The sequence below is a fragment of the Thunnus thynnus genome, chromosome 8 (genome assembly GCF_963924715.1).
Source record: "Thunnus thynnus chromosome 8, fThuThy2.1, whole genome shotgun sequence".
Lineage (NCBI taxonomy): Eukaryota > Metazoa > Chordata > Actinopteri > Scombriformes > Scombridae > Thunnus > Thunnus thynnus.
The window spans coordinates 2,185,052-2,245,643 of NC_089524.1; the positions used below are offsets into that span (position 1 = coordinate 2,185,052).

The 60,592-nt window shown below is 39.2% G+C and overlaps 3 protein-coding genes and 1 long non-coding RNA gene across 14 annotated transcripts; 2 read left to right on the forward strand and 2 right to left on the reverse strand.

The window, feature by feature from the left end:
* Positions 1 to 377: 377 nt before the first annotated feature.
* LOC137187295 (uncharacterized) lies at positions 378 to 37,589 on the reverse strand. Of its 4 annotated transcripts, none has more exons than XM_067596100.1 (6): positions 36,638 to 37,589; positions 26,597 to 26,890; positions 25,636 to 25,918; positions 25,208 to 25,231; positions 3,013 to 3,124; positions 378 to 599 (listed from the first exon to the last, which is right to left on the reverse strand). In XM_067596100.1, the coding sequence occupies exons 2-6, from the start codon at positions 26,822 to 26,824 to the stop codon at positions 494 to 496; spliced, it is 753 nt and encodes a 250-aa protein (XP_067452201.1). In that variant the 5' UTR covers positions 26,825 to 26,890; positions 36,638 to 37,589; the 3' UTR covers positions 378 to 493. The 4 variants fall into 4 exon arrangements, with proteins under 4 accessions (XP_067452201.1, XP_067452202.1, XP_067452204.1 ...); XM_067596101.1 differs by lacking the exon at positions 36,638 to 37,589 and adding an exon at positions 31,078 to 31,192; XM_067596103.1 differs by lacking the exons at positions 378 to 599; positions 3,013 to 3,124 and adding exons at positions 22,382 to 23,103; positions 24,162 to 24,300.
* LOC137187294 (uncharacterized) lies at positions 6,212 to 21,186 on the forward strand. 5 transcript variants are annotated; one of them, XM_067596097.1, is made up of 8 exons: positions 6,212 to 6,325; positions 11,432 to 11,513; positions 15,184 to 15,463; positions 16,205 to 16,272; positions 17,546 to 17,816; positions 18,115 to 18,138; positions 20,216 to 20,333; positions 20,957 to 21,186. In XM_067596097.1, exons 4-8 carry the CDS (start codon positions 16,261 to 16,263, stop codon positions 21,066 to 21,068), a joined length of 537 nt encoding a protein of 178 aa, XP_067452198.1. In that variant the 5' UTR covers positions 6,212 to 6,325; positions 11,432 to 11,513; positions 15,184 to 15,463; positions 16,205 to 16,260; the 3' UTR covers positions 21,069 to 21,186. The 5 variants fall into 5 exon arrangements, with proteins under 5 accessions (XP_067452198.1, XP_067452199.1, XP_067452195.1 ...); XM_067596098.1 differs by lacking the exon at positions 11,432 to 11,513; XM_067596095.1 differs by lacking the exons at positions 6,212 to 6,325; positions 11,432 to 11,513 and adding an exon at positions 12,348 to 12,485.
* An 855-nt stretch (positions 37,590 to 38,444) lies between the features above and the next one.
* On the reverse strand, positions 38,445 to 56,534 carry orc1 (origin recognition complex, subunit 1). 4 transcript variants are annotated; one of them, XM_067596091.1, is made up of 18 exons: positions 56,261 to 56,534; positions 55,543 to 55,670; positions 54,655 to 54,827; positions 53,586 to 54,015; positions 51,617 to 51,857; positions 50,452 to 50,559; positions 50,099 to 50,161; positions 49,898 to 50,005; positions 46,519 to 46,768; positions 46,322 to 46,428; positions 45,082 to 45,183; positions 44,808 to 44,979; positions 44,041 to 44,148; positions 41,737 to 41,886; positions 40,613 to 40,732; positions 40,346 to 40,515; positions 40,172 to 40,259; positions 38,445 to 39,039 (listed from the first exon to the last, which is right to left on the reverse strand). In XM_067596091.1, exons 1-18 carry the CDS (start codon positions 56,353 to 56,355, stop codon positions 38,845 to 38,847), a joined length of 2,808 nt encoding a protein of 935 aa, XP_067452192.1. In that variant the 5' UTR covers positions 56,356 to 56,534; the 3' UTR covers positions 38,445 to 38,844. The 4 variants fall into 4 exon arrangements, with proteins under 4 accessions (XP_067452192.1, XP_067452191.1, XP_067452194.1 ...); XM_067596090.1 differs by having other exon boundaries at positions 53,580 to 54,015; XM_067596093.1 differs by lacking the exon at positions 50,452 to 50,559.
* Positions 41,827 to 43,636, forward strand: LOC137187297 (uncharacterized). Its single transcript, XR_010929184.1, has 2 exons — positions 41,827 to 41,914; positions 42,313 to 43,636. It is a non-coding gene; the product is annotated as an uncharacterized lncRNA (long non-coding RNA).
* Positions 56,535 to 60,592: the final 4,058 nt, after the last annotated feature.

Below are 60,592 nucleotides of genomic sequence, written 5' to 3' on the forward strand. Positions count from 1 at the left end.
TCCATGATGAATTTATCTGGATGAATGATTATAATAAACTTGAGCTGTGTTTCAGAAAGGAAACCTTTTGTGTGGCAGATTTTTTTGTAGTGTTTGGTGCAGAAGACAAAGTAAGTTCTTATGATGTAATATAATAAGTTTTGTTCTTGTCTATGTTTGACAAATGTTGCAAATGTTCTGGACACTTGTATGAGCATGACACACTAACTAACTAACTAACTGTAGCGACACAGTAATAAAAACCAACTGGATGTCTGAATATCAATAAACTGCATCTCAGGGTGCTACAGTGTGATCGTCATCTTTCTTTGTTTTATGTATAAATTAACAGTTTACATATGAATAATAATTATAAAGAGGGAAAAAATAAACACAGGTAGGTTGTCACATAAAAATCCAATTTAATTTCATGTTCAAGAACATGAAACCTAAACCTAAACAACATCCACATCCTATATAAAAAGCATCCTGTACAGGTGTAGAGGGTGGACTTCTACACGGCAGCTTCAGCATCACATTCCATCTCAGGTCGTCTCAGGTGGGCGGCTTCTTCTTCTTCTTCTTCTCCTACTCTCTCAACGGCTTTTTCTTCCTTTACTCTGTGAACACAGAAGAGATTCAGATTGATGTGATCATGAAGATAAAGCAAAGGGAAACAATGATTCTTAATTAAATTTCTTAACAGACCAACTGCACATTAACCTGCATAGTAAGTGTTGGGTCAAATTAAAGGATAATGTGGTGATTTTCTATATTTTTCTTATATATACACAAACACACACACACACACACACACATATATATATATATATATATATATATATACATTTCTCATGTTTGGATCCAAACCAATAATGAATTGATCTACTAACAAGTATTGTGTGTATCAAGCCTGATATATCTCATTCCTCTGTTGTTGTCCAGAAACTATTAAAAACACGTCAGTGAGGAGTCACGTGATGCAGGGAGTGGAGATGGCAGCTTAGTCGAGGGGCTCCGCAGCCAAAGCAGCTATTTCATTGAAATTGGGGGCTACACCGTGCTATTTCTTCCATGCCAGGTTGACGTAATTTGTACTTAAATACTCTTAAACTATCTACTACTATCAAGATGCTAATCCAGCAGCAAAAGCCCGCGACACGACGCCATGATACAGCTAGCAAACATGGCAAGGCTAGTAAGGATAGCACAGCCAAAGTTAACACCACCATATAGTCAGCAACTCAGGCAGTAGAGGCCAAGTTGTCTGACATAGCGGCACGCCTAGACAACATCGAGTCCCGCATTGACTTTCTCGAGGATGCCAACAAGGCATTGGAAGCTAACCCTCCTGCTACTCAAAGTGAGCTGGAAACTCGAAATAGACCGAGCACACCGATCCCTCGCCAGATGCAGACCTGACGGCCGTCCTCCAAGGGCGATCCTCGCCTGGTTTCTGAGATTTCGGGACCGGGAACGTATCGTCGGGGTGGCGCGGAAGTTGGGGAAAGTTAACTGGGATGGTCACCACACTATGGTCTTTCCAGACTATTCCAAACTTGTCACCGCGAAGCAGGCAGCCTTCAACTAATGCAAACGCTTACTGCATGAGCGCTGGGTCAAGTTCTCTCTGTTGTATCCAGCTGTGCTCACCTTGCAGACGGCGGAGGGCAGACGTGAGTTCACAGACCCCAAGAAAGCACTGGATTACATCCGCTCACTGCCTCCCTAACGAATCTTTGGTAAGGGGCATGAAGCTTCACTGTACTACTCAATGCTCTTGAAATGCTCAGACAAAGGTGTATCTTCCCTTAGACTGACTTGGGAAGCGGACCTCAATGTGTCATTCACAGAGAGGGAATGGAGCAGGATCTTGCAAAATATGAAAAAGATGTCCAGGGAACTCAGGACTAGACTAGTCCAATTCAAGATCCTGAATAGAGTGTACTGGACCCCCTCCAAGTTACATAGAGTCAAGTTAATACAGAGCCCAGAGTGCTGGAGATGCCAAGGGGGGGAAGGCACACTGACTGAGCTGCCGGAAAATACAAGATTACTGGACTGTGATTTACCAAAATGTTTCCAAAATCATAGAGAGTGATGTGCCATTCTCCCAGAGTCTTTACATTCTCGGGGACCCCTCCTTTCTCGAGGACCTTCCATCCCATGATGCAGAATGGGTACAGACTGCATTGATGCTGGGCCGTAAACTTATTATCTCAATCTATGGCAACACCAGTTGGGTAGGCTAGCAGCACTGGAAGGCTTGTCATACAGACTCATGAATAGGGTGGAGAGTTTTAATCTGAAATGGGAATGTTACCTAGCTGCCATTAGTGGGTGGGACTAAGGGACATGACAGGATGGGGCACAGGGTCCCAGAAGTTTAGATGTACCTCTCAGTATCACTACCTCGGTTCCTTGCATGTCAGCCTTTTTTTCATCTATGGCAGGGGTTCATATTAGTGCCCCTTCATTATCAATGCTGTGCCCAGTATCGCTGAGTATGTAACATGCTATGATATAGTTTTGTTTCATGTGTTTTTTTTTTTGTTTTGTTTTCTCAGTTCTGTTTCTGTTGGTTTGGCAGTTTGCGTCTTTGCCTCTGTGGTGTGTCTTTGTTTCTCTTTGATGGTGGACAATATGTACTGCGGATATCTTCACACTTTCTTTACTAGTATAAACACTGATGCTGCTGGATGTCTAACCATCCTTATCAACATATATGCTTGTATTGTGCACTCATAAAGAGTTTGGTCACGTTAGTTTGTTTAGAAATGGCTTCAAAGACTAATAACAGCATCATGTTTTCAGTTTGCAGAGAGTAGTTCTGTGTAAGGCAGACGCTACTGAGCATGTGCAGAACACGGTTTGCATTTACAGCTTCACTAGCTTGTTGTGCTACATATCAATCGATTAATCAATAATGAAATAATTAATTGTTGGTTTGGTTCTGCACATGAGATTTGTTGACAAACAGAAAAACATAGAAAATCACCAGACTTATTCTTTAAGGTTCAAACTCCATCTCACCTTGTTAGGCATTTAGAAGTTTTGCAGCATTTCTTCCATAAACCGTAAACCACCAGGACAGCAATGATGATGAGGAGGATGAGGATGAAGATCTGCCACCATTTCCAAGTATCTAACAGGTTCAGAAGAAACAACAGAGAGAAATGAAAAACGCAAAGTCCTAACAACCAAACATGAGCTGTAAAGGTTTCAGTGTTATTAATCATCCCATGTACTCCAGAAGTAATAACACTCAAATAATTATTAATAACACTGTAACCTTTCAGTTATTAGTAGTTTCAGTATCAATTTTTTTGCTCACATGTAATTGGTAATATGGCATTTAGGTTGTTTAAGATGAAAAATTAAAAAATCCTGTGGTTCATTAATCAGACAGAGGGAACAACAAACAGTGAGAGATGAGGAGAGCAGAGCTCAGGCATTAAACACAAAATCTGCAAGCAGCGTTGAACGGGCGTGTGAGAAATGTCTGTCTTGCTCACACATGTCATTAAAATTATGCAAGTTTTGGGCCTATTCACTTGAATTTCAATTAGTAAATTGAAAACTCTTGATGAGTTTGTGTGTAAAACAAATTAATTTCCAAATTTTCATCAAGTCTAGAGTCAAGTCCAGAGGACACAGAGCCACAGAAGAAGAAGAGTACAACCGTTAAGCCTTAAGTTGGAAAAGTTGCAGAAATTCAGCGGTCTAAAGTCTGTTTTATGTAATTAAAAATCATTAAAAATCAAGATTCAACAGCACAGCAGGAAAAAAATGTAGAACTCACCTCGGAAAGCATCTTGACGTGTGAACTCCGGCCTGGTCTAAAAATGAAATGTGATGCCCGCTGATGGAACCCCTCCCAATAACGGAGTCCAACGCATAGGCCTAGTGCACCAGCCTGTTTATCCGGTTTCACTGCGTTCCCTCAGGCTACAGAGTTACATGCTACAGTCAGTGGGTCAACGGAGATGAACCACCCTGCGTCATTGCATCCTTGTTATATGTCGCCTGATATATGTACTGTCTTTATTGTGTGCTGTCCCTCCCGATTTCAATTCAATGTAATTCATTGTAATTATAAGATTGGTGAGTGTTCAGTGTTTTTATATGTGTAACTTGACTTGCTACACTCTTCTGCGCATTACACACATACAAACACACACACACACACACACACACACTTCCAACTGTTACATCTGCCCTTGGAACTGCACCTCAGTGGCTGGCAGCCTCTCAAACAAACACACCCAGAGAGGGAAAGGGAGGGGGACTCTGTACTCTGTCTCAAGTCCTCCTGCTTCGCCTGCCTCCCTCAGCGGCTCAGCACACCTCCTGCCCACAGATACCACTCTGCTCCCCTCAGCGTTCCCTCCGCCCTGCTTGGTCCAGCTTACATCCAGTTCTCAGCCCCAGTCTCCCAGCTACCGACCCAGTCTTTAACAAGAAGAGGTGCGCACATACAGAGCTCTCCACAATCACAAAGCACCTTACATGTATTTTGCGTCTTTTGCTTCTTTAGTATTTCGCATCTGTAAAACACTCAGCTATTAATGTTACTCATGCAAGTTAGAAATGTGTCAGATTAATGTCTGAATTTTACGTTGCAGAAACATCAGCACTGATGTTGTTTGTTGTTCACAGCTGGTTGTGTACCAGATTGTTTCCTTTGACTTAATTAAACACATTCAGCATCACAAAGCAGCAGATAAGCGCGTCTTTAAATTGAGAGAATGATGTGCGTATTAACGCACAGCAACGGTAACTTCATTAAAAAGATCGGTCAGGATATGACGGTAATGTTATGTGTTCTGCTACACGTCTATTTTACGCCATTGGCTGTACATAAAGAGGTCAGCTGTTACACACAGATTCCAGGTTTACACGGTGGGATTGTTTGTAATAAAGCAGCGCTTATGGATGAATCCTGAGCTCCATAAGAGCTGTCAGAACATTTTTATTCTGAGTAGCTAAAAGTCCAAGATAAGCCTAAAAACCCAAACCCACTTGTTAGAAAGACTGGAGTACAAGCGTTAATAATCGTGTTCTGCATCTCAATAAACGTAGCAACGTTATTTAGCAACTTTTAGGAACAAATCAACCTGTGTGTAGCAACTTCCCCTGAAAATTAGTTGGCAACGCTGCGCAAAATTACATTCGTTACTCGTTACTCGATACTCGATATTCGTAAACAAACACAGCTAGAGGAGGAAAAAGATGAAGTGTTTCTGTCTGATGATCTGTCAGTAGCAGCGGTCCCGGGTCACAGGTCAGTATCTGTGTCGAGCAGCATCCACCACCAGCCACACCTCCGATACTCACGTGTCCACTCACGCAGTTGTTACGACCTTTCTGTCTGCAGTGGTTTGATTGGCCACTTCCTGCAGGAGCTGACAGTCATAGTGAGCTGTCAAACTAATGCAGTGACACCTGGATACGCCTCCACCAAGGCTATAAATAGCCTACCAGTCTGATCCCATTGTCTCTCTCTCTCTCCCAGGCTCAACATTTCTCTTGGTTTTGAGTTTGTTTCGGCAACAGTAGCACACACACACACACACCTCACTCATCCACACATTCCCTTCACTAATGATACAGTTACTCTCCACACCTCACGCCTTTTTGGAAATAGTTATGTTATTTTATTTTCCAATAAAACAAACATTTGGCACTTTAACTTGACTTGTTTCCCCTCTTTGTCACATGCTTTTGTGACACAGTTGACACAGATCTCACGCCATCGTTCCTTTATCACCTCCTTGTGATTTTTAAGCGAAGGAACAGCACGTTTTTCCAAGTTCAGACGGGCTGAGGTGCAGAATGTAACCGGAGAACTCGGATTTCACAGTTTCATTAATCAGCTTTTTACATGTGTGCAGGATAAAACACTGCAGACAGGGAAAGTAACAGGTGGATGAAAGCAGAGATCATTACATTATTCATTACATTATTTAAAAATCAGTCCATCTAAAACTGATACCAACACAAAGCAGATAAGACCAAGTAGCAACATCCGGGCTGGGAAATGAAGTCAATGCCGAAGTGCAAAAAACCTGCATTCTATCTAATGGCCATCAGGGGGCGACTCCACTGGCTGTTTATGAAATCTTTATATACAGTCTATGCTGTTAACCGTAGATTGTAAATGCATGGTGCTAACCAAGCTGCAGCTAGCGCTAGGGTCAGCTCCACCCTCTCGTCCAAGTATGGTCACTTCTGGCTCCAAAAATCAAACATGGCGACGGCCAAATCCAAGATGTCGATGGTCAAATCGCTAAACTCAGGTCTTCAAAACAAAACGGCAGTTTACAAACCTGTGGGAGACGTCATGGTGATTATGTCTATATTTTTTACATGTCTATGGGTAAGACGTGTCCTCCTGCATGGTGTGGGATAATTAATGATTTTATGTTTCAAATGTTCATTCTTTATATTTTACTGTGTGATGTACTTATGATTTATGCTAACTGTTCTGAGCACATTGTGAGCCATTAGTCCCTAAAATTATATTTTAGAGACTTGCTAAACTACATTTTCGGTGCTAAACTAGTGTAATAAACCTTGTCTCAGATGTGAGAATGTAGAGAGCCCGCACAGAGAATATTTATACTGTGCACACAGTTAAAGAAGGAGGAAGCCCAAGGGTATCAGAGAATAATAATCTTTATTGTCACAAATGCATATAGCCAACAGCCTTGCACACAGATATATCAGAAGCAGTCAGAGTCTCCTTCAGTGCCACTTACATGGGCCAAAATCAGTGTATGGTTCACTTGCCAAGATAGCACACCTCACACAGAAATTACAGCCCCTTTAGAGCACTGCAACGTAACGCTGCACTGCAACTCACACCAAAATCACATCCTCTCAGGGCACAGCACACAATATTGCACCACAAGCTAAATCACTCTTCACCACAAACCTACATGTGCTCAGAGCGAACATACAGCAGCACCTGAGGATCTGTCTAGTAAGCTGAAGCCCTGTAACGTCCACCAAGCTCCGCTCTCCAGACGCACATGTGATGCTACTTTATACTTCCACTCCACTACATTTCAGAGGGAAATATTGTACTTTCTACTCCACTACATTTATTTGACAGCTTTAGTTACTTTTCAGATGAAGATTTGACACAATGGATAATATAACAAGCTTTTAAAATACAACACATTGTTAAAGATGAAACCAGTGGTTTCCAACCTTTTTGGCTTTTGACGTCTTACAAAAAGCAGTGTGTAGTCGGGGTCACATTTCACATGTCTATGAGTTGTTAACAGCTCCACCAAATAGTGATTTTTCCCTCTAAACTTCTCACATGCTTTCATTTCAATAAATGTTCAAATGATCCAATATTTCAGCAAAAATCAAAGATTAGAGAAAAAGTCCAAAAACTGAAAACAGATTTGTGTATCAGAACTTTGTTTTTTCTTCTCTCCTCTCCCATTAATCATCTCACAAGCCCTCAGATTTATCTGCTGACCCTTTGGAGGGGCCCGACCCCTAGGTTGGGAACCACTGGAAATACTGTCAGAACAGCAGAAAGTTTTTTTAAACAATTTTCTGGGTTTGTCAAACATTGCCGGTTAATCATCTTTAAGAGAAACTAATGGTTACCTCTGTGAATGTTGGCTAATACATGAGAGACACACTGGAGACAGGTCGCGTCATGCTATTTAAACAGTGACTGGTGCTGAAATTAAGTCTAATTAACCAACCAGAAATGAACTTTTAATGTGTGTTTTAATTCAACAACTTTACCCGATTCGACTATAACAGATTTGCTCTTCACAAATACATACAGTGTAGGTGGTGGTTTAACACAAATACTGTTTTTTCTAAGATAACATCTTCACTTTCAATCAACCTTAAATGAAGCAGGAGCAGAATATATGGGAAAACAAAGTGCATCAGAGAACATATTTTTGCATATGAATCATTTTTAGCCACATGAGTATTAAAATCTGTAACTCTGTTAGCACTAACAGGAAAACTGACATCTAGTATCAATCAATTAAATTCTGAATTTAATTAAAAAGTATAAATAAACCCTATATGTCTACACATTAGTGAAAAAAATCCCCCAAAAACTCGAGAACTGTTTTCTCATAAACGAGAGAGCCCAGTTTCATCAGCAGACACAGAAACCAAGTGAGAAAGTTGAGAACTTCATACGTGCACTATATGAACTTTCAGAGAACTGTGAATTTGGGGAGAAAAGTAACAAAGACATCAGAGACAGATTAGTTGTGGGAATCTGTGATAAAGAGTAATCAAAGAAACTGTAGCTCATAAAAGACCTCATGCAGGATGTAGATATACAAATAGTCAGACATGCAGAGGACGTGGAGCAACAAATAAGCCAGCAGGGGGAGCCCTCGCACAGCATACAGAAGATAAACAACGGTCTGGGAGAGAGACATAAGTCCTGAGCAGCAGGAGGAAAAATCCCCCGTGGACATTGGTGGTGACTGATGACTTCTGCTGAGCCTGATAAGGCTGATGAGGTTGATGAAGTGATGAATCTGTGAAGACTGGGCGGTGATGGGGAGGTAGTGGGGCATGCAAAACGGCAACATGAAAGCACTAAAGGCAGAGAGGGAGAAAACATGTTTAAAAAGAAAGTTGCAATATGATAGGTGCTGTGCAATTGGTTAGATGTGACCAGCTGATGTGAACAGCTGACGTCTTAATTGACGCCAAGGGGAATGACAGCAAGGAAATTATAAGTGAGCATGTGTGAGGGATGGGAATGAAAGATGGTTTGAAAAAAATACTACAGACCTGAGCATGCAAAAGATTCCTGACTGAACTAAGCTTCATTTAAATGGATGGAAAATTCACTCATAACAATAAAGTTGATTTCACATTTCACATCATTATACATTATTTAAATATCATAAATGTACCAGTATTTTACATTATTCCACATTTCAAATTCTCTCTATAAAAAAATATCAGTTTACATTTAATTATAAAATATGATTATTCATCTAAATCCTTAGGTTGTGGCATATGAAATCTAATTCCAGGAACTTAATCCCGACCATTTTCTTTTACCATCATAAATTTAAATATAATTTTATATTTATATTTAAAATGAATTTAAAAAACATCCACTCCTGTGTAGAGGGTTGACTTCTACACGGCAGCCTCTGCGTCACATTCCATCTCAGGTCGACTCAGGTGGACGGCTTCTTGGCTCACTCAAATCCGTCTGTTTTCTTTTCATCCATTCTACCTTCATCTGAATCTCAAGGCATCATGGAGGGTGTACCCTCACTCTTTCATTGCCGTCAACCGACTATATAAAATGCGTCAACACAATGAATCATCTTCAATACAACCATTCATCATCAATTCAGTGCTTCAGTCACACCTCTCACACCTCACCCCTTTCCTTCCCCCATCACTTCATCCCTCCATCCCTAATCATTTGCACAGTACTGTATATAAATTATTAATTTAAAAACACTCAAAGCACAAAACAAAAAAAAAAACACACAAAAACCAACTGCTGTCTGCTTTGTCAGAATTAATCTTCCACTTCACGCAGACTTTGGAACAAAAACTAAAATGACAAGTATTCAAAATGTGTGCAGCTCCTGAACCACAGTGACTAATTACATGAATAAGGTCTTGCCAGTGAGGAAACGTCATAAAGTTTCCTATGAACTGGCAGTCCTCGACTTTATATCTAACCTGCATTGATATTAGAAAGTAATCTATCCGTGAATAGGTTTTGTGTGCGCTAGAGTGACAAGAATGTTCTACATTGTTTGGATTCAGTTCCTGCCAAATTTTAGATAAGTTTAAATCTTTCATAAAATTTAATATAGATTTTCTAGCTCTATTATGAGACATATCCAAACCAGTACACTTGTCTTTTAGTGGGTCCAGGGCGACATTAAAATCCCCCCCATGATGAAATTACCTGGGAACATTGGCACCTGAGCAGTGGAGCAGTTGGAGCAAATACATCCCCATTATTCAGTTAGAGGGAGAAAAGTTATGGTTTTACTACCCCACTTTTTGTCTTTCTAAAAATAAAGTTATCATACAGTCACTGCTGTCAGGTGATTATATTTAAGCAGCTTTTGTCAATGATCATTTTACTATTTTCATCAACTGAAAAAAAGAAGTAATAATTAAAAAACCCTTTTAGTTGTTTCAATCGAACCATAAACCAGCGTTTAAGTGTCTGAGTTAACAGACAGTCAAATGTTCAGCAGGGGAAAGTGACTTCTGCAGAATACTCTGCTTTAGTTTGAGTTTTAGTCAGAATTTGGATGGAATTATTTTTTAAATACGAGGATGAGTAATGATCTCTCATCCAGCTGCTCTGTGCTGTGGTTTCATTATTATTATTATTCTCTCATTTTCATATACAGGCTAAACGAAAGTTGCAACATTACTGTAGGTGGCAGTGAGGTCTAGTCCTCAACTTTAAGTCTTGAGGAGCAAAAATCATCTTAAAATAGTTCTTGATTTGAGATAATGTTGGTTAAAATGATCTGCTTTTGAAGTTATGATTCATTCCTGTATAACAATACAGCTACATCAGCTAGTGATGCTTACAGCCCCCACTGTGTATAAAATAAACAGGTGGGATTGGAATTGTTTGGTTTGGATTGGATTTGTTTTTTCTAACCCAACCGGTCAAAGCAGATGGCGCCCACCTACAGCCAGGTTCTGCTTGAGGTTTCTTCCCGTTAAAGGGGAGTTTTTCCTCACTGCCATCGCCAAGTGCTTGCTCACGGGGGAATTGTTGGGTCTCCGTTAATTAAAGAGAATGGTTTAGACCTGCTTTACGTTAAAGTGCCACGCGACAACCTCGTCGTCATTTGGTGCTATATTATAGAATTGAATTGAATTCCCCACCCTTCATCCCTCTAACCCTCACCCCTTCCTCCCCCATGTCTCCCTCCAGACTTTCTATCCTCTCCTCCTATATCACCTCGGCTTTCATCCTCCCATATTATCCATGAATCAGCATCTTTTCGTTCTTCGCTTTCTAGCCACAGCCGATATGGCTCACTCAAATCCGTCTGTTTTCTTTTCATCCATTCTACCTTCATCTGAATCTCAAGGCATCATGGAGGGTGTACCCTCACTCTTTCATTGCTGTCAACTGACTATATAAAATGCTTCAACACAATGAATCATCTTCAATACAACCATTCATCATCAATTCAGTGCTTCAGTCACACCTCTCACACCTCACCCCTTTCCTTCCCCCATCACTTCATCCCTCCAATCTTTCATCGGGTTCTCCAACCCATCCATCAACATATCAGCTCTCTTTCATTATCTCAATTAAACTATTGAAATCTAACGTTCTCGGTGTGGTCTCAGTTAGTGAAATGATAGTTGGAGAAAGAAAGTGCATTTACATTTGAGTAAAAGTTAAGTAAGTCTTATTTCATTTGCTTCTTTCCAGGCGTTTCCCAGTGCAGAGCAGAGGGTCTTTTGCAGCTCTCGAAGAATTATTCTGCTCCCCTGCGACCTAATGATATGCATATGTATGTATTGATTAACAATTATTTTCTAAGCTTCTTTGAGATACACAACAAGGCACAATTTGCATTATATATTCCATGATGTGTGAGTTTGCTCAAACCTCGAGTGTGTTTTTCTCGTTTGGGGAACTTGGTGTCATGTGGAGGGATTTTCTTCGCTTGGAGCAGTGACAGCGGGTTTAACTGGCGGAATGATTCATATGATCAATTAAAAAAACACGTCTTTTGTGAGGATTGTATGAGACTGAAGTATAACCAACCAACCCCACCATGCCCATCAGAAAGAAAGCCCCTTGCACCTCACATTTTGTTTATTTATTTTTAACAATTGAGCACACGCTTCTTAATCCTTTTTGACTTAACTAAATATAAATGAAATTTATGATTAAATGATATGAAACATGCTATTATTGATGACTATTATCAAAGCCAAACTCTATGTCGAAAGATAGAGCCGGCAGCAGAGGCGCCGCAGCAGCGACGCTGTCTGTGTAGACACCGCAGACACAACCCACAAGGTTCACGCACACAGTGTTTTCAACGTCACAGTTGAGTGGACTGTGTTCCTGTCTACTGGTACATGGGAGGGGTCTGGTACATGGGACCCCTCCCTCCCAGAGGGGCAGGCAACACAAAACGACCGTGGGCTGGGCTGTAACACTGCCAACCGACGATACCACAGTGGATTTATAAGTAAAAGCAGGATCGACTCGTCTGTTTGACGCCATGTTCCTGTTAGTGCGCAGAACCAAGCGGCCTGTACCTCCGAGCGGAAAATTGCTGATATACAAACGACATACAAACATTTTAGAAAATGGACGTTGTGTGTCTGGAGGGAGAGATTCCTCCCGTTACCCGACTGAAAACATTTTCTCCTCGCTGTGGGACACTATTTGGATTATTGTCGATGAACTTCGGTTGGAAACCGTGAGACTGAAACAAGGCCGTGGATCCTCTTTCTGGAGGAAGCGTGGGGTACGTCGTTTAAACATTTAACCGAACAACACCCCTATCTGTATAATTACAATTTACACAACATCAACATATAAATATACAATTTATATATCCATAATTTCTCCCAGTCAGAATTGTATTTTCACTAATCAGAATGTTATTTAAAGATATCCGCATTAAAGATTTTCGTTCTTTAAACGCCTGACTCGCAGTACAGCCACGTTGACACGACGTCAGTTAAATTTTCAGGTAGCACTGCATTGACAGGAAGAATTAGGCTACAGTTATGGATATCTACAATATTTATACAGAGTGTTCCCTAGTAAACAATGTAAGCATCCCTAGTTTTGTTTCCTACTAAAATTGCAGTTGTACATATCCAAATAAACATGTTTTTTCTTGTCACAATGTAATTTGGATATTGCATGTATGTATGTATTTGGATATTAAAAATTACCTTATGGATACCCAGAATGGTTTGTAATTTTGGATATCTGAAATTGAAATTATGACTAGTGACAATTGGAGTGTAGATATCTGAAATGGGAGTCTCTGGTAAGATATCTATTGCATGTAATAGTGGATATCTGAAATTGAAAGTCCAATACACATGAATGGCAAAAGTGACGCTATTTGTCCTAGGAAGAATTTCATTGTGGATATTTGAAATGTTCATTTTGACTAGGAAGAACAACACATATCCAGTCTGTCGAACGATTTGCCTTAGTATCAGAAGCTTCCTGGATATGAATGTGAGTGTGGCCATACAGCAGCTTAGTAAGCAGACTAGTGAGAATATAATTCTGACTAGGAGAAATGCTATTTTGGACATCTAAGAGTAGCTGGCGACACAACCTGATATGAGAGAACGGTTTATGATACTGGCTATGCAGGGGCTGATATAGTTAAAAACCTTCACCCGACATCTAGTGGGCTCGAGCAGGGTTTCAGTTGTCCTGAGGGCTGCTATATCCTCCATATACTCCAACAATTCAATAATAAAGTATTCAAAATGTAATCATACATTGAATGAAATCAATTTATATCAATGAATTTGTAAGGATGCAACACAACATTGTACTATTTTTTTTTTTTTTATCAAAGAAAGTGCTTCAATACACAGCACACTCAGACATTTGCATGAAGAAGTGAAACAGATATAGAAGCGCTACAGCCTGAAGTAATCCTTCACTTAAACAATAATCACAAAATAACATTGTTGAGACAAGGCTTATAGTTTGGGATATTGCTCTGCATTCAAATTCCTCATTCACATTCACCCTCAGCTCAGAATCAAACCTCTGCATGTCCTTCTGTAATAACTGTGACTCTGTTAGTTTGTAAGAGCAGCTCCTGACCTGAAATGTTTATTTCACATAATGTGTAATCTCAGTTTATATTTAAACAATTGGTATGAAGCTTTACACATGGGATCAATGAATAATTATCTTTATTAGTCATAATGTGACTGGTTGCACTGATGAAGCATGATTCCTATAATATTGGAGATTATATGTTAATATGCTGAGTGAACAGGATTGTGGTGCAGCTGCAGAATGTAGCTTGAAAGTGAGATTTTTAAATAGGGAGCATAATCTTAATGTGTTTTTAACAGCATTTTAGTGACAATGTTAAAATTTACTACATTTGTTGAAGTATCTGAAATAAAGTCACTGAATGCTTTTGAACTGAGATACAAATAGACGTCTAAACATTTAAAATATTCTGTATTTTAATCTCGACACCTTTTCAAGTACAAATCACCAAACACATTATTACTGATCAGACTGTGAGCTTACAGTCATGTCTCTGTGTCTTTGATCTATATATGTTTTAAATCTTTAACTATGTTTTTTTTTTATCTTCAGTTGTTGCCTCCTGTGTTTGGTCCTTCAGATTAAAGCAGTATGACTCCTGCCACTGTCCGACTGAAACTCACTGAAAAAAAAAAACAGCGAAGCACAATTTTAAAAAACCAAAAACTTCCATTTTTACATTTACAACTACAAATTGTGTGTTACCTTTGCAGTTTTTGTAATCAAAAGTTGTCTCTGGTCGCATAAAAACACTAATAATGCAGATTTTTCTCACCATACTACAGTATTGCTCATCTTTTAAAAAATGTGCATTAAATTTCCAATATTTCAGAATGAAATCTATGTTGTTGTTTTGCTATGTGATTTATTAAAAAATGCTGGAGTGAAAGAACATTTCAACAAAGAAAAAAAAAAGAAACTTTACCATTTTTAACAACTTTCTCATATTACAGCTTTGTGAGCTGACGGTTCAGGGGCCACGCTCTTTCTTTATTTTTTTCTTCCAACTTTACTGAGTAAGCGATACGCACATTTATTTTGGTCTGAGATGTCGGTGTTGTAATGCGACATCTAGTGGGGCTGAATGTCATATATTGCACCTTTTTTTTAATCCTTTTGTTCATTAATCCTGACAAGAGTAGAACAATAGGCAATATGACCATAGCAACTTAGCTTAAAAAGAATGTGTCAAACACAAAGATTTACTTCAAAAAATGAATTTCAGAAACACATTTGTTTGATTGATTGAACTCACCTTTGACACCCCACAAACTATGACAGAGTCTGTTAAGAAACCAACAGAAACCTTGAGAAAGTTTCATTTACAGTGTCAAGTAGACTCCCCAAAACTAAACCACTAAACTACTATTCAAGTCTGTGGACAAACTGTCTTTGTCTCCCAGGTGGAAAGGTCCGGTCCAGGTGCTGCTGACAACCACAACATCCCTTAAGGTCGAGGGCAGAGCAGAATGGGTCCATGCGTTGAGGTGCATTCATGTGGAAGGGAAAAGCTGTGGTTCCTCCTCCTCTTCCTCCTGCTGATTGAGCTCAGGCAGATGGATGCACAGAGTAATCCAGGTGATCAGAGAATCCACACAGGGGACGCTCTTTGCAGTACGTTTCAGATCAGATGAATTCTGAACCGACAAAGGATCAACGAGCCTCTGGACACTTGGCAACAAAGTAAGTCTACTCTCTACACAGACATAAAAGACTAACATCAATTTTTCATCAGTTCTGAGCCAGAAACATCCAAAATCTGTAATTCTATGAGCAGTTTCATCATACACACAATAGTCGCTTAGTCCCCCATTTCTGGCCGTTTTACACTCAATAGAAATTAGTGGTTTTTCATCAATTCTGAGGAACACTTTGAAAAAGACGACACAACATATGATATATAGGAAGGCAATATTACTGTTAAAGACATGATACATAGGATATGCATTCAACCACGCATGTTGGTAAAACTAAAGCAAACTTTTAAAGCAATATTTTGCTCCTAGATTCTCCATTATATCCATAAACATTTAAAAGAATCCATGGAGTTCCTTCAACATTCAGAACTGTCCATCCGTAGCTCCTTTTAGATTCGATGACTCACCCTTTCTCCCAATCTACCAATGTTACCAATGTCTATCAATGTTCAGCAGGTTGCCATTTGTGCTCCAATACTGCCATCTAGTGGGCACTTAGGATAACACATTTGATGACGTCATAAGGAAGCGCCAAACTTATGTTATGTTTATATTTTTCCCCAGAGTACTGAATAAATGAGGCGTAGGCAGCATTAAATGTGTGAAATATGTTATGTAGGGTGAAATGTGCAAAAAGCTGATTTGATTCCAAATAGCTGTATTGAAGAGGAAGTGAGGTAATAAGAAACAGGGGTTCAGGAAGTCCTTTCCCTACCTCTGTTCACAGAAGGAGCATCACAGTTTAACTATCCTCCTTAATCTCGTGCCTTAAAGTCCACGAAAATGGCTTCATATGTAAGTAATATACCATTTACAGTTATATTAACATGTATATGTTACCATTTCTTGGGTTTGAGTGCAGTATTTTTGATGATGGTTACTTTATTGTCAGCTACATATGGATGTGTCAGTGCTTGGTGGTTAAAGCATTGATGCTTTTGTAAATGATATTTACTGTTGTATTTTCATCCTCTATTACACACGTTGACATACCTTCTAAGCACCTGTTCACATGGGTTTATGTCAGTAATCTCTTCCCTACTGGTGTATTAGAGATATCATGTAGTACTTACAAAGGTACTTACTTGTGTGTATTTTGTCTCGTTTTTCAGTTTTACAAATTACATATTTTAAATCCTGCCAAACACAAAGGAAGTAATTGTTGTATCGGTCTCTCCAAACAAAACTTCGTCTCATTCAACCACATTAAGGGAGTCAAAACACATGTTTCCCTCTGCATTTTCATTTTCTATGGGAATATTTGAACAACTCTTCTTCTGATCTCTTGCCTCTTTCAGTAGGTATGGGGTATTTTGGTAGCTTGGTGTGCTGCTGTTGATGCTTGAGGATACTCCTATATAATACCATAATACACCTACCACAGCCTCATACAGGGGAGTATCACCAGTTAATTCAGCACACCGGGAAGCTATAAGAACAACTCTTAAAACATTACATAAAATTCAGTCGTATGTGCGACGGCTTTGAACTTTTCACCAGAATGCAGCTATGACTGAAGAGTATTTTAAATTTTTCCTTAAAAGATCATTTTAAGCACGCAGCTGCGTTCTCATCACTAGCCGTAGATGTTGTCTGATGCTGCACAGATTGTAAAGCCCTCTTTTTCTGAATTCTGGCTATTTAAATAGAACTTTTGCTTTGTGTCTTTTTGCATCTGTCAAACAGCAAAAAACTTAAACCTTTTAGTATTAAACATGGAATATAGAGGTGTGTGTGTTCAGGGACTTTGCATTAGTTGTGTTTATTTGTGTATTGTCCTTGGACTACATGTGTGAAGAATCCAAACACCAGTTTTGTTTTGTTGAAAAATGAATAAAATGTTAATTATAACTAATTAACATTTTTAATTAAAACTTCATTGTATTTTGTCTTTTGGCTTCATGGCTTTATTATTATAAATGTTGACGATATCATCGCAGCACACACATTAAAATAGCTCAGATTGTGCTGAGAAAAAAATACATCAGTTATTTGCTTATATTTGAGATGAGATGAAAAAATAAGGCTAACTTCTTTTTTTTGTTTGTTTTTCATCCTGTTTGTCCAGATGGAGTTCAGTTGTTTCAGCTCATCTGATCCACGTGCAGTGAATGCCACTCAACTGTACGATTACAACGTTGCTAAAGGCAATCTGTGGATGAGAGGTGGTCAGGACATCCCTCTCCCCCCGTGTTCCCCCATCTCTCCTCTGGACGGCCGCTGCCTGGTCTGTTTGGACCATCAGGACCAAAGCGTCTACGCTGTCTGCCGTAACCTGATGGATGGTGTGAAAATGGTGATGGAGGCTGAAGGAGAACATGTCAAAATCTCAGAGAGCAGTAAGAAGCCTGATAGTTTTATTCCAGTAAGAAATGTCAGTATTAGCTTTTTAATAGGATGAGATTTTAGACAGTGAACCAGATGAATTGAATGATAATATTTTACCTGAGTTGATGACAGCTATGCTCGTTAAGTGTGAGTAAAAAGTCTCTCTGTGGTCAGTTCTGGTTACTTTTATGGCTTCTGACTGAATCTCTGGTTTTAGTTTAGTTTCTCTCCTGTGTTCCTGTCTTAGCTTTCAGATTTCTGCCTTATTTTACTGTTTCCTGACTAACCATGAGCTCTTTTTTATTACAGAATGCCCAAAACCTCCCTCTGATGGTAAGTCACCATTTTCTTATCAGGTAACATGAATGTGTCACAGACAATAGTGGAGGAAGTATTCAGGTCATCAAGTCTATTTCTTCTTGTGCAGATCAGTCTATTGGTGTTTATTTAGTAGGGGTGTAACAGTACACTAAATTCACAGTATGTACCTCAGTTCTTGGGGTCATGGTTCAGTACAGAAGAGAAAAAAACGGTTTGATAAATGTAAATATCCAACATGGCTCGTTGGCTGTAATTATTACTGAAACAGTTTAGCTGCAGTTTTGTGTCAGAAAAGAGAAAAAGATTTTGTTCAATTATTATGACACAAATTTAATCCCATATATGGTCATTTATAATGATAACATGAGAATCTTTTGTCAGAACTGTAAATGAAAAGTTCAGCAGTTAAATTGAAAAAATGTGACACAAAAGTGAGAATATTGTAATCAACAGTACTACATGTGATTCCAATATTCTCACTTTTAGTATTAAAGGTTTTGCCTTTTGAGGTTTTTTTTGTTTGTTTGTTTCAATTTATTTTTATTCCCTTTCCTTTTGTTTCTGATTTCTGGGATATTTTGTTCAATTATGACAACACAAATTGAATCCGTATTTATGAAGTAGTAGTAGTAGAAACAGTAGTTTATTGATGTTGTTCTTTCATGATCCTGACAAAAACCTTTTTACTAACAGCTAAACACGAGCTCATAATACTTATGTACTTTTACTGTGGTAGTATTTTTCATGCAGGACTTTAACTTGTAATGGAGTATTTTTACATTGTTTTATTAGTACTCTCAGTAAAGGATCTGAGTACTTCTCCCACCGCTAGTTTAATCTGTACACAAACAGAGTCTACAGTTATGCTAGCAGCTCTGTGAGGCTGAAGGCTAACATGCTCACAGTAGCCATGGTAACATGCTGATTTTTTAAATATTATTTAGGAATAATGCTGCATTCACGTCATATTGGATGAATGAAAAAGATTCCAATGTTTGCGACTTGTGAGCGTTCACTTCGTGTCAGCAGAATGAGAGGAATGGAAGCTTCCCATAGTAACAAGCCATGCTAACAAAGTTAAATGGCAAAGTAGCCTAAATCATTTCTTTGGATATTTTTAACCAACATTTGAACACAGTCTAAACTATTTCAGTATATTTTCAATTCTATTGGTGTTTTTGTGTTAATATCAGGATTAATTACCTTGAACTTGACAACAGTAGTGGTTTTGGCACCATTTTGTTGACATTTCCGGAAGTGTTCCTGAAGTGCAAGATACCTCCAACTCGGAATTACAAGTTGGAGGTTGATGTGAACGTTTTTTTCCCACTTGGCTGCTCATAATTACAGTTTGAACAACATGACGTGAATACAACGTAATTTTATTATTGTTTTTAATGCTTATTAGCACTAAAAACAACGTACAGCTGAGGCTGATGGGAATGTCATTTGTTTTGCAGCTATAAACTGTATTGGATTCATTTAAATTTTGACCTGATGGTGGCGCTAGAGAATAATCCAGCAGATTAATCAAATACAAGTCTTAGAGGCCCACTTAAATTTCCACCACATCAAAGGTCCAGTGAGGGTGTATTACATGATGATATTTCAGTACAAATACTCCATGACTTATATTCATGTAACCAAGTCCTTAAACTTGGACACAGAGCTGTGATGTCCAGGCAGAGACACTGGTGTAAGTGTTCATTAGAGAACAATAATTATTCTGCTGGAGGTTTGATAGACGACTTCAGCTGGTTCAGTTTTGTGGTTCTTTCTGGGGATACTTTCCCTCTGGCAAAATGAATGTCTGTGTGTTAAACTCATCCTTTAACACACAGATTTCTCTGTTTGGTGTCGGCTAGTTTTAAACAAGCCATCAAGTAGCTTTATACTCTTTCAGACGTGCTTGTGACGGCGGATCAACGGCAGCACTGCACGGCCATTTCTGTTAACAGCAATAAACTGACATACACAATCACAGCTCCTACTTTTACTCAAGGGATGATTAATAACACTGAAACATTTACAGTTGTGGTTGCTGCTCATGTTTCTCATTTCTCTCTGTTGTTTCTTCTGTATTTGTTAGATACTTGGAAATGGTGGCAGATCTTCATCCTCATCATCATCCTCATCATCATCATCGCTGTCCCGGTGGTTTATGGTTTATGGAAGAAATGCAGCAAAACTTCTAAATGCCTGACAAGGTGAGACAAAGTTTGAACCTTAAGAATAAGTCTGGTGATTTTCTATGTTTTTCTATTTGTCAACAAGTCCCATGTACAGAACCAAACCAACAATGAATTATTTCATTATCAATTAATCGATTGATATGCAGCACAACAAGCTAGTGAAGCTGTAAACACAAACCGTGTTCCTGCACATGCTCAGTGGCGTCTGCCTTACAAAGAACTACTCTCCAGAGACCGAAAACATGATGCTGTTATTAGTCTTTGAGCCGTTTCTAAACAAACTAACGTGACCAAACTCTTTATGATGAAGGAACATGTGACCCAGTGCAGCGGTGAGACTCACTGACGTGTGTTTAATGGTTTTTGGACAACAGCGGAGGAATAAGATATACACACACAATACTTGTTAGTATGTGTGTGTGTATGTGTGTATATATATATATATATATATATATATATATATATATATATATATATATATATAAAATAAAATCACCACATTATCCTTTAATTTGACCCAACACTTACTATGCAGGTTAATGTGCAGTTGGTCTGTTAAGAAATTTAATTAAGAATCATTGTTTCCCTTTGCTTTATCTTCATGATCACATCAATCTGAATCTCTTCTGTGTTCACAGGGTAAAGGGAGAAAAAGCCGTTGAGAGAGTAGGAGAAGAAGAAGAAGAAGAAGAAGAAGCCGCCCACCTGAGACGACCTGAGATGGAACGTGACGCTGAAGCTGCCGTGTAGAAGTCCACCCTCTACACCTGTACAGGATGCTTTTTATATAGGATGTGGACGTTTAAGTCAGCTGCTTTGAATGAAAGTCCTGGAAGATGATTAAGCAAATAAAAACCTGATACATTTATTCAGATGTGATTTAAAAACCTGAAAGCAGATATTTAACCAAATTCATAGTCTGAAGATCTGGAGGCCATGTTGCCTGCAGCACCTCATACACAGACAGGAAGTAATGAGTGAGTGTGGTAGTGGAAAGAGAGACGTTTCCTCTGCTTGTATTTCCTCTCTGATGTGAAACCCTGTTTCCCTGTTGAGCTGCAGGTGGAAGTATAGTAACAAAAAGAGGGACATTTGCACTAAAAAGACTGTAACATTGAAAGATATCTACTTGATTTGACTCATTTGGACGCTGAAGCTTCATGTTAGCTTCAGATAAACTTTTAAATACTTTTTTTTGCACAGAAGGAGGACTGTGGATTTTGTCCTCCATCACTTCCATTGTAAGGTCATTATGAAGGGATCTTCTAATGGTCAGTATGAACAGGAGGAATGATTACAGCAAGAAAAACAGGTTTCACTGTTCATTTGGGCTCCTGACTGTTGTTTTAAGACACTTGAAAAGTTATGAAGCCTTTAAAACCACACATAATTATGCAGAGATCAACAGGAAAGCAGCTCACAGCGAAAACATGAGTAATGCACATCAGAACTGCCACTCTCGGTTTATCATTTCCTTATTAGCTCCTTATCACATGAACCACACCTCTGTTACATCTGCAGTCTTAGTAAATATCACTGAACATCATAAATAGCTGTTCAGTTCAGTCACTTTATCATCCCAGATGGGAAACTTGACTTGCAGTCAGTGACAAAAACAAAAATACAATATACAAAACACAAAACTACAACAAGTCAATCTCTAAAAGACTAACTTACATGTGCAAATTAAGCAGGATTAGTGCACCAGTTATGAAGGAGTTTTTACTCCTATTGCACTTGAACCAGGTTCTCTAAATCTACAGCCTGAGGGAAGAGTTTTTAACTCAAAGTGAAGGGCTGGTTTGCTGTGTGTCTCATCAGGCTGCAGGCGTCCTCAGTGCCGGAGAGTTTCAGGACATTTTAGACACATAAAAAAATTAAAAATTGTGAAGCTGACCTTTAAATAAACAAAGCTATCTCCGTCCAGACAGTGATGAAGGCTATTGTGTAGTCGGTGTACATGCAAAAGGAAAATCATCATTCCAAAGATAAGAGAATAAACATTTCAAGCTGTTATGAGCTTCAGTAGATCTGTAAAATATCACACAAGCTGAACGAACAAATGAATTTTTATCCAGTTTTAATCTGTAAGACAGACATTACAGGAGTGTGGAGCAGGTGAAGACAGTACATCTGAACATCTGAACATGATTATATTTCATCCTTATTTCATCGTCTTAAAAACATACTTAAAGCTGAAGTGCAGGACTTTAATCTCCCCGTTCTGACAGTGACAGTAAAGAGAGATGCTTGGCTGTGATTGGCTGACACAGATATGCAGCAGCTCTCATATGAGCGCAGAGAGAGCCTGTAAAAACTGATATGTTTTGATGGCCAACTGGCCGGGATTTGTCCCAGTATGCCTAATGGCCAGTACGCCAGTGGGCATAACTTACTGTTGTGGCTGTAAAATGGTGGATAAATGGTTTTGAGTGTCACACAAGTCCTGAAGATGACTCGTTTCACTATCAGAATTTGATCCATTTGGTCTGATAACAGTTGGAAAGTTTAGAAGAGCCGAATGGCCAACATGGGAATGTCACATCCAACATGAGATTTAAAAACTCCACATAATGTGAAATACAGAAATTTATCTGGCAGTGATCTGCTTAATCAGCACTGTTTGAACTGGTTTGGCTTGAATTTAACAGAAGTTCTGCACTGCAGGTTTAAAAAGTAGGAAATATGAAAAAAGTGAGGAATAACTTGTTCAGTCGTCATCCTTGATGTTGTTTTCACCACCTTCCTCCATCAAGACCTGAGTTGTTCCATCTGGACGGATCGTCTGCATGTTGAACCTGTGAACACAGGAAATTATTGATGAGCTACTTATTGAATCAAAGTCAGACAATATTAAATGTAAACTAGACAAACTTACAGGGACAAAGAGAAAAAAGCCTTTTGACAAATCCACTGTAGGAAAACATTATTGTAACAATATCTACTTTATATAATTGATAGTGTTAACATAACAGGAACATTCAGTTTAAAGTTCGATCAATGAAACACATTTGGATCATGACGTGTGGTGTTAAAGGAGTTTTCTAATTCATCTGTTCAGGGCTGTGGAGGAACGTCAGACAAAAAGGTGGATTTGTAGGGAGAGACATAAAGCAGAGATACTGCAGCATGCTGGTGGTCTAAAAGCAACAAGTTAGTTATTGTAGTTAGTTGCTGAGTTGGTCGCTTATCAATACGTTCTGCAGTTGCAGCAAAAATAAAAAAATGACAGACATGATACACACTGTTTATGTTGAAGGTAACTAACACTTTACAATGATTTCATTATATTGATTCTGATTCTTTAGCATCAAATAATCCAGTGACAGTTGTCTGTACATCTACAGCTACACTGTAAACAGCAGCTGCTAATAGTTCATTCAGCATCATTTTAATGGTGCCAATATACTAAAATGAAAACAAATAAAAGGCTTTAAAAAAAGAAAAGAAAACAGGAGGCTCAAGTTGTAACCCACAGCATAACTCCATGGCAACATTATGTTTTATTTATATCATATTATTTATATATTGTAAGACATTTATGTTGGACATAACATTACATATCTGAAACTAAAGATGATGCCAGTTTTGGTCTGAATGACAAACATGAAGAAAGAAAACCCCGTAGATGTATACTGACAATAATGTAATAATATTCTGACTACAAATAACTAAAATGAACAGTGATGATCCGTAAGAGGCTGAGTAAAGATGCTTCATGGGAACAGAATTTTTATTTATATAGTTATATTCCTAAATAATACAATATATAATTATACTGTATTATAAATCTACTGGGTTATTGATGTTAAAACATCACTGACTGCAACTTTCAACACCTACTCATTTGGTTCCTTTTGAGTTTATGAGCGTTTCCAATATTTGTAGCCAACCACCCCTGCTATGATGATGATGATGATGATGATGATGATGAAGATGAGGTAGATGTTGACTCCAGCAGGCAGCTGTCCTGAGTGAATATCTATCAGACACAGAGGGAACAACAAACAGTGAGAGATGAGGAGAGCAGAGCTCAGACATTAAACACAAAATGTAAATAAAACCTTTGAGAGGTTTTTAGATGTTATCTGGAGTGAAGAAGATGAAGATGAGAACTTATTGTAGCTGTAATATATGAAGACTGGGACTCTAGTGTTTCCCTGAATTATTCAATTCAATTCAGTTTTATTTATATAGCGCCAAATTACACCAAAACTCATCTCAGGACACTTTTCACATAGAGCAGGTCCAGACGTACTCTTTAATCTACAGAGACCCAACATTCCTCCATCAGCAGCACTTGGTGCCAAAATCAAGGAAAAACTCCCCTTTAACAGGAAGAAACCTCAAGAAGAACCAGACTCTAGGTGGGCGCCATCTGCCTTGACCGGTTGAGTTGTGAGCGCCGCTGCTAAAATTTCACACCATCATTCATATCATCCATCTGGACTTAAATAATCTTTTGAATGCAGGACTTATACTGGTGTATTTTCTCTACTTTTACTTAAAGATCCCCTCCAGACATGTATTAACACATAAAATACTCTGCTGGGAACAATAATGTGTGTCTGATTTGGTTTTTCAACAAATAACAGTATAATTACCTTTTTAAAAGCTTAACTGCTAAACACCAGATGTCTCTTACTTCACTGTAAAGTTCATTATCAGTGTTTGTGCACTGGAGGCTTCAAGTTTCATCATCACACTTGTGCAGGTTGCATACTGGACCACGACTGGCTCCAAACTGGTTCTGATATCAGAAATCCTGCTCATAGACCCACCTATTATTGTCAGACTTTGGACCTGAATATTTCCTCCACTACTGTCTTTGACACATTCATGCCATCTGATAAGAAAACTGCAAGAGAATAAATATAAATGACACTTACCATCAGAGGGAGGTTTTGGGCATTCTGTAATAAAAAAGAGCTCATGGTTAGTCAGGAAACAGTAAAATAAGGCAGAAATCTGAAAGCTAAAACAGGAACACAGGAGAGAAACGAAACTAAAACCAGAGATTCAGTCAGAAGCCATAAAAGTAACCAGAACTGACCACAGAGAGACTTTACAGACAGTTTTCTCTCTGCCAGCAGCAGCGCAGCTCATCATGTTATCACTGCTGTGAGACTGCAGTGAACAAAGTGCTGATTGGCTTTTTACTCGCAAAAGTTCTATTGCATAACAAGCATAGTTGTCATCAACTCAAGTAAAATCTTATCTGTCACTTACCTGGTTCACTGTCTAAAATCTCATCCTATAAAAAAAGCGAATACTGAATAGACACCAAGACATTTCTTACTGGAATAAAACTTCTTACCGAACTCTGAGATTTTGACGTTGTTGTCTCCAGCCTCCATCTTCACCTCCACATTGTTTGCCAGGTTACAACAGACAACATAGACGCTTTGGTCCTGATGGTCCTGATGGTCCAGACAGACCAGGCAGGAGGAGTTAGGAAAGGAGGAGATTGAGGAGCAGGGGGGGAGGGGTGTATGCGGATCCCCTCTATTCCAGAGATTTACATGGTTAGAATGGAAATCAAACAGCACTGTGGCCTTTTCTGCCAGCGGACCAGACGAGTTGAAACACCTGAGGCCCGTCTGGAGAAACAGGAGAGGGGGAAAAAGAAGAAAAGTTAGCTAACTCCACACTACGTTGGAACTGTACATATGTATACCTCTAAAGTAAATCAATAGGACAGGCATTTTAATTTCATGAGGGGACAGAATGCATTGTATATTTGTTTCTCCTGTTATCAAACAAGATGAACACAGCTTTGGATGGAGGGTACACGGACCATCCGTCCTCCTGCTGGTTAAAAACAACAACGAATTTGGTCTTTGCAAACGGAAATGATGTCCATGTTTATTTGCATATAGAGTGGGGAAGTGAGATCCGATCACAAGTGGTCACTCAGGACGCATGTGGAGATGCATGTTAATGCCAAGTGTAAACAGGGCCAGAGTTTACGTACAGGTGTGCACATTGTCCCATCAAGTTTGTTTTTATAGATCTCAACTTTTGCGTGGGAAGTGGCGTACACCTCTTTCAGACCCCGTTTTATGTGTACGCAACGTTTATAAATGAGACCCCAGAACTCCAGAGAGCCAGCCAATCTCAATCGTGCATAAGGAGCGCATTTCACTTCCATTACCCCTGGCGAGAGTTGTACTAGCTCAGCTGATTTTGTATCATGAGTTGACCACCACCATTTACCTCTAGAATAGATGGATGAGTTTGCTCTTAGTCTTATGTGTCTGTGTAGAGAGTAGACTTACTTTGCTGCTAAGCGTGAAGGTGCACGTCAATCCTTTGTCCTTTGTTGGTTCAGAATTCAACTGATCTGAAACGTACTGCAAAGAGCGTCCCCTGTGTGGATACTCTGGATTATTCTGCGCATCCACCTGCCCGAGCTCAATCAACAGGAGGAAGAGGAGGAACCACAGCTTTTCCCTTCCTCGTGAACGGATGAGGGAGCCTGTCTGCACCTCAACGCATGGACCCATTCTGCTCTGCCCTCGACAGTAAGGGATGTTGTGGTTGACAGCAGCACCTGGAACGGACCTTTCCACCTGGGAGACAAAGACAGTTTGTCCAGAGATTTGATTAGTACAAAATCACCCACTTGAAATGGATGAATAGGCTCTCTGGATAGTTATGGGAGTCTACTTGACACCTGGAAATGAAACTTTGTCAAGGTTTCTGTTAGTTTCTTAACATACTCTGTCATATACTCATCAGTCCAAAGCAGAGTAGTTTTGTGAGGTGTCAAAGGTGGGCTTGCCCCTGTGGACATCAGCCTCCCCATCAACTCTTCATGAGGACTTAGTCCCGTGGTTGCATTAGGTGCACTTTGAATGGAGTACAGCACAACAGGCAATGCATCAGGCCATTACAGACCTGTTGTCATCATAGTTTTGGTCAGTCTCTTGTTGATAGTAGAGTTCATCCTTTCAATCTGGCCTGAACTTTGCAGATCATAAGGGACATGCAACTGCCACTGAAACACTAGCACTGTTGCAGTACTCTGGGTTATCTTTGCCACAAAAGCTATTTATTCCCCGTGGTACAACAAACCTAGAAATAAGGTCTCTCAGCAGACACTTGACAACTGTTTTTGCATCCTCTCTCCTAGTGGGATATGCTTCTACCCATTTGGAGAACATATCTATCAGAACCAAGAAATATTTGTAGCCCTGGCAACTTGGCAATTGTACAAAATCTATTTGCATATTTACAAGGGGACCTGATGGCAGTTCCATATGATCATGCTTCATTGCACCATCTTTTCTCCTGGTTTGATGACACGTCATGCACCTGTCCACTAATGTTTATGAGATTTGTGTGATGCCTGGAGCAAACCATTGTGAACGAATTACCTCATTTATTCTCCCTTTTCCTACATGGAGGGAACGAGGGCAAACAGGCCAACCATCAGAGTGGAGCCACAAGCAGACTCTGAATCATGGGCACGACCTTTATGTTTCACAATGATATTCTTACACCATTCAGGACATCACGCAGGGGAATATCACCAGTTAATTCAAACTCCAGTAAGGCTACTCCTTTAATGTTTTTTCTACACCAACTACGTTGCCTGTGTTAAGGATTTGATTTCGGTGGGTCTAAATGATGCAAGGTAGAGAATGCAGCCAGTATTTTTAGAAAATATTGTAACGCTTTATATTGTATGGCTATAATAAATAATACCACAATTCACTCACATTTCAGATGCATTCAGGTGGGTTTTCAAAAATAAAGTGAGAGGATACTCTATTGATTATGGTAAAAGAAAATGTAAGAAGCAAAAAGAATCAAGACAAATGATAACTGACATAAATGAGTGTTGTAAAAGGACTGGGTTATCGGATACAAATAGGAAGAACTGATTAGGTTACGATCTAAATTATATGAAATGTATCTGCATAAAGCAAGAGGGGCATTTATACGATAACGTTGTAATCAACCCAAAGGAAATAGTGAATGAAATATTTATTTAGTATTTAACCTCTTAATCCCTGCTGGCTCAGGCCCCTGCTCAAAAATGGCCTGCACAAAATGAATACAGTATATATCTGCAACTACAAGGTTTATATGAATAATCTTTATATCATAATATAGGTAACACTTTTTAGATTTCTGCAGAGGTGTAAGCATCAGTATAGATGTAACTGGATCAGAATAAATGAAGATGGAACACAGCATAAATGAAAGATTTAATTTCCGCCTTAAAAACTTTACACTATTAGAGTAAATATCCTCTTTTGAATGTTGTAACCCAAAACCTCTAGCAAACCACAAAACAACATCTGAACATTTCTTGTGCCAAAAATGATGCTAATAAAGTAAAGCAGAGCAAAGTCAGAGAGGTTTTGGCGGAGCAGAGATTTAGCAGAGATTTCCAAAATAGCTATTTGTAATTATATCAATGTGAGTAATGATCTCAGGTCTCTTTTGAAAGGTCACAACCTCAAGCATGTACTGCTTTTGGGTAAATAAGTGTCAGTACTACTATTCAACCACTAGATGGAGACACCGATCTTTTGTTGATCTATGACGATGCCCAACTGCAATATCTCCTGCATGAATCTCAGTATAACTTTACATTAATAAAGATAAAAGTCTTCATTCATGATTCAGCATCCCGCTTGTATGTAGGTAGGCTGTACAAGCTCAATACTATGTCACAGAAATATGAAGTCACTAACCAACGATCTGTCGGTCTTTTTCAGGGTCTGGTAGCAGACGTCCTAGTTCAAGAGAGCAGCAGCTCGTTCAGTGTGACTCTAAAGAACAGTTAACAATATCTAGTACATCGAGAATAAAACTATCTACAACCTCTTTAAAAAAGGAAGTGGGGATGGCATCGAGTGAGCAGGTGGAGGATTTCAATTGAGAAATGATATTCCGGAGTTCCCCTTCACTAATTTTCCTAAAATAATTTAGATTTCCTCGAACAGCGCCGGCATATTTTCCATTGGTAGTATTCATAATACTAGTGGTGATGCTGACAATCTTATTTTCAAAGAACGAGGCAAACTCCTCGCACTTTGACTGTGGGGGAAGATGGACATGCTCGTTAAAGTGGATGGGTTTTAGGAGACAGTCAATGGTTTAAAATTAAATTCTGGGATTATTCTCATTAGTGTTAATAATTTTAGAAAAATATGCCTGCCTTTCACAGCGCAAGGCATTGTTGTAAACATAAATAGATTTTAAGAGAATCTCTCGGTGGACTGTTAGTTTGTTTTTCCTCCATACACGCTCTGCTCAACGGGATTCCCTCTTTAGGAGGCCTGTTTGCCCTTTTTTCAGGGGGTGGCCTTAGTTTGTGGTTTATATTTAATTCTCTCCAGTGCCACTATGTCTGGAGATGACGTTAATTTTTGATTGCAGTTGTTAACTTTTTCATGGATTGATGTAGGGTCATCAGAAAAAGCCTGACTGTGCAAATGGTTTGAGAAGATAGCGGCTGAGGAGGGACCAAGAAAGCGTCTTTTAGTAAGATACTTAGTATCATTGTTTTCTAACCCTGAGATGACAACATTAAAGAACAAACAGTAGTGGTCTGACGCAGCTAAGTCAACCAAATCACTAGATCTGGAGTGTGGCCGCAGTTGTGAGTTGGCCCGGTAACATGCTGTAATAAGTCAAAAGAATGTAAAACTTTTATAAAATCCATAGCCCTGCAGTGAAGGGTATTATCAATATGCAAGTTCAGGTCACCAGTTAAGAGAATGCTGTCATAGTTAGTAACACAGACTGAGGGTATATCCGCGATTTCAGGTAGAAAAGAGGCTGAATACTTTGATGGTCGATAGATTGTAACGAGGAGCACAGGAGTTTGACTTTCCAGTATAATGGCCTGATATTCAAAAGAAGAAAAATCACCAAAGCTCAGGTGTTTATATTTAAAAGTATCTGAGGAGATAGCAGCCAGCCCTCCTCCTCGCTTCCCGTCACGGGAACAGGCCCGCTGATAAAAATAAATCGTTTTTGGTGCGCTCAGACTAAATCGTTCAAAAACCTGAGGAATTTGACACTGACAACTAAATTTAGAGTAGAGCAATATCCAAACTATAAGCCTTGTCTTAACAATGTTATTTTGTTATTATTGTTATTCAAGTGAAGGATTACTTTAGGCCGTGGTGCTTATATATCTGTTTCACTTCTTCATGCAAACGTCTGAGTGTGGTGTTTATTAAAGCACTTTATTTGATTAAAAATAATAGTGCAATGTTGTGTTGCATCGTTACAAATTCATTGACATAAATTTATTTCATTCAATGTATGATTACATTTTGAATATTTTCTTACTGAATTGTTGAAATTTTATTTATCTAACACATGATTAGACTCCGGTGACAACATGTGCTTAAATCGTAAAACACAGAATTCAGGGAAATTAAAACGGAAAACACAGACTTTGGGAGAAAAAATTAAAACGGATTTCATAGGGCCTTAGTTAAGTAAAAGATAAGTTATTACTAAGAAGCTTTAATCAACAACATTAACTTGAGCAAAAAATGTGTTGTGTTCATATTACTTTTACAAAGAAAGAAAGAAAAACATCTAAACTAACAAACTGCTGTCTGTAGAAACTTTCCCTGAAAAGTAGTAGTGGCCTGCCTTCTTCTCACTTCTCCAAACTGTCCAACCCGACGAGGGATATTTTCATCTCTAACAAACTGCGTCATACTGTAGTTTAGATTCTTCTACCAGTGGGATATGACTAACGATTAAAACATATTTTACTCACTTTGTGGTTGGCCGACAGCTTGGTCTGGATGTTGGTGGACAAATAGCAGGCTGCTGTACGGTAATGTGCAGGTTCCACACTTATATCCACGGAGCTTCTGATGCAACGTTTTTAACTTGTCCAGCTAGACAACATAACGGTTCAAAAGAAGAGGAAGGTCCCGCCACAGTGTACTGACACCCCTGATCTAAATCCAACAGGAAGTCCACAATATGCTCATCAAAGCACCAATGTGCCAATTGTAGGAGCCATGAATGGATTAATTTTCAAGTTTGAATGAATTGCAAAGTAGTAATTTTTTGTTTTATATTTTGTTTTATTTTGGTTTGTTTATTATTGCACGATCACGGTGATTGATAATCAGGTCACATGGATATGGGCGGTGGTATCCTATAGTTAATATGAGCACCTGTTCACCTGCATGCAGGCTGGTAAGAAAGACAGAGGGTGAGTGGGTCGTTGTATTTTTTTGTTGTATAACTGGGAACGTCATTACAACATCACGGGTAAGTGGGTGGTCAGATAAGATGCTGGGGACAGTGGGCTCCTCAGCCAGAAGAGGTGGAAAGTTGAGCTAAAACCAGGTGGTTTTCTAAGCTGTTTTCCAGTCGCAGAAAATAATCACTAAGAAAACAAACACTCACAGTGATTCCTCGTCACCACTCTTCTGAAGAACCTGATGTTTCTTCTTAAAGGGAAGTGAAGTGTCTTTCTTGTTTAAAATGTTTTTCTTTCCCAATCATTTATTTCATTTCTCTTTCTCTCACTCTGTGCTCGATTTTCATTCTTGTTTCTTTCACTCTGAGCTGCAAGCCTTCTGCCAGTTATAACAGAGGACATGTGAAGGCATTACAAACTGTGTATCCTGCACACTGTTTATCTATGCTTTTATATATTTTTTTCTGAACACTAGTTGGCAAAGCAGTTGCTGTGCTGCTTAGACTGACTAAGATTTGCTGGCAGCTCAAGATATAATTAACAGATCTCATGCTTATGCTGTGTCATTGTGGGTGAGTCAGTGCTAATGTAGAAATAATGTGTGGTTCTCTTTTTGGAGTTTTGACAGTTCAGTTCCATCACTTTTTCCATCCTTTTGTGTGTTAGATGTTAGAGGTTTTTAAATTAAAACTGAGCTGATCTTATCACTGGTGCAAAAGTAATGAAAGACCAAAGGATTGGCTTGTCATTTTAATATACACATGTGAAGTAAGATCATTACTTCTCTTCTCTGTTACTGTGTGTGTCTGAGGGAGGGGAATGTTTTCTTGCAATTCCTGATGAATCGTTCCTTTCTTTCCTTCTGACTTAAGTCCAAAAAAGCTGCATTTTTTTTTATGTCGTGTCATAGCATAATACCAAATGTTTGTTTTAGTAACAGATGTCATTTTGGGTAGAGCTAGTGAGGGAGGTTGGGTAGTTTTCCTTTGGCAGTAACTGGTAAACAGGAGTGGTTACACTCCAGGGAAAGTATTATCAATCACTTAACAGATAGCAATGGTAGATAGATCATTCTTCTTGTAGATATAAACCACTTTCAGTTCATTATTATAAACATCTATGCCCCCAGTAATAAACAAAATTAAAGCTGCAAGCAGCGATGATCGGGCCCTCGCGTCCTTGCGTATGTCGGGGCTCGGCACTGGTGAAGGGCTTCTGTCACAGGGATATAGATGTCCCCAGACCTGGGCTGTTTTCAGACAGTGCAAGGGGAGATTAACGTCACATCCTCAATCACCTACTCTGCCTGCTGCAGGGGCTGCTGCATTGAAATGTCGTAGGGGGCGCTATGGAGCCAGTTTTCATCACTGACTGAATATTGCTATTTAGACGTGTTCAGGCTGGGAGTCTTATCAAACATGTAAAGTTTGGTGTAGACTCGAGCATTTACACTAAAGTTATAGCAATTTCGCCTGTCATGGCGAAACATCAAAACTCAACGCCACGCCACGGCCACACGCTTCAATGATAACTAAATCTTTTGATAACTTTTGATCACACACTACTGTAGATGACACACACTGATTTTGAAGTCGTTACCATGAATTATGTAGGAGGAGTTCGTTAAAATACAAGGTATGCGAAATGGTCAAAAAAACGCGAAAAATGACCACTTTTATCAAGATGGCCGACTTCCTGTAGGACTTACGATATGGCTCCAAGAGGCTTTTTTGTGCGTCTTGACATGATACATAAGCCTCCTGAATTTCATTTTCCTAGGTTAATCTGGAAGGCGGGGCTACAATTTTGAAATTTTCAAGGGGGCGCTGTTGAGCCATATTGTCACGTCTATGCAAATGACCTATCCAGGATTTTTACTGGTGTCGCTCCAGACATGTGTGCCAAGTTTTGTGACTGTAAACCCATCCCTTGTCCCTAAAATACAGCATCGTATTTCATGGCGAAGGATGTGTCGCCATGGCAACGGCGTTTGGTCATGGGTCATGACCTGCTAAATGTAGCATCACCAAGGTCTTACATCTTAGCTGAGTCAATTTCAGGTGCATCGGCCAAATTTCCTAGGAGCAATACAACAAAGAACGACACATGATACTTCCTGTTGCCAGTAGGTGGCGCTATGACTCTCACTAAATATGGGCCTGACAATGTGTTCAGTCCGGGACTCTTAACAAGAATATGAAATTTGGAAAAGATCAGACCATGTGGAGTCAAGTTATAAGGCTTTGAAATTTCATGGCGAGACATCGAAATTCGCCGCGTCGTCATGGCAACACCTTTCGACGAAAAGTCACCAACTTCATAAAATAGGATCTCCAAGGTCTTTAGGCTATTCTGAGTAAATTTGAGGTGGATCCCATCACCGTGCCACCCACAGAGCGTCAAAGTGTAAAACATGTAACTTCCTGTTGCCAGTAGGTGGCGCTATGACTTAGATCCAATATTGACACAGGAATGTGTTCAGGACGGGACTCTTTCCAAGCACAAAAGGTTTGGGTCTCTTAGGATCGTGCATGCCGGAGTTATGGCCGTTTGAATTTTCACGGCGAAGGATCGAAATTCGCCGCCCGACCACACCCCCTCAGCAATGTCGAAAACTCACCTTTTTTTTTTATAACTTTTCATCTCCCAGGTCTGTAGATGATACTGACCGAATTTCAAGCTGCTCAGGTCAAATCCCTAGGAGGAGTTCGTTAAAGTACGCGGGCTAAAAACAGCAAAATTGGCCTGAAAATGGCAACTTTGAACCAAAATGGCCGACTTCCTGTTGGATTTAGGGTATGGCTCCAAGAGAGTTTTTGGTGCGTCTGGTCATGATATATAAGCACACCAAATTTCATTGTTCTACGACGATCTGTATCGTGGGGCTCGCTTTTCTTAATTTTCTAGGTGGCGCTGTCGAGCCATTTTTCCACGCATTTTTTGCGAGACCAATAAAATCTGCGATTTTCACCAGCTGACGCGCACGCCAATTTTGGTGAGTTTTGGTACACGTTTGTAGAAGTTATTTGAGGTCAAAGAGTTGAAATAATAATAATAATAATAATAATAATAATAATAATAATAATAATAATAATAATAATAATAATAATTCCTTTGGAAACAAGAGGGCTTCGCGCTGGTCAGCGCTCGGGCCCTAATAATGCAGTTCTATTTTCAACAATAGAAAGTAAAATCAATTAGCTGTTCAGCCAAAGTTCAACAGTTTCCCAAAGTTTTATGGGGAGGAGACTTTAAAATAGTGATGGATGAAAACATGGATAGATGGCCAAGTAAATTAGAAGATATATGTCACAGGATGAACCTCACTGATATCTGGAGACATAAACACCTAAACCAAAGAAGGTGTACTTACGGTTGAGTAATAAGGATAGATCTCAGCAATCCCGTATAGACTTCTGGTTGGTCTCGATATAGAAAATAATGTGGATTCAGTGCTAATAGAACCCAGAGTTCTTACGGATCATAAGGCTGTTACAATTGAGATCAATATGGGATCGATTAGACATAACTTCAACAAAGATTACTGGAAATTAAGTAACACTATTACAAAATGACAAATTTAAAATGAACCCAAAAAATAATTAACAAATATTCAAGACTTTTTTTTAATTTTGAAAATGTTGGGAATTTATGAAATTAGAAATTTAGCTTTATAATTTTGGGAAAGGATTGCTAAAGCAAACAGAGAAAAAGAATCCCAAATAATAACAAAAATAATAAGGTTATCACAGAAGGTAAGCTTGTCTGTCATCTCTGCAACTCGAATTAGACAAAATATATGAAGAAAAGGCCAGAGGTGCCTTTGTCAGATCAGGCCTGGAATTAGGCCTAAGTCATTTTTAGGGCAAGCCCACTTTGGCCTTTGCTAAGTAGGGTAGACCAGGGATGGTTTCAAATAATAAACGGGTCTGGTTCGATTTTCGAATTTTTTAATTTTTCTAACTTCGATTTTCAGTAAAGTAGCCGGCTAAGTGGTTAAAAAAAGGTGGCGCGTTTTTAATCTGTGCAGTTTAAGACACCATCTAGGCCTACTGCTAGTGACGGGGAGGCAGCTGCGTGCACAAAATGAAATTTTAAGGCAAAATTAAAAAACTTGGTGTCCAAAGTCCAAAGCCGTAGCACCTACGTCAAAGTTGCAGCACCTCACAGGGAACCTGACGGTTTACAGTGAATTGCTTCCTACCAGATTTGCACTATATCTTGAGTTTTTGTGGATTTCGAGGCAGTTTACTAAAATAAAAAATTCAAACATAAACATAAGAGTCATAAAATAACATCTTAAGTGACTTCAGCATTAGTTGGCTGCCTCTCCTCTTCACCGTCCACCCTGACAACCGACACTTTTATCTCAAACAAACTGCACCATATTCTGCGGTAAAAGACTAAAACATATTTTACTCACCTTGTGGTACAGCTTGGTCTGATTGTTGGTGGACAAATAGTAGGCTGCTACTACTGTATTACCAGAGAAGTGACTGCGCGCGCGCGCGTGTGTGTGTGTTCTCTAAATAAAGATTTTTCTTAAAAAAAAGGAATGAATGTGATCTGGAGAGAGAATATGTGTCACAGGGCCAGACACAGGAGAGAAGGCTACTAACGTTACACTAGGTAAGAAACAAACTTCTACTTAGACAACCTGTAAATTAACGTTAACGTATTAATAGCAATCAGATGTAAAATCGGTGCCGATCTGGTCTATGTCTACAGGCTGAGTTCGAGTCCGGAATTTCCCGGTTCTGCATGGGTCTGGATCCCAGCTTTCGAATAATAAACGGGTCTAGTTCGATCAGTGTGATACATTTCCGAGTCTTTTTAGGGTTCGCGCACGAATTTTTGGACCCATGAGGACCTCTACTTCCCAGTTTTAATTTTTCTAACTTCGATTTTCAGTTAAGTAGGCTACTAGGGTGGTTAAAAAAAAGTGAAGCGTTTTTAATCTGTGCAGTTTAAGACACCATCTACTGCTTATGACGGGGAGGCAGCTGCATGCACAAAATGAAGTTTTAAGGCGAAATTAAAAAACTTAGTGTGCAAAAGCATACAGTATAAAATCTCAATCAGAGCTGTATTTTATTGAAAAGTCCAAAGCCGTAGCACCTACGTCAGTTTTAAGCGTCGTCCAGCAGCACCTCACACGGAACCTGACGGTTTACAGTTAATTGCTTCCCACCACATTTGCAGTATCACAGCTTGGTCTTGGTGTGGGCGGCCTCTTTCTGCCCTGGGAATTTTTCGAGCTTCTCGTGTTCCTTCTTCATGATGTTATCTGTGGCTGATATGTTTCAGATGCCATACCATGTTTCAGTCTCTCCGTTTTCCACCCAACGTCCCGCAGCGAGGAGACGTTAAAATCCTCGATGAAAATGTTACTTGTAGTCCGGTAACGGGAGGAATCTCTCCCTCCAGAAAAACAACGTCCATTTCCTGAAATGTTTAATGTCCACTTGCTCGTTAGCGACCGTCAACAAAAGCTCCATTTGGAGGTAAAGGCCTCTTTTTTCAGGCTGACATTCAGCCAGACATCACCACCTTACGCACTCGTTCCCAATTTCCTACATAATAGACACTTTACGGTTAACTCAACAGTGACACTGCCTCATCGTCGTCTTTTTGTAATAAAAAAACAAAAGTTTATTAACAACAACATCATATACGATACATATAAAACACGACGACATAAAAAAAGACAAATAACAACTTGGTACGAGCAAAATGTCCATGGAAGTCCGAGGCTCTTCATTCAAAAGTTCAAATTATAGCACCAACTTCAAAGATGTTTCAATATCAGTCCTGCGAGGTCACAAGTGTTTTGTATAATTGAGGTCCTTAGAGCTTTAGACTGCTCTGAATATTTTATGGAGTCCACATATTCATTGAGTTAATTCAGGCAGGAATTTTGTGGATGTGATATTTAGCAAGTAAAAATAAGAGATTTATTATAAAATATTTTCCTTCATTTTCACTCTTACAATCAAACACACCAACAACCTTGTTGAGTGCCAACAAGGAGAGCTTCAGTTTTGCTGCTGTTTAAGTGCAGGAAAATTTGTGCTCATCCAGGCCTTTATCTCCTTAAGACAGATAAACAAATAGTTTCTTTTCAAACTTATTCACAATTGTTACCCAGCTATGATATTTAAAAAAAAAAAAAAAAAGAGAGATATTGATATCAGTTGTACATTCTGTTGCAGCGCCCCTGAGACTGCTGGTCACTTACTTTGGTACTGCCCTGTTGTGAGACTCTTCTGGAATAACATGTATCTTTAGCAACAGCTATATTGATGAAAATTTTATATTAACTTTGAAATATATACCATTTGGACTACTAGAAGACAACTCTCCTATTGTAAATTTCATCTTCACAAAAGCAAATTTACAGGTAAAAAAACAAACAAACTTCTTGGTTTTCACAAAGGTCAAACAGTGATTCAATTCAATTTATTTCTAATTCAAAAGTTGAAAAAAAAGGAATTCCAGTTTTTCATTGAGAATCTTTATATGAACCGAAACAAGCTCAGAATCTGTGTTTATTTGTCCTCTGCAAACCGTTAGGTGAGTATTTTTATATTCTCTATGATCTTTCTATGGAAAAGGAAATTGTAAACGTTGGTCAATGAGGAAGAAGGAGAAAAAAAAAAATTATATCGTATATCGCAATACCCTGTAAAAGAAGTGTTGGTAAGATTTAGGCTAAATATAGATTATGCTTGAGTTTTTTTGCAATTCAGATAGAACAACAAACAAACAAAACAAAACAATGAAGGAACAGCAGTAGTGCAGAAAAGAAACTCCCTCTGATCTTCCGGGGGCTTTACATAAATGTCCCCTTGTTTTTTTCCCGCCTTGTATTTGTTTAATTTTTTGCTATAATCACTACAAAAAACAAAACAAAACAGCAGTTCATATTAAAAGAGTTTTATTGCATATTCAAGTATTGACACGTTAAAATAAGATGTACTATATAACATTAAAAAAATACCAGAAAGAGCAAAATGTCACATTTTAAATAAGACTTAAACTGGGGACATCACAAACTCTCCCATCAAACAACAAAAAAAAAAAATCTAAAACAACCTGCCTCAATCTAAGTAGTTAAAGTAGCTCATACAATGTCATTAGTAAGGTTAAAAACTCAATCCTGCTTGATGTTGAGGAAAACTTTATAAATGATCTCAGTTTGTGTCGCAGTTCACCCTGGATCAGGATCAGACCTCTGATCCTTTCACCTCCGTCATAATTCAAACTGATGACATCATGTCTTGTATTCAGACATGAGTTCATATTTATCACGTGGCTGAGTCTCCTCCTTCAGTCGGCCTTCAGGGCGTAGAGGACGTCGTCCTGGCTGACGTTGAGGCGGACGCGCTGCAGGACTCCCAGGCGGCTGGGCTCCAGCAGCAGCAACCTGCAGGCTCCCAGACGCTGACACACCGACAGACCCTCAGACACGCTGATGGGCTGCAGACCCTCCACCCGACACAGAGCCTGATGCTGCACGAACACCTGAGGGAGGAAACATTTAACTCGGGTTCTGTACTTCAGGAAAGAACTTAAACCAAACTGGACCCCTTTACATTCATCTGATTAGAGCTGCAACAACAACTCAATTAGTCAGCAACTATTTTGATGAAGTGATTGATCGTTTTGACTCATTCTTTGAGTAAAAAAATTCTCTGACTCTGGTTTCTTCAGTCTTCTCTGACAGTAAATTGAATATCTTTGGGTGGTGGAAAAAACAAGACATTTGAGGACATCATCTTGGGTTTTGGGAAACAGTGATTGACATTTTTCACCATTTTATAGGACCAAACAACTTGAAAACAATCTTTAGTTGCAGCTGTAGCTATCTGGACCTCAATACACTGCTGATTACTTATCTAATCAGATATTTTATTATTGCTACAACAATTATGAGTATAGACATTATTTATCAATGTAATTTCTTTGTGTTTTGCCTGGCTAGTGCCATGGCCATCAGCTGATGGGGATCATCCATCGATCAAACAAACTTAATTACTTACACAATTGAGTATTGAATATTTTCTAGTATTTTATAAGATTTAATTCAAAGATTGGACATCTTGAACGTTGTTTTCAATTAAGAGCATGGGCAAAAGTTCCTTGCTGTAAGTGTTTTACATAATATATGGAAAGGAAAGTTTTATTTGTCCCCTTTCTTCAGTTGGACTTTAAAAGAAAAAGGTTAGAAATTTTGGGTTTAAGAGTTACACGAGAAGATTCATATCACTTTATTTTGGGATGGTAAATATGAAGCTACAGTCAGCAGCCAGCCAGCTAACTTAGCTTAGCATAAAGACTGGAAACAGGGGAAACAGCTAGCCTGGCTCTGTCCAAAGTTCAAAACTCCACCTACCAGCACCTTTAAAGCTCACTAATTAACTCAACAATTCAGTTGTCAAGTTGTTGCTGGCAGAAGCTTCATATTTAGAGAACAGACATCAAGAAAGCAAATAAACACATTTCCTGAAATGTCACTCTTTATAAACTGCTAAAAGACACTTGAGTATCTCTTGTTTAGAGGTTCTAATAGTTGAGTATTTCCATTCTTTGCTACCTTGTACTTCTGCTCTAGTCTGCATTTTTAGGTATTTGTAACTGTTTGTTTGAGGTTTACCTGTTGGAAGGTGGCCTCCTCCAATCCCAGTCGCCGAAACTCAGCAATGACGGCCCTCAGGAAGAGCTGCTCCTGCACTGATGCACACCTGTGGAAAAAACAAAACAAACAATCTTTAATCTTTATTACAAATCCATCAGTGTTCCATTAATGTGATCAAAGTGAGAGCCTTACTTGATGGCAGTGATGTAGGCCGAGGAAAACATCTCATTCAGCGCCTCCATCACATGACTCATTCCCACCAATCCGGTGGCAGAAGGGTCGGCGGCGGAGTGCTCGCAGATCTCTGTTGCTCGGCGACAGATGTCCAAACATCGACGAGCGTCGCCCGATAGAGCAGCCACCTGTGAGACGAGAGCGGAGAGGAGCGAACACATCTGTGGGTGAGCTCACGTCAGCTGAGAAGGTGTAGAAGACGTCCCGGTCGATCGGTCGTCTTACCTTCCTGGACGCGAGCTGGAGAGCGTCCTCCTCGAAGGCCTTCACCTTGTTGAGCCTGGACATGATGATCTGCTGCAGCTGCTTGAAGCTGTACGGCTGGAACGACATCCTGGTCAAACCCTGCAAACATTAACACAAACACAACAACTTAGTACAACTTCTTACTTTACAGCTTATTATCTACAAGTCTGCAAAAAGCCTGTGAAGAAAACAAATCAGGGTTTTTAACTTAGGATTAACTTATGTGTATTATTTTCTCGATTAATCGATTAGTTCTTTGGTCTATAAAATGTCATAAAATGATCAGTTTCCCAAAACACAAGATGTCGTCCTCAAATGTCTCGTTTTGTCCACAACCCAAAGATATTCAGTTTACTGTCATAGAGGACTAAAAAAAAAAAAGAAAATATACCAATTTGAATAATGAATGATGATTAATTGACTAACTGTTGCAGCTCTAGTCTTCATTTATTTCAGTTCACTAGTATTAAGGTTGCGACAGCAGGAAATTCTGATATTTACACTGAATTAAATGACTCGTCTGGTGGTGAGAACATTTTTCGGAGTCAGCTGTGGACCTCTCGTGGTGTGATTCTGAGCTGACTGAAATAAAAGTTGACGATCATGACAGAAACCTGGGGAAATCTTTGTTCGTCAATGCGAAAGTCTGAGGCAAAACAGACAAAGCAGTCATGCAATGACAGAATAGACACCAGTAGACATTTTTGAAAAACAGAAGAGTTTGTTTGACTTTGATGCAGATGGAGGATGTGTCTCTGCTTTCGAATTAGTTTTCAGTTCCCATTGAACTGTATGATTCACCTGACAATCTGAGTGAGTAATAAGTCTGAAACCGATACCCTGCTGTCGTCAACATTTAGTTGTTGCTCTCAGGTGATGGGCCGTTTGACAAATCCTCATGCCTTTGAACGACACTTTTTTATGCAACACAATTAGAGGTGCAAATGTGGTGAACTTAATGTAACACAAGCATGATGTTGTATATGTATATGATGAATATGATGTACTGGATTTGGACCCCAGGAAGACTAGCTGGTGCCATGGGCTTCAGCTAATGGGGATCCTTCTAAATAAATGAATCAGTACAGGCTGCAGTCGCTCACCAGTCTGCTGGCCACTCTGTTGATCATGATCCTCTCCGGCAGGTCCATGGTGTTAGCGATGGTCAGCACCACCAGGCGGGCGTGACGCCGCGTCGGCCAGTCAAACAAGTTGTACATCACGTTCTGCTTCCTGGTCCACAAGAGGTCCAACTGCACGAGTCCAAACACAAACCAAAGAGTCAGTCCACTGTCACATGATCACCTCCAGCTTATTTAAAAAAAAAAAAAAAAAAAAAAAAAAAAAAAAAAAGACTTTTCAGGAGCTAAAACCTGTTTGGACTGAACCATGAATAGTTTTTACATTGAAGAAATTTTAAAGTTCTAGGTCACACAAGCCATGCTTTACAAGTTTTACGTCCCATTTCATAACTATTATAATTCTATTCCATAAACAGGTTTCAAGTTTAATTTTCCTGTCATTTTGTTATTTCATTATTACCTTACTTTTTGCTCTATTTTTATTCTTTATTCTTCTCTTATTATTACTAGTTATATCTATTACTATTTGTTACGACCCTCTCTGCCCAGTCTGCCTGTGGCTTCAATTTGTGTGGCTGTTCTCTGTTGTTTCTGCAGGTACTGGAGGTGGCAGCATCATCAGGAACACTGGCAACACCTGGGGCTCTGGGTGCCAGTGCCTCTTCAAAAACCCCGTTGGAGTCCAGTTGCTGGGGTGCTCTCCTCCCTGAGACACCTTTTGGTTTTTGGGTTGACATTTTGATTTGCTTTTCTGCACCCTACAACACTACATCCATACACTGTTCCACTCATGCACTCACCTACACTACTGATTTCACTGACTACACCTGCCATTGTTAGGTTAGGTTTTTTTCTCTTAGGTTACTTCCTTTTTTAAAATAAATTGGTTATTAATTGGCTTTGTTGTGTGCATCTCCCTTCTTTGTCATGACCGTGCGGCCCGGTTCGTGACAAGTAGGGGCTCGTCTAAGTTGAATCTGATTTGTTTGGGGCCATTGTTTGGTGCCCTTCTGATGTAAGGTTTGGTTTGGGAGATGCATTTTGGAGAGGAAAATTGATTTGGTTGTTGTTTCAGTAAGGGGTGTTTGGTCCTGCAGTATCTCATGTGTTGACATGAGTGGGCAGGTGTGAGCTATCGGCAGTGATTGCATGGTCCTCTAGTGTGGTAAGTTTGGCTTTTGTGGAGTTTTCCTCTGTGTAAGCATAGCAACGTGGTCCATTTGGGCTCGTTGGTTTGTTTTTTTAGTTTGTTATTTTTGTGTGGTGTGCGGTCGGAGCAGTTGTCTCGGGAACACATCCAGAGCTGTCGGGTGAGTAACCAGCTAGCTGGGGACTTAACCGGGCTACTGGGTTGAGTGTTTAAATAGCCCACCGCTAATCTGCATGAAGACTAGGGGCAGTGAGATAAGTTTGGGATAGGCAGTCTAGATAGAGGGAGACTCTTTTTGTGCACTGGATGCCCTTGACAACACTGTTGGTTCAGTGTTTTTTGTTTTGTGGGCCTTTAGACCTAGGCTATTATAGCAGGGATAGAGGATTTTGTTGCTGCCCATGTGAGGAGTTGCTGGATCGTTGCACTAAAGATCACCTTTGAAAATTGCAGAAGAGTATGAAGTGGATCTAAGTGGTCTTGGTGATAGGTGTTATTATTAATATCATCATCATCATCAAATCCCACATGCTAAGCTCCAACCATCAATGCGTCAGTGGTTCTCAGCTTCAAACTCATTGGTTCCTACTGAAAATCAGCTCATAAATATATAGTTTCATGTGTGTGTGTTCAGTGTGATGAAAACATGTCAACCAGTGCATCGGTTCACTGATGGGTTTTTTTTTCTGTACATGAGATTTGTTGACAGGAAGAAAAATATAGAAAATTATGAGAATTATCCTTTAAAATTTGCAAGATTATCCTAATTTATATTCTGCTGTGTGTGTGTTATTGTTAAACATATTTAATTGTATTTTATTTATCATATAACATGTTTGTAAAATGAAATAGATGTGCAACTGAAGATAATTTTCATCATTGATTAACCTGCTGATTATTTTTTTAATTAAGCAAAAATATAAGGAAAAGGTAAAAATGTCCACCACAGTATCCTGGAGCACAAGGTGACATCATTAAACATGTTTTTTTCTGATGAAAAGTCAAAATCCCCCAAAATGACATACTGTAATTTACTATCATGGAAGACCAAGAAAAGTATCAAGATTTAATGTTGGTTAAAAAAACCCACAATCTTTAAACCGATGATCAAAACAGCTGCACATGACTAATCGTTGCAGCTTTATATCGTATCTAAACAGAGTCAGAGCTCTTACTTCGTCCACCAGCAGCACAGTCGTCTCCTTCCTGGGTGCCGGGTTACTGAATCTCTTCTCCAGCAGAGCCGCCGCGTGGTCGGCTGTTGCTTTCTGTCCCGACAGTTTCTGCGGAAGAGACCGCAAAACACCAGAGATTTAATTCAAACATGGCAGAGTTTATTCCGACATCTGTAGGAACAGCCTGACATTTGGGGAACTCCTCTCGTTCTTCTCTAGAGTCTGATGTTTGAGTCAGTTTAGCCTAGCTTAGCGTAAAGAGTGGAAGCAGAGGGAAACTGCTAGCCTAGCTGCATCAAAACACAAAAATACACCAAAAAACTGTCTTTTCTTTTAGCTTTAGAGTTGTTTGAAGGCTGCTAGGAGGCTTTACAAACCTGGTTAAACTTGCGTCCTTCTCAGACGTGGAATACACAACATCTATCTGTTAAAGTGATGCTTTTTGGCATTTAGACAGTTAATGTTCATTACGGCTTCATGATGAGTTTAGGGTCTAATAAAATAGTCAAATTGTTGTAATTTAGATAGACCAACCCAAAAAAGAGGGGTGTGTATTAACAGTTATTTTTTTTCTTTCCGCCTCCTTTCTGTCATCTTCCTGTTATGATGGCGAGTATCATCAGCGTATGAGTTAATAATTTGACTGTGTTTCGGTGTTTTGTTTGTTTTCTGTCTTTTTTTCTTTTCTTTGTTTTCTCTTTTTGTGTCGGGGTATGTAAAAAAACCTTAAATAAAGTTTAAAAATCAACAAATGGTAAACTTCTCACCTGCAGGATTTGGACGTAGGCCTGATGAGGGTCCGTCATCTTCATGCCGTTGATCTCGATGAAGTGGAACGGCGGGATCTCGTCCATGTCCGCCGCGTGCTGCAGACAGCGCATCACCTCGTGGACCGTAGCCGTCTTACCTGTTCCTGGCACACCGGAGATATACATACACCTGAAACACGAGAAAAAACAACAGCGCAGGTCAGGAAGAATCCTTGAGACACATGTAACCTCAAGAGGAGACACACCGATTGGCTGTGAAACCTGATCTTACCCTCCCGTGCCGTCGATGACCTTGCTCTCCACGAAGCTGTAGATGTCCTGAAACTCCTGCTCTCTGCAGGGAAGAGACTCCGGCACCGAGGACACGTGCAGCCTGATGAGACAAACACATAACAAGTGTTTCATGTACAGTTATATTCTGCAGATTATCTGCTTCACCGAACTGAAAAACAGACAATTAAATCTAGATAAATGAGCACAACCTGGAACTCAGACGGCTGAAGTTCAAACTGGAAAAGTGACTAAATTCAATATAATATCTGTTACAGTTGTTCCTAAAGTTGGTGCTGTAAGATTAATCATCATTGTTCATTTATTGTGAGTTTTTAATACATTTCAAGACATTAAAAAAAAGCCACATTTACATTAACTCGGTTTTATGTTATGTTTTCAAACATATCAAAACAGAATAAATGAGCAATAAATATGAAAATCCCTATAATAAAAACTGTTTAATACGCAGGTAGCCGTTAGTCGCAGATGACATGACTAGTTTTAGACAGACGAGTTTTAGCTGCTTGTGGAAGACGAATATCTATCGAGGTTCTCAGATTTATCTTTGTGTTATGTGGCTCTCTGATCGCTGGTAAACACGAAAACAAGACAAGAGACGTCCTGTCAGTGTCAGACCTTTGAAGAAAATGAAAGAAATACATTTAACATATTTAATTGTATTCATTGTTTACTTTTAGCAAAATGATTTATCTTTAAATCTTCACCTTTAGGCACCTTTTATTCTGAGAATGAGCCTATATTATTTAACTTCACATTGATATAATATAGACTAATATAATATAATATGAAGTTATATCAGTGTTTGGGTGCCACCCAACCTGTTAGTATACAGACTAGAAAAACACCCCGATGATTTTAAATGTGCTGTTTTCGTACATTATTCTCCCAGAATGCATTGCACAAAGGAAAAGAGCTGCTCACAGCTGGAAAACATTTAAACTAATAACGGATGAATAACGGTGAAACAGCTCCAGCAATACGTCGGAAAACAAAAAAATATTAATTTTTGGACAAACATTTTGCTCACGGTAACATCCTAAACTCACAGTTTGACGGCACCTGCCAGCCAATCAGAGAGCAGGATGTTCTGTGTGGTCAAAATTATGAAAATGATTATTGTAATCATTAGTCCTGCAGCTCTGATGTGAAGGGTTAATCTGACCGCTGTAGGTCGGGGTCAAAGGTCACAGATTGTTGTGTTGGACCTGGACTCTCACCTCGTTCTGGCTTCCTCCAGGACGTTGGCGGGCAGTCGCGCCGGCAGCGACCTGCTGGGGATGCTGGGAGTAGCGTGACGAGGAGTCCGCGGCGTACTGGGCGCGATCTGTCGAAAAACAGGAAACAGAAGAGATGAAGTGAGAGAACTGAACAGATTCTTTAGGATTTCAAATATCTCCGGCGGTCTGACTTCTACCTTCTTGCTGGGAGTCTTTCGCGGCGTCCTGGTGGAGGAGCGAGTTTTCTGCTTCGATCGAGGAGTGCGAGACCCGCCGGCGGCGGCGGCACGTCTGCCTTTCTTCGCTACCGCTTCCTCGTCGCTATCCACCGCTTCCTCTTCATCACCTTCATCCTCGCTGCTGCTCTGTAGCTCCTTCTTCGATGGGATGAACTCGTCCTCGTCGTCTCCGTCTGAGTTCAGGTCCTGCTTGTTGTCCAGAAGATTCCTGAAGCAACAGACAGAAAAGCTCAGAAGATATAAAAGTTTTCACCACGAGATCAATCATTTAGTGCTGAAGAAGATTCATTAATTAGTCTGTCATCATTTTCATTTCATTCCCAATTAGTCACTTAATGATTTAGTCTAGAAAATGTCAGAAAATAGAAAGTCGACTCACATTTTATCAGCTGAAACGCTGCCTTTTGTTTTTAGCCACGTCGTCATACGCAGAGTAACGACAGCACGACGGGCTGTAAACTGTTTCAGACTGTCAGCAGCCAATCAGGGAAGACGCTCAGTGCTGCGTTTGGATTTTTAGTAATACCAAAACAAACACCTCTTATTTCTATGACAGTGTGGAAATCTAATGTTTTCATATCACAGATGATGAACAGCAGCATTAAAACAGGAGACTCATGTATGGTGGCGGGGCGGCTGCTCTGCAGGTGCGTTTGATTTTACTGTAACTGCTGTAACCGGGTGGAGACGTGAATAATATTTCTTGTAGGAGGCTGTAGTCACGAAAGAAGTAACGATGTTGTTCGGTATGTAGGCCTATAATAACAAGAGATGTGTAACTGCCCGCTAATTCATACGGTCTATAAGTCCGCAGAGGCCTTCTATTTCTATTTTGATAGTTAAATGTTTTGAATTGGACAGCTCATCCTACATAGTTGCCTGTGCTTCCCCTCGCTGGGTGGATCGACCGCCCGTGTTAGGTTGACTGAGTCAGCCTGTATATATGCCTGTATATGCTCGGCGCAGACGCATGTAGAAGAGAGGAGCGATATCAATGCTATTCAGACGCGGCGAGCAGATGAATCCAGGGTCGCGACGAAGACGAACTATCCGAAATTTTGTTTATAACAGCGTTGGTGAGCGGAGTGAGGTAAGGAAGCCTTAACTGCAGGTATTGTGGGTTTGAGTTCCAAAATTGTTTGAACATTTCGTTTGTTTTGTCGTTTTCTTTGTTCCGTTCGTTTCATTTGTTTACGTTCTTGGCGTGCAGCGCTATTTTGTTAGATTATTATTATTATTATTATTATTAGAGTAGTAGTGGTAATGCCTTTGCTGACTGGATATTAGCACTATTAAGAAAAGCTTTTGTCTAATCTAGTGACTACTTTTAATAGTTGTTTGATTCAGTTTATTATTTGTGTATTGTATTTTTGATACGACAGGAATTTTTCTATAGTTTTCATGGTGCAACGAGACAAACCATGAAGCATCAGTTTGGGACTCTCCGTGTGCTTGCTCAACGAAACTATAGAGAAATATTCTGTGGTTGACAACACGTATTCATCAGAGGGTGTGATTGTGGTTTGACTTTGGTTTGACTTTGTTCCTGGACGTTAAAGTGAGTCATGTTTTCTGATCATTTCAAAAACAATGTAGATGTAGATGATTCATATATCAAGTTGTGTAACAGGCGTCACATGTCATCACATCAGCCTGCACGCTGACTGCAAGAGAATTATTTTCATTAAATTCACAATTACTGATTTAGTCTATAAAGTTTTCTCTGACCAACAATCCATAATACAAAAAAACAGTAGAACTACAACGATTAGCCATTCGACTAAAATTAATCTGCAACTATATATTGATAATTAAACATTTTGAGTTTTTTTTTTTTTTTAAAGAAAAAAAAAAAAAAAAAAAAAAAGCAAAAATTCTCTGGATCCAGCTTCTCAAATGTGAATATTTTCTTGTTTCTTTAGTCCTCTCTGGCAATAAACTGAATATCTTTGTGTTGTGGACAAAACAAGACATTTGAGGACGTCGTCTTGGGCTTTGGGAAATATTTTTCATAATTTTCTGACATTTATCAGATCAATCGATAATGAAAATAATCATTGGTTGCAGCTCGATAAATCAGAAGTCACATGTGAGAGGCTGTGACCTGTAAATGTTTGGTATTCACTGTGGGAGAAACCTCACACAGTATGATTAATTATGAGCCTTAATTAGACCATTAAATATAATATAATGAAATAAAATAACATGACAGCATTAAAAAAAATGATTGAAGATACAAGATAAATTCATATTTTAACTGTTAATTCTCATCAAATTGAACAGGTTGTGTTTTGTTGTCAGGATACAGTAGCTTAATAATGACTAAAAAAAAAGGTCAGAGGTCATCCTGCTCCCTGGTTCAGCTGAGTCACGTCTCAAGTCTCTTATTTTATGTCTCCTCGCCTGAACTGGAAGTTGTTCCTGATGCGCCATTTTGACAGGCGTCTCAAGTCTCTTATACTGCTCCGAGGAGCAAGGAGGGATCTCCGAGGAGCGAGGAGGGATCTCCGAGGAGCGAGGAGGGATCTCCGAGGAGCGAGGAGGGATCTCTGAGGAGCGAGGAGGGATCTCTGAGGAGCGAGGAGGGATCTCCGAGAAGCAAGGAGGGATCTCTGAGGAGCGAGGAAACACGAGAGCGGCCTTCGCGGAGGTCTTTTACCGGCCGTGACGCCCCCTTATTGGATATCAGTTATTGATTGGACGCTGCAGCTGATCAGACTGATCGGATACATCACTGCAGTTTCATACCGAAGTGGAGACAGATTACAGATTAAAGTTTTATGTTTATTTATATATTCATCATATAGTTAAAAATCTGTTAATTGTCGGTCTGATCAACAAAAGAACCATAAAAAACTTCCTTCATTTATAAGAAAGGTTTTTTTTCCATGATGTTATTTCCTCCATTAAAGTGTTTCTTGCTGACAGACAGACTCTTCCTGACTTTAATCTGATCCATAGTAACAGTTCAACACATTTATATTTCACATCATTTATCATCATTTCCATTCAGTCACATGTGAGGCTGAAAATTCCTCAGCGTGGGGTTTGATGTGAGTTAAATCATTTCCATTTGCCCTGAAACATTTAGCCAAATACATATTTTCCAGTGTTCAGAAGACACCCTGATCATATTCTGGGTTATTGAATGATGAATTCACTATCAGGATTATCAAAAAATACAGATGGAAATGATCAATAAATAGTATAAACGCATTCTGTGAGTAGAAATGGTTTCTACAGCTGTTAAAGCAGGGAAAAGACGCGAGTGAGGGAAACATGGATGCAATTTAAGAGACTTGGGATGCACCCGCGGTGAATCCGTCTCCGTACTCACAGTTGTTTCCTGATGCGAGACGACACCAGCTGGGCCGACTTCCTCTTTGAGCTCCTCGGCGTGGCGCCGCCCGGCAGCATCGGGGAGTTTTCGTTATCCACTTCTGCCCTGATGACATCACACAAACAGTTTTGAATAGTTGAGATCGGTTTCAGTCTTTTCAGTGTGCTGTCATGTAAATGTATGTTTTCATGGACTCACAGAGCTGCCAGACCAGGTTCCTTCAAGGTCTTCTGCTCTTTCTTTCGGGAGGGAGTGGTAGCTCTGTTGGCAGACATATTTAGATTTCTGGGGTTACATCACTGTGTTCAGTAAGATAACAACAACACTTACTCATCTTCTCCTTTCATGTTTTACTGTGTGACACTGTAAAATCTGTGACACCGGCTGCAACTTCACCCAGCTGTGCATTAAGACTGAAAGGTGTGAATGCAAGAACGGTTTTTCCCCTCACATGTGGTGTGTGAGGGGGAAAAAACCTTCTTTGTGCTCCAGGACTCAAACTCCCAGCAGCCTCTGAGCTCAGAGGGACAGTAGTTCAGTGCCTGACTCACTTCTGCCCCCTGGTGGTACAGTTTCTCCTCGGGGTGGCGTTTCTTCTCCTCGGTGTTTTAACCGAGCCGCTCGGTAACTCTGCCTCCATCACATCACCCTGCTGAGGACTGGAAGAGACACCAGTGTGTCTGTGGTTTAAACCAGTTCAGCTCTGGTTTAACTCATTTAAAACCCATTTAGCTCTAGTTTTAAAACATATTTAATCCAGTTTCTCTCTAATTTGACCCATTTAAACTAGTTTATTTCAGATTTTGAGCAGTTAAAAACATTTACAAAATGTTTTATCTCTGGTTTTGACAATTTACACCCTACTTACACCAGTTCATCTCTGGTTTAAACCATTTTAAAACCAATGTAAACCAGTTTACCTCTGGTTTTAACTAGTGTAAAACATGTTTAAACCACAGAGCAGCATGTCTCTGGTTTTAACCATAATATAACCAAAGCAATCTGGTTTATCTCTGGTTTAGATTATTTAAAAAACAATGTATCTATAGTTATAATCTGGTTTAACTAGTTCATCTGTTTTAAAACATTTAAAAACCAATTTAAACCAGTTATCTAAGAGTTTAACCAGTTTAAACCACTTCATCTCTAATTTGAACAATTTTAAAAACGATTAAAAAACACTTTATCTCTGGTTTTCACTATTTAAAGCCTTCTTAAAACAGTTTATCTATGCCTTCAACCATTTTAAAACCCATTTAAACCAGTTTATCTCTGCCTTTAACCAGTTTAAAACCATGTTGAATGTGAAAGTTCATTGGAAACATAAGTTTGACCAAAAAAACAAAAAAAAACTTGACTTCAGGTCCATTTATTTTATTTTTCAGGAGCTTTCAACTGCTCCATCATCTGAGGAAAACCTTGAGATGCTGCTGAAAGCTCCAGAAAACGAATACGTGAATGTTTTTTTTTTTTCTTCGTTAAACTCAAGTTTAAGAGAGTTTAGAGAGTAAAGCTGGTTATATTATATTAATATATCAGAGGGATGAAACAGGTCACAGTCTAACTCAATACAATTCAACTGCAGCCTCCAAAATGACCAAAAAGTTGAATCAACACCTCTTAAAAACAGTTTAATCAGCATTTTTAGACAGACAGACCTAATAAAACTGTGTGTAAAAGTCATATAACCGACTGTGAGCAAATGCGGACTCTGACCTGGAGGATTCGACTCTCGATGGAGGACTTTCCATCTCAGCGATGGACAGTTTGTTGAGGACGATGGTGGAGGGCTTCAGGCTGATGGCGGGGGCTCGGTGGGCCTTCCTGAGGGGGGTGAGGCTGTGGGTGAGAGGCAGCGTCCGAGGGGGAGAGGACGCCAACCTCTGAGCCAACTCCAGCTCCTCGTCCAGCAGCTCACTCAGGACGTCGTCGTGGGTCATCGACTTCTTCTCCGGACCTGACGGGACGAGGAAAAGAACAGTTTAGTCGATCAACGCACCGTTAATCCACAACTGTTATAATAATCAATTCATAAATTAAGCAGAAGTGCCAGAAATTCTCTGCTTTTAGCTTCTCAAATGTTAAGATTTATGATTTATTCTCTTTTTATATCATTATAAACTATAATCTTTTGGTTTTGGTTTGATGGTCGGACAAAACACAAACATCTGAAGACGTCACCTTGAGCTCTGGGAAAGTATGATGTGCTTCTATAGATGAAATTATTCATATATTAATTTAAAAAATAAAAAATCATCAGATCTGACCCATTTTTCTGCATTATTTCTAAGTAGAGATGCACTGATTTCTGATTTTTTTTTTAATTAGCAGCAAACATTTCTGTAATTTTTCTTTGTATGTTCAATAACTATTTAAATAACTTACATATTTCTTCTTGAAATTGGGCGTGTTCACTGAGATGAAGATGGTTTTATAAGTGTCTGATTAAGTTAGTTGTTCCAAATGTTTTCAAGGTTGTTCCTCCAAAAAATTGGACATTTGAGACCGATCGGCCGATTTCGATCAGCGGCCGATCAATCGGTGCATCTCTGTCTCTTGGTATTATCTAACCTCCAAAATGACCACAGATGAGTCGACTTATAACAACATAAAGTCAACAAAACTGAACATTTTTAGAGTTTTGATACCAGAACGATACTTTTACTAAATCTACTAGTCTTAGTGTCGCGGTCGACTACTGGTTATGATGTGTACCATCTTCTGTTGGGCTGCAACTACCGATTATTATTTTCTTTATCTGTTAATCTGCTGATTATTTTCTGGATAAATTGATTAATTCATTAGTGTCAGAAAAATGTCCACTTTAATTTCCCACAGCCCAAGTTGACGTCTTCAGATGTTTTGTTTTGTGCGTCTAAAACCCAAAAAATATTCAGTTTACTGTCGTACGTGATGAAGAGGAGCAGCAGCTTCACATATGAGAAGCTGGAACCAGCTGTTTGGCATTTTTGCTTAAAAAATTATCAAAAAATACTAATTGATTATCAAAATAGTTGCTTCTCCTCAAAAATAATTATTAAATTGACAGAAAATTAATCAACGACAATATGAACTCTTATTCTAATTATGATAATTGTTTGTTTTTCAGTTATTCATCAAGCAAAAATGCCAGAAGATTCTCAGCTTTCTGTGTTTTTCATCACTGGAAACTGAATATCTGAGTTTTGGACTGTTGGTCGGACAAAACAAGACATTTAATTGAACTGCAGGAAACTGATCAAAATGAAAATAATAAACTAATAATTAAGTTTTAGTTGCAGCCCTGTATAACAGAAATGTCTGCCAACAGCTGGATTTCAAATGAAAGCACTTTTATGCAGATTAAAATGTGAAGAAATAAAAAGATATACTGAACCAGTCAACACATCCTTTGACTGATACTGTATTTATATTCAATATTTTATATTATTTAATAGAATTTTTTAATGGATTGACGACGTTTTTCATGTGTAAAGAAACTCTGCAGCAAATCCAACATGTTTAATGAGTTAATCATGATAAAGAGTTGTCTCCAAACAAGATTTCAGGAAGAAAGTGAGGCACTGAAACACGTTTTGGTGGTTTTAGTTTTGAGGTAAAGTTTTGGTATCAGAACCAAAATATTTCACATTGACTTCTATGTAAAATAAATTAATATATCACTCTTTTTGTGACTGACACTCACTGCTGAGCTCCAGTTTCTTGCGGACTCCCGGCGTCCTGGCCGAGGCGTTCCTCCTCTTGGCGCTCAGACATTTGGATGCTGACAGTTTGGTGGCGGAGTGCAGAGACTCGGCCTCCATCGCGCCGGCTTCACCCGCGCTCATGGTGGCTCTGCTGTATCTCGCTTCCCCCGACACCGCCCGGAACATGACGGTGGGATCCGGCGTCGGCAGGGCGCGTCGAGACGGTCCTCGGGATGCAGGAGTGGCCACGGGCGGCGAGCAGGGAGGTGAGGGGGGGAGGGAGGGTTTGGGGCAGGAAGGAGGGGAGAGACCCTCCACCAGAGCGGAGTCCACCAACCTGAAGGTCTTTGTGTCCCAGGACAGCTTCACATACAGAGTGTCCTTATCGTAGGAGTCGGGGAACGGAGCGGCTCCATCCAGGTGCTTCACCTTTAAATCAAACGAGAGGAACTTAAAGGAGGACGATTTCCAGCTCTATATTCATATTCTGGGGCTCTACTGGAATATCTTCGCATGATTTACAGTTAAAAACTCCTTATTTATCTCATACTGGTCCTTTACATAATAAAAGCTTCTGTTATGTGGTTATAGTACAAATACAAACTTGACTGAATGATTCATCTTTTTAGTGACGGCACCGACACTGAAAGCTTTTGGACTGACATGAATTTTCTTCAAAAAAGAAGCATAACTGTTGATTTTAAAGCAGGAAATGGACAATTTACTGCAATACTGTAAACCTACTTTATATTTTTGGGAAGTATTATATTCACACCAGCAACTTTTCAGACCAAAAACCAATATTCAATGTATTCAAAGCCACTTTTAAAACATATTTGGAAACCATGAAACTTAGTTAGAACTGTTAGGCTGTAAAAATTATATCTCTTATATGTGTTTCTTCAGTGTTTTGAGGAGCAAAAGACTGAAATTATGGCTACATACAACCAGGGTTCAGAGAGAAAATGTGTTTTTTGTGATTTAATGAACTGACTCTCACTGACACTCATACAAATACTGATTCAGCTTTAAAAAGGAGACCCCGAGATAAAACAATCCCTCCTTCACCTGCACAGGTCTGAGGATGGACTCGGCGTCGACCTCGTCGTCACAGCTGCGGGTCTGATAGTAGAAGATCTCCTGCGGATGCGGCTCTCTGCCCAGCAGCTTCAGTTTGCTCAGAGGAACTTCAGAAACACGAGAAAACCACTGAACCACCGCCTTCTTCTGCTCGCCGCTCTCTGAAACACAGACGCAGAGCAGATGGTCAGCTGCAGTCTGGCTCACATGTTTTAGGACAAGTCAGAGTCAAGTCATAAATCCAGAGTTCAAACAATTCATTGATTAAACGGCAAAAAATGGAATAATCATTCCAGCTGTTTTTCCAGCAGAAAGGCCAAAATTTCACTGTCAGTTGTGACTATTTGATGCTTTTGTTTGTCATATCTGAAATTAAACTGAATATTTCTGAATTTTTTGGTCCAAAAAATTAAAAAAAATTGTTAAATTGTTAAATTTGGGTAAATTGTTGCATCTTTTTTCACTTTTTTCTGGCATTTTATAGACTAAAAGATTAAATCGAGAAAATAATCAGCAGGAAATAATTGTTAGTTGCAGCCAGACATAAAGCTGTCAAAGCAAGTCTCAAGTCATTTGATAATTCTGTAATTTTCGCAAAATTGCAAGCGCTCGCAATTATGTCGATGTTGCAATTCAAAGGCTTCTTGAATTTGCGTTAATTATTGCAATCGCAAAATCTCAATTTGCTGGAGGGACTGATTAGGATTCCTTTATAATGTGCTTCAAATATTGGTGATGACTTACACATTTTATCACAATATGATTCCGATTAAAATCAATAAAAAAGGTGGCATTTAATTCTCATCTGCCCTCGTTTAGAATAAAAACATTGATTCATTTTTAATGTGGCTTCTTTCATCGCCGTCTGTGACCCACCGTCTCCGTACAGCTTGATGACTTTGGCCACATACGGGTTGTCTTCATCATCTCCCTCTATGAGGATGTGCTGGCCGGTGTTGATGATGGTGGTCCTCGGGAGACCCTCCACGCGGATGGCCAACGAGCTGAGAGACAACAACAGCAGGAGAGATTTCATAATAAACATCTAGCGCTACGATGATGAGTCGATCTAAAGAAACTTAATCTGCAACTATTTTGATAACTGAACAATTTAAGAGAAAAAAGGGGAAAACTTCACTCGTTTCATCTTCACAAATGTGAGTATTTGCTGGTTTTCATAGTCTTCTATATATACATTGATAATTTTGGGGCGATTAATTGAGCAATACTTTAACTACATCACACTCATAATACTTAGCCTATGTACTTTTACTGTAGTAGGATTTTTCATGCAGGACTTTTACTTGTAATGAAGTATTTCTACATTGCTGTATTGGTACATTGAGTACTTTCTTCCACCACTGGTTGCTTATTAATATTAAATGAGTTAATTGTTTCAGCTGTCATTTATTATACACTTAAGAGATGAAAGATGGTTTTGTACAAATATACTGTAAGTTATGTAAGCTTGACTAAACTTTTGAAAAAACCAAATGTTACATGAGAGGAAAAAAAGACATTTACAAAAGATGAACAGATACAAAAATGTAATGAGTAAATCAGTTTTTCTGCAGTGAGATTTATGGGCACTAACCTGTATTCATAAGTCTTTAACTTCCTATTGAAGCTTACAGGCTCTCCGAGCCACTCGTAGACTCTTCTGAATCTCCGTCGGGTGAAATATTTCATCCTCGCTGTCTGAAGTCACAGAAAAGGCGGTTAAAACACTCAAACTTCACTTTCGATCCGGATTGGAGCCGTTTATCTACTTTAATTCAAAACGCAAATCGAAAAAAAGAGGATTTCAGTAGTAAAAGTCTCGAGGTAGCGGCCATCCACCGTCAACATTTCGCGCGAAAATTACGTCATTTCCGTTCTCCTTCTTATCCATGATGGGTTTTTTTAGCGGTTGGCAAATGAGAGATAGCGCCTTACCGCCACCGGCTGGTGTGGAGGGTGAGTGACTCTACAGTGACGGGAATATCTACAAATTAATATACTATATATTATAAAATAGAGAAAATATATATATATATTCGGTTTGGGGGCGGGGTTCATGGTGCAGGCGGTTCCTTTCATCACCTCCTATGATCCATCTTCCAGTGAACCCTTTGATTTTCCAAAATGGTTTAAATCTTCTTCATTTCAAATGTCATGTCAATAAAGCTTATTGAATCGAATTGAGTCCTCAGATTTGTTTCTCAAATGTACATTCTCTCTCTCTCTCAGACTCTCTGTTCCCTTGAAGGGAAAAGGTGTCTTTTTTCCTTCAAGATGAACACAATAAAGAACTTCAGTCCTGCCTCACATGCAGGTTACCTCCATGTAGGGCAGGACTTAACTCTCAGGGTCATCTCAGGGGTCAACAGTGGTTCTACTTCTGAGGGCCTCTCCTCCAGATGTAGAAGTAGTGTTGAGGTTATTTAGGGGGCAGGTAGCCTTCATCTTGAAGATAAAAGTGAGGTGGGGTTTACTTTTTTCCTTCAAGATAACCCTCTAGCCAAACACCCAACGTGCCTCCTCTTAACATGAAAGTGAGCTCATATAGATGTCATCTGAACTACGTCACTTTCCCTATGATATGTATTGTAGAAATGTTGATATGCTATGTGGTTTGCAGAAATGTACAATGCCAATATTTTATTCTGGCGACAGGGTCCAGAGCCTTTCTGAGTCTGTGTGTAGTCTGCTGAGGTGGCGTGAGTTTACCCCGGGTTCTCCAGTTTCTTCCCACTTTCCTTCAAAACAATTCCCAATTCAACAATTCAAATAATAATTTGAACACTGTTGATTCCTCAAAAGCTAATTGGTTTCGTTAAGTCTTTAAATTCTAATACCTACTTTGAAATCAGTCTTTTCTCATCTTTTGCAGTCAAACCTCTAAATGTCTAACTAAATTTTGCTGATTCAGTTTCACTCAGGCCAAATTTGTTGTGTAGAAAACATTTGGGAAACTCTGTTCATAACCCAAAACAGGTGGTATAGGCCAGTAGGGGTTTCAGGGTAAGGTATGTTTGAAATACTCAGTTTCATAGTTTCATCGCACAGGACATTTTCACCTACCTTCAAAAAATCCCTTGCTCCAATATCATGATTTTATTGTTAGGAAGTCACTCTAACAGTTACATTCAAACTAAAATGATGAAGTTTAAAATTGAAGTCTTCCTACACCAGTATCAGCAAATGAAAATTGACAGTCATAGTTTTATCAATGACACCTTTCCATGAACTCTCCTATTCACAGTGAGCACCTTACAGTATCAGTAAAATAACTGCAGTGGTGGAAAGTACCTTTACTCAAACACTGTACTTAAATTTTGAGGTACTTGTACTTGACTTGAGTATTTCCATCTGATGCTACTTTATACTTTCACTGCACTACAAACTGGCTACTGGCTACATATGTGACCTTCTAATATTACTATAATGTGAAATAGTGTGCAAACAGCATAACATGGGTAGTTCTAAATGCAAATAATGGGGAACTGTAACATTCTAGTGAAGTAATTGCACAAAGCAAATTCCACAGACAAACACTGAATTTTGACATGATTACTCTGATTATCTGGATATTGTTAAGTACACTTGTAGTTTTTTTGCTCAGACATTCAATCACAAACATCTGCTTCCTCTTCTTCTTCTTTTCAGCTGCTCCTGTTAGGGGTCACCATAGCGGATCATCCATTTCCATCTCTTCCTGTACTCTGCATCTTCCTGTGTTGCACCAGCCACCTGCATGTCTTCCCTTATCATTTCCATAAACCTCCTCTTTGGTCTTCCTCTTTTCCTCTTACCTGGCAGCTCCATCTTCAGCATCCTTTTCCCAATATAACCGGCATCTCTCCTCCATATATGTCCAAACCATCTCAATCCTGCCTCTCTTGCTTTGTCTCCAAATTGTCCCACCTGAGCTGTCCCTCTAATATACTCATTAATAATCCTGTCCATTGTTGTCACTCCCAAGGAAAATAGCATATTCAACTCTGCCACCTTCAGCTCCACCTCCTGTGTTTTCGTCAGTGTTACTGCCTCCAAACCATACAACATAGCTGGTCTCACTGGGCTGTGACAGTATGGATCTTTTCTTACCATGGTAAAAAAGCAACATACATTTACCCCTCCACGGTAAACCCCCTTAAACCAGGGTACAGTTTGTTGAGGATATCAACAGAGTGACAATATTGCCTGCCACACTGAATACAACAAGGCATCTGTAAGCCTTGAGTTTAGCGATTTGAGCATCGCCATCTGGGATTTGACCGTTGCCATCCTTGATTTTTGGAGCCAGAAGTGACCATATCTGGATGAAAGGGTGGAGCTGACCCTAGTGCTGGCTGCTAGCTTGGTTAGTACTGTGCATTTACAGTCTGAGATTAACTGTGATAATGCTAGTGCTAATGGTAGTGAAAAATAGGCCCAAACCATTGAAACAAAATGTACTTACCAGAAAAACTGAACAGCTGGTTCCTTAGAGGGTCTTTTAGTACAACCAAATGCTGAACAAGGCTTTTTTGGGCGACTGAAATGTTAACTTTAAATTAACTTTCATGAACTGAACACACTATGGAATAGCTGCAGCTACGCCTATACTCTGTGAATCTGGGGTTACGCCATAGTTACGTTACGTAATCAACATTGTCACTGTGGTAGCAACTTGGTAGCCAAACCGTAAAGCATACATTGCTCTATTATCTATTTTACTTTAAATGAGACCATAATTTACAAAATTAACATCATGCTGTATTGAAGAAGACTTGAAACTACACTGTAAAAAAAAAAAAATCGTAAAAAAAAGGTAAAAAGTCTGGCAGCAAAAGTTGCCAAACACTTACCGTCAAATAACAGTGAAAAATCTTTAGTTATTCTACAGAGACTTATTTCAAAAATACAGATATTTACTTTGGATATTGTCTACATTTTTACAGTCCAACCATTATAAAACAAAAAGAAAATCTCATTATAAAACATTGCGAGAATGTTAAACAAATGTATAAATCTGCACAAAAAATGAAAAAGATTGCAGAACTACCTTAAAATTACCTAATTTAAATGAAGACAATTCATAGGATTATCCAATCCATCCACAAGAACTCCCCATCAAAGTACAAATTTCTGGATGTAAAACACAGAGAAATTATGTAAAATTACATTCAAATTACCCTCCTTTAACACCCATTAATGGTATCTTGAGAGCTTTAAGCTTTTATTTTATGTGATTATCCAATCTATTTACAGTAGATCCCTGGTAAATGTTGGTTTTATACTGTACAAAAAAATAAGATCATGTGATAATAGTTTACAAAAACATAATTTTAATAATTATTACTTTATATAAACATTATTTGACAGTAATTACAAGCAACTCTCCAATATATTTACAGGCTTTTCCCATAAATGTATGGGGTTTACTTTATGTACTTTAATGAAATTGTTCAAACATCAAGCATCATCAAGGAGAAATACCATCTTGTTTGCCTGATCTTGAAGGATTGCATTTGTCACACAGTTGATTAAAGAGAAAGAGACCATTCTGCTGTGGTTGAGTTACATTGACTTTGAACTATTGAGGGACTGCGAACAGAACAGTGAAGCTCTGTCACGAAAAGTGTTTGCAGCAAAACACTGATAGACGTCAAACTACAACTTTGGAAAGCTGCTGACAGCATTAAATTTAAAAAATGTTGGTCCAAAGATTTATATTTTGATCTCCCTGTACATCTGATAACTATTTATTTGACTATTCTTGCATAGTTTCCCAAGAAGTTTCATGGAAATCATTTTATTTTACAATTAGAAACTTCCTTGACGAAAGGCTCCATTTAAACCTGAGTCAGGATTTATTCATTATAGAAAACTTTATTCTCTGTTTATCCACAAACTGAAAGAAAGACAGAATCTCAGGTGAGATTTGAAAACTTTACAGCAG

Bases quoted from the DNA above. Each gene is read 5' to 3' on its own strand.
- LOC137187294 (XM_067596094.1), top strand. From the start codon at position 12,237: ATGTTCCTGTTAGTGCGCAGAACCAAGCGGCCTGTACCTCCGAGCGGA. The intron at 12,486-17,545 runs GTACGTCGTTTA...CTGTTTGTCCAG, and splicing joins CTTTCTGGAGGAAGCGTGGG to ATGGAGTTCAGTTGTTTCAG. The intron at 17,817-18,114 runs GTAAGAAGCCTG...TTTTTATTACAG, and splicing joins TGTCAAAATCTCAGAGAGCA to AATGCCCAAAACCTCCCTCT.
- LOC137187295 (XM_067596100.1), bottom strand. From the start codon at position 26,824: ATGGGTCCATGCGTTGAGGTGCAGACAGGCTCCCTCATCCGTTCACGA. The intron at 3,125-25,207 runs GTAAGTGTCATT...TGAACCTGTTAG, and splicing joins CCCAAAACCTCCCTCTGATG to ATACTTGGAAATGGTGGCAG. The intron at 600-3,012 runs GTGAGATGGAGT...CTGTGTTCACAG, and splicing joins ACTTCTAAATGCCTAACAAG to AGTAAAGGAAGAAAAAGCCG.
- orc1 (XM_067596090.1), bottom strand. From the start codon at position 56,355: ATGAAATATTTCACCCGACGGAGATTCAGAAGAGTCTACGAGTGGCTC. The intron at 45,184-46,321 runs GTGAGAGTCCAG...TTGTCTCATCAG, and splicing joins CTGGAGGAAGCCAGAACGAG to GCTGCACGTGTCCTCGGTGC. The intron at 40,733-41,736 runs GTGAGCGACTGC...TAATGTTTGCAG, and splicing joins ACAGAGTGGCCAGCAGACTG to GGTTTGACCAGGATGTCGTT.